Below are 72,089 nucleotides of genomic sequence, written 5' to 3'. Positions count from 1 at the left end.
CCTCAATGTCTTTCTTGTACTGAGGGGCCCAAAACTGAACATAGTATTCCAGGTGCGGCCTCACCAGTGCCGAGTACAGGGGGACAATCACTTCCCCGCTCCTGCTGGCCACACTAGTCCTGATACAAGCCAGGATGCTGTTGGCCTTCTTGGCCACCTGGGCACACTGCCGGCTCATGTTCAGCTGGCTGTCAACCAACATCCCGAGGTCCTTTTCAGCCAGGCAGCTTTCCAGCCACTCTTCCCCAAGCCTGTAGCGTTGCATGGTGGTGTTGTCACCCAAGTGCAGGACCCAGCACTTGGCCTTGTTCAACCTCAATACAATTGGCCTCAGCCCATCAGTCCAGCCTGTCCACATCCCTCTGTAGAGCCTTCCTACCCTCCAGCAGATCAACACTCCCACCCAACTTGGTGTTGTCTGCAAACTTACTGCAGTAAGTGCACTCGATCCCCTCATCCAGATCATTGATAAAGAGATTAAACAGAACTGGCCCCAAAACAGAGCCCTGGGGAACACCGCTTGCGACCGGCCGCCAACTGGATTTAACTCCATTCACCACAACTCTTTGGGCCTGGCCATGCAGCCAGTTTTTTACCCAGCGAAGAGTACACCCATCCAAGCCATGAGCAGCCGATTTCTCCAGGAGAATGCTGTGGGAAACAGTGTCAAAGGCTTTACTAAAGTCCAGGTAGACAACATCCACAGCCTTTCCTTCATCCACTAAGCAGGTCACCTACAAGGAAATCAGGTTAGTCAAGCAGGACCTTCCTTTCATAAACCCAAGCTGACTGGGCCCGATACCTGGTTGTCCTGTATGTGCCGCATGATGGCACTCAAGATGAACCGCTCCATAACCTTCCCCGGCACCAAGGTCAGGCTGAGAGGCCTCTGGTTCCCCAGATTCTCCTTCTGGCCCTTCTTGCTAACCTCCAGTCAACTGGGACCTCCCCAGTTAGCCAGGACTGCTGAGAAATGATTGAGAGTGGCTTGGTAGAGCACTTCCACCAGCTCCCTCAGTACCCTTGGGTGGATCCCATCCAGTCCCATAGACTTGTGCATGTCTAAGTGGTGTAGCAGGTCGCTAACCATTTCCCCTTAGATTATGGGGGCTTCGTTCTGCTCCCTGTCCCTGTCTTCCAGCTCAGGGGGCTGGGTACCCTGAGAAAAACTGGTCTTACCGTTAAAGACTGAGGCAAAGCTCTAACATCGCATCCAGTCAGCCAAACAACGATTCTTTGCTTCCATGGGAATCGGCATCTTCTTCACCATAATCCAGAGCCCTGAATCATTGCTGTCACCTTACACCCACTTATATATGCAGCTGTCATCTGTTTGCTCAGCAGACAGGGCAATGAGAAGAGACCCAAATAAATCAATACACATAACATAAAACTATTAATCCTATCCTCAAATCGGTGCCAGGCTCATGAATCTGTGTACCACCTTCTGAAAATACAAGTGTTCCTGACAGAAACAGCACCTTTCTTTGGAAAGACTAATGCTACAAATATGACCTTACAATAAAAAGCTCACAGCCCTTTTCAGGTCAGTACTATTCTGACCTCCTCCTTTACACAAGCAGAAATAGTCTTAGAGTTGTACTTGTCACAACTACTACCTTACTTCAGTCTCTATCAAGTAACAAAACATACAGTAAGGACCTTGTGAATGCTCCCCAACAAATAATAATAAGAAGCAGTGACTGAAATCCAGCTCTCCTGATCCCCAGTACTGTGTTTTCATCCAGGAAAACATCCTAGGTGTCATGCCTAGTCTGAAAATACCATCATAACTTCTGGATAAATACAGGATCTGTATGATGATGATGATGGATGTTGATCTTAGGGAAGTGACTAATACTGACGTTGCAGGTCCTTAACACAATGTCTGGAGCAAACCATCAAGAGTTTCCTTCTGTACATTGCCCCTTTAGTGTGCAACGCTGGGAGTGTTCATGGTGTCTATCAGCTGCACTTGTGAGCCACAGCAGGAGAAACCTCAAGCAACAGTCAGAAGCCCACAGAGCACAAGCAAAACCTGTGTTTTGGAAAGGCAGGCCTCACCAAACCTGGAAAGTATTACGACATCTTGCTTTCCTGAGTAGGAAGCCCTTCACCTCCATTTTAAGCAAGACACAGCAAACAAAAGTCTATTCTGCCTCCCGCGACATGGCAGCATGTGACGGTTCAAGTGTTTGCTTGTCTCTCCTCAGAGTAGGTGCTGCAGATTAGACATGCCTATAGGGGAGAAGAGTGGCTGAGAGCTTAAGACTCGTTTCAGGGGTGACCCGCAGAAGATAGGAATTTGCTTATGCACCATGTCACCCCCTTGGTCTGATGAAAGCCTCTGCACCTCCCCTCCCTCCCCTCTCCTTTAATCTCTGCATGCTGCTATGCGGAAGGTGCCAACTTGAGAACAGACAGTTCTGAAAAGAAGGCAATTAAAAAAAAAAAGCACAGTACTTTAGAAATTTAAACAACAAGCCCTGTGATCAAAATAATTCATAAAGGGAAGGATTTTATGAAGTCATTTCACGAGCACACAATGCTTTTTTTTTTGCTTTGTTTTTTAAATAAATCCGTCAGTACACATGCCAAGGCAACACATCTGAATACAATATCAGCAGACACACCCTGAATCCCTGCGCCTGTGCTCTCCCAAGTTACAGCAAAAACTAAAAGCTGGGCATTTTGCCTACATTTTAACAATTATCAATTTATTTCTTTTCGTTTGGGTGCATTAGTTAAAACCTTCCCCCCCCCCCCCCCCTTTACAAGTGCTTCTCCTCTCCTCCCTTCACAGAAAACATTATCTGAAAAATGGATTTTTCTCTTACTGATGGTAAGTGTGTCTGTTTAAAAAAAAAAAACATAAAGAGATCTAACTTATAATGAATCCCTCTGGCATAAGGAAGCCTGTTCTAATCTCTCTTTATCGAGCTTGAGTGATAGTTTTGCTCAACGAGTATTGACAGGGCCGTCCTGTTTCTCAGGCTTTCATTTTCCCTCAGTTGGAAAAAGGATACAGTGCATTTTCACATTCTCCAAGTCTGCAGTTGTTTTTATATAAGAAGCAATTTGCTTGGGTCACATCAGGTCAAATGGGAAGCCTGCCCAGTTCTTGGTTTTAAAGGAAAAACATACAGAAAGACACAAAAACACAGCAGTTTCCTTCATTAAATTCCACTCTACCTGCCATGGGCTTGCAGCCACAATGGAATTTCCCACCCTGGCTGACCATAGCTAAACTTTTATTTTTAGGGTTTTTTTTTTTCCCCTTTAAATAAAAAGTCTTACTAGTTTTCTTTCAAGTGAACTTTGAGGTAAGGGTTATTAAAGTCAACGCAACTGTCCATTTTTTAAAATAAATAAATTAATAAAGGCCTACACAGGAGTGGGGCGAAATGCCGAAGTCCTTATTGAAGCCCAGATTCTGATCTCTGTTACAATGCTGTAAGTCAAAAGCAACTCTTCAAAAGTTGTTGGAGTTGTGCCTGGGTAAAAGATCAGGATCTTGCCTCAGTTTTTAACTCCTTTCTCACTCAGGGAAAACCTCAGCTGACTTTGGTGTGAGTTTGCCTGAGTTAAGACTGCCTGTGAAGCACAGCGTGAAGCTTGTCTCTGCAATGTGTTAGGCATTCTGCTGAGCTCTTCCAAACTCGCAGTGGCTTCAACACTTGAAAAGAATGGCACCCAAATAACTGCCTTTCTTATTACTTAGTAATTGCAAAGGTTACCAGCACTAGGAAAGCTTACTCCCAAGGAAAAGGAAAGCAGCCACAATCCTCCCCCCAGCTTCCCAAACAATCACTGAAACCCGAGGTGAAATTCTACCCTGAACTGCAAGAAGAAGATGCTGAGGGAGTGACTCAGCGTGTACATTTTTAAGAACAATAGATCACGAAGATGCTTCATTGATTTCAATACAGCCTTAAGGAGAACCAAACATAGTTGCTTGATTTGCTTTGACTATGATTTCATTGCACACACAGGCAAGGGGCGGGGGGGGGGGGGGGGGGAGAGAAAGGAAAAAAACCCAGATACATCCTGAACCAGAGGTGAGACTGTTTCTTTTAAGATGCTAAAAGGTGTTTAATTCAAATTTGGATCCATCTAACTACCAAAGCATTTGTACCTGGCCTATATCTGCTGAATGCCCAGCTAATCCCACTGCTTTGCTACTAGTTTGCATTTAACTGCAAATGCTATAATTAAGTTTGCAGAACAGTTTCCATTCAGATGCTTTGCCCATAACTTTCTGCAAAGTTCTCCTTTCAGGCTGAAAGACTGGTCTCGAATGATGCAAAGTACAAGGCAAATTGGGGGCAGGTGGAAAGAGAGTATCTACTGAGCCTTGAATTACAAGTGGGTGGCCCCCTCCCTTTCTCACAATTTCCTCCACCCTGAAAAGCCATTCAGCTTTTTTTCTACAATAAATTAAAAAAAAAGAAAGAAAAAAAAGGAGGGAGAAAAAAAAAAAAAGAACCGTTGGCTCAATGCCCCTGTATCCTCTGTTTTCCAGACACTCATGTGTGAAACAATGGCAGTTTTGCCTGAATCAGGGCTGAGGATTGCTGGACTTGGCCTTTGAACGATTTTTTGGACTTACTATCGTGACTTTCATCCAGAGATTACAAAGGCCTTTGCACTATTTATCACACCGGGCAGACCTTTGAAGCAGTTTGAGCCATATGATAGCAGTCACTTCTTCCCTTGCAGTCCCCTTTCCCCGACAGTCTAAGAAACAAACGAGTTTTTTAAAATTTCATATACTCTCTTCAGTTTCAAAGGCTTGTTAGTAGGAAACTGCGAAGTTACCTTCATTTTATTTTCCTACGGTCAAATGGTTCTTTTCTTTTTATTCTCTCCCTGCTCTCTCTGGTGTCTGTTTTTCTAGTTGATTCATCTATTATCCCTCTCTATATAATCAAATTTCTCTACTCAGTATGTCATTGTGCTCAAGCCATATAGTGCTCTGCCGTCTCCAACTCCTTTCCTTCAGAAACTCCACACCCCAATTCCTCTTTAAAGTTGCTTGCTGAAGCATTTGTTCTTTCAGCATCACCATACGTTTATAAACTGGAGATTAGTTCACTTTGCCTGCCTTCCAAAGCCATTTGCTGCTTGAGACCATTTCATGAGCTTGTCTATTCATGTGGATAAACAAAAAAACCTCAGCTATAATGTGAATTAGGAAGAGGAAACAACAGTTGCATCAAACAAATACCAATGAGGGTGAACTTAGTAACAGTCACAGTTTTTATCGGTGCTGCCCCTGCCTGAACTTTTCTGCTCCAACACACCTTTAGACAGCAAGATTTCGCACACTAAAAGGATGATAATCCTTTTTTCATAGAACTGAGTGACCTACCATAACATTTTGCTCGTGATTCCAGCATTTCTATACTGAAGAGTCCCTAGACTCACAAAACTTCTGTCTAGATGATTAATCTGAATACTCTACAGTTCCCCAGAGCAGTCCATTATTTCGCATAAAGCCTTTAAAACTTTCTACTAAACTCAGGATTTTGAAGTGACGTCTGGCTAGCAGATGTGTTTATTCTGGAACATTTAGATATCTTCCCTCAAAACAAGAGCCCTTTCAACAATTTAAATTCAAGTCAATGGCAAAATTCCTTTTGATTTAAAAAGATATGCTCAACTCTTGAAACAGGGAACGGGGCCTGAGTGTCAAACACTTTGTATGTAACGTCAGAATATATAATGCAATTCAAGTCTCCAGATGTATTCATCCAATTGTGCTAATTATTTGCAGCTTAAAAACATGGTAGGAGGCAAAAAAAGGAGTTTGCAAGTGGTTTACAGGAGAAATTATGGCTAAAGTTAGATGTGGCCCAATTAGCTACCTTGAGCTGCAGAAGGCCCCTTTTCCTTGAGGTCATTCAAGATGTGTTGTTTACAGCAGAGTTGCCTCAGTGCACTTCCACTCCTGTGGAAGGGTCTCATCCAATTTGCAACACACTGTGTGTCCCATTTCTCTGCTTTAAACCCCTTGGACCTGTATTTTCCCTTGCAGTGATGTAGTGCGCTGAAACCCTCCAGGCTTCAGGATCTAGATTCACATCGGCAAGACTCAGAGGAAAATCGGATCCTCTCTATGCAATCATAAATGGTATGAAGTGGACAGAGGTGAGAACCAAAACTTTTTCCATATCTGGTGCAAACCTCTACGCGGTAAATGTCTCATCACAGACTAATGATCTATCGGAGAGAGAACCAGGAGACCAGGTGTGCCACTGAAGTCTTAAATATTTGCCAGTAGAGCTTCGATTCTGGTCAGGGAAACTTAGCAGCCTTACACACCACAACTGACTAAATAAATGTCTTATAATTTTATAAATGACAGCAGGAATAACTGCAATTATGGTTATTAGCAGATAAAAATGTCTCTGAAGGATTGGATTGGGGGGGCTTATAAAGCAAAACAGGAAACAGGCTCATTGAACAAATCTGTGGCGCATGGTTAATCTAAGCCGAAGCCTTACATACGTTCATTTTCCATGCCAAGCATGATCATCGTAAGACATGACTATATTCTGTCACTTCTAGGGGTTACAGCTTGAACTACTATAGAAAACTAGCTTAAAATTATAATCATGTTAAGATATTACATGTATTTTCTTAAAGATGTGCTTAGCAATTCCGTCTTTTGAGTGCTTCAATGATATTCCCAGAATCAAGCCTTTAAAATGAACTACTTCATTATTTGTGTTGCTTAGGAGTTTTCTGAAGGCAGAGTAGAAAAAAAGTTTCAAATATGTTACAGGTTCTTCTCTATAACCTGCTTGTGCTGCATACATTTTGATTGAAATTCCACATAATTTATTATTTTTCTAGCCCTCAAGAGAGTGGTAAGCACTGGAAAGAGAAAGTAAGAGATGTTAATCAATCCTACCTCAATGATTTGAATATTTACGATGAAATCATGGACCCAGAAAGAAAACACCACTGATTTCAATGTATCTGGGGTTTCAGCTTTCCTATTTGCTTAAATTGTAGATAATTTAATTACTAAAGTACTTAACTGACAAAATAACTGGGCAGAGGTAAAAGCTCACTAATGATAAGTTAACCACGAACAAACCCACTATTTACCCTTTGAATTCTCTTACATCAAGAGCAACTAGCCTTTAAAGTCATGCACCATACCTAATCTCTACACAGCTGAAAGCCACAAGACACATTCCACAGACAAAGAAAGATATGAGGTATGGGACCTCCAAAAGCAATTCACAGGTTGGAGATCACAAACTCTCTCAAGAGTCCTGCTGTTTTACTGCACAACGGGGCTGAGCTGAGCTTGCAGCCAGGATGCTGGGTGAGCTGCTAATGTTGGCCTCCCCGGTCCCCCCAGTGAGGGACGGAAATGATTCAGCAGTGCCCTGTGCCAGCACAGCCCTGCTGTGCATCATACATCACCCCTCCTCAGCCCTGCAACTGGGTTGAACTCAAAGTGCTTGCATGCCTGAGTACAGCTAAACCCAAAAATCTTTGCTATCACTATTAGGACACCTGTAGATTAAAGGTTTATGGGTCTACAGTGCGTGCTGTGCTGAAGGGTAGATGTACCTGGGCCAGCTCAGGGCAAGCAGAAATAAGCCCCATAGGGGTCTTTAACAGGGGAGCTCAATTAGCTGCCTAACAGGAGTATTTGAAGATTTTATGGAAAACAAAAAAACTCAGTGCAAGGCTGCCTTTTTAAGGTAGGTGAGGATACCCAGACTTCTAATTTAAATTTCATCAGAGTCACCACAACTGAAATACTTCTATTTTTGTTCACATTCCAGAACCTGCCAAGACCATAATTTTTATTATTTTAACATTACTATTTTCCCAAAATGTGCAATTCCTGCATCAAAAAGAGATAGCTGGGTACTATGTTTGAGATGCTAAGGCTGTATGAATTCTCTAGAAATATTCACCATTCACTTGCTCAGAATGGCAAGTTTCTATGAGATTTTCCTTGCTTTAATCGGTTTGAGCTAGCTCTTTGGCATTCTCTTATAAATAATAGAAGCTACACACTGCACTTTTATAACATCATTCATCTAAGGATCTCATAACTTAATTAAGAGGGACATTGTCAGGTTAAAAATCATATATTTTTTATTAAGTAATTTCCTTATCTATGTTACTAATAACATTCTAGGCTATTAAGCTGAAACAAATTCTTAAAATCTAATTTAACATCTACTACTAGCGTGTATATATTATATATACACACAGCTGGTTTACTTTCTGAGATATTAAAACAGATGTGCTAGCTTTACTTTTGTTTCAAGTTGGTTTCATTTACAGATTTTCATGTGTGAACAATGCTCTTCCTTCAGAGTGGTATAAACACTCCACGAGAACATTTAAATGCAAACAAAAAACTATATTAACATGTAAGAAAATAAAACATATGTTTTTGTTAATATAAGACTTGCAAGGATTCAACAACAATAAAACTTTAATTTTGGAGAAAACTAACATTGTATGGTGGTTATTTTCACTTTCTCTAAAGGGAAGATGACAAGTACTACTTCTGTATTGCTTAATTATGGGAGAGCACAGATCGGTTTGCTGTGAGGGAATACATCGTTAATAAATTCATTCAGCTATATTTGAGCCTTTTCAGATATCCAGAAATGTGCTGTTACTTCACTGAGGCTTAAAGCAGAGGTTTGCTTTTGATGGGAGAAGTTAGCTGTGGGGAAAGTTAGCATAATGAAGTTTCTACCTGTCACAGTGTAGTTAAACTGTAAGTTGTTGAAGTCTACAAGGCACTTCCATAATAGGTGGACAGTACCTAAAACACTGCGGGGTCTCTTGGAATCTATATAAATAAAGTGTAACATCAAAAACTACAGTAGGTATTTTTCCAACCTTCACTTAATACAGGGGAAAACTAAGACACATGATCAAAGTGACACAGTGAGCTGATGATAAAACCAAACTAAAATCCATAGCCTGCACCACTCACTAAACTACTTAGTTTCTTCGTGACGTTTCAATGTCTTTTATATGAAGAACAAAACCCCGTGTTTTTCACTTGTACTCTTACTAGCTAATACAGAAAGGAAGATGGGATTTTGACTTCCAGTAGGTCATTTTGCGTAGAAAGAGATTCTTTCTCTTTCCTCTGTTCCCTAGGTTCAGTGATCAGCAAACCAGGTATTCACTTGCAGATCCAGAGCTCCCGCAACACAAGCCAAAAGGAGTTTTACCTTTCATTTTGCTTTTTAATAGTCCATTGCTCAGACATCAGTCCCAGGAGACATACTGCCAACTACTAAACTTTTTAAGCAGGTGGGGGTTGAAATGGGAAGCAGGTCATGGAGTCAACAGCAGTGAGTCAGCTCTGGCTACTGTTTAAAAAGAAAACTGCAATAAGACTGAAAATAATAAATACAAATAATAAAACATACAGCCAAAAGGCCTCTCAGGAGCCAGTGAGAAGCCATGGAAGAGTGCTAATGCCAACTCTGAAAAATGGTGGTACAGCCTGATATTCAAAACCAAACACAACACTCTTGTGCAGAAGAATCCCTTAGATGAGAAACACTAGTGTTCTTCAGCATTAAATGAGATTGTCTTCAAGCTCAGCTGCAAATGCTACATGCTCAAGGTTAATCGGTTTTGTAGCACAGAGGCAACATGAAATTAGGCCAATGACCACCTTCCACCACAGGAAGAATTAAAGAAACACATCATTATTCTGCCTGAAAATGTGTTTTACCTAATAAATGTGTGAGCTTTCAGAGGTACCCTTTTGCTAGCTGACTGCAGTAGTGGGACTTGGATGTGTATTTGTTTGTTCATAGCCAAATCTCTGACGATCTCCGGTAACCTCCAATTCTCTGATAAAACTTTCATTATTTCACCTTAACGTCATCTTACTTCAGTGTCAAATACACTGGCATGAGAGCCATAGTTTTCATAAAGAGCAGGAAAGTGTATCCGGGATGCTACAAAACATGGATCCCTAAGCCAGGATAAAATTTTCTAGTTACAGACTTTTCATGTTGCACCTATTCAGGATCCAGGACATAACAGCTGAGAACCTGGGTCTGAATGGCAGCATTCCTGTGTCAGCTGCCAACCAGACAGAAAGTTGCTTCATGGGCTTGGTTAAGTCTTTCAAATTGTCAGTGTTGCATTTTCTTAATTTGTCATGCACATGTCTTGAGAGACAGTACTTTAGTACTTTGAAGTCCAACTATCATTACGTACATCTCAGCCAAACTAGCCAGTGACAACTACAGATAGGATAATACTTTTCAAAAACATACTTGTGTCTTCCTGTTGGTGTCTTAAAAGTATGAGGTCTGATTACTCTGGTATTAATGTGTATAATTGTCTCACTAATCAGCACAGACCTTTTTCAACTGTATGTATGCTTCAGCAGTGAATATATCGTAACAGTAATGGTATTTTTCAAGTAATACAATTTTTAAATGTCACACACATACATGTCTGAAGATAATCTTCCTTCCTCACTGACCATTCCTAAGACCAGAATACTGAATTTAAAAGGTAACTTGTCTAATACAGCAAAAGCAATCCTGAGAGTCATGTACAGCTATTGCCCTCCATGCCCACTTTTCCCACTTTAAGGCTATGTTAATGCCCAGAAAGCAAATTTAGTCCTGTATTTCTGTGCGCAGAGAGTGTTCTCTTAAAATTTTAAAAAAAGTCCCAATAGTTCACCGATTTAAAAATACTGCTGAAGCCAAAGTACAAAAAAACCCAACACACTAAGACCTGATATAATTTAGAGTACATTTTTACTGTAATTACTGAGGAAAAAATAATAGCAAACCAGCTGTACCTATTTACAAAGGAATTTAGAAAGACTCTGGGGTCTGCTATCCTTATCTCATGGATAGGCTGAGCACACAAGGAAGATGCTCACAGTACAGTACTGTTATATTGCTAAAAAGATCAGCCAGAGCAACCACAAGCCAATGGCCTTACCCCTGTTCACCATAAGGCTAAAAAATTCCAGTTGACCATTATCCTAGAATACTCCTGTTAGGCCACCGCATGGTGATATTTTATTATGTGTGTCCAGTCCAAAGGTGTTGCAAAACACAGGCAGAGAACTTGCTCTTCCACAGCTTAGCATTAGCAACAAAATACTGTTTCGCAGTGCTGATTACACAGGAAAGGAAATGAGTTTCTGTGTTCCAGTAGCTGAATGCAAATATGAGAGTATTCCGCATCTTTCTCTCCTTTGCCCATTATTTTTGGGGCTCACACATGCACTAGTCCCCCTCCCGCCCCCCAAACACGTACAGTCTCATCTACTTTCTCCCTCACTCTTGCATTCCTCCAACCTCTCCCTCCATAACCAGCTATCTACCCATAGTTTTATACGGCGTTCATGTTCTCCCTTCTCTCTTTAGCCATCGCATGAGCCCCTGCAGGGCTTTCTCCCCCTGAACCCACCCTCCTGTCAGGTCACGGAGAGCCCCAGTAAGACAGAAGCTGCTGCAGGAATTCCCCGCTGACCACGTGCCCCTCTAGGGTTCATGCAAAGGACTAAAACACAAAGTCTTTTGGTCTGTGTTTGACTGAGATCGTCATCAGACAATACAGACACTAATTAAAACTTCGCCTCTTCCCTCACCTCTCCCTGAACCAGTTTCCTCTCTTCCCTATGAAGAGAGCTAGCGGCAGTGAAGTACATCCTTCGGGTATGTAAGGAAGGCCTCCTTCATTAAATGCTATGAAGTGTTTTGATATCCTCAGAAGCGTGGTGTTATTTAAGTGCTAATCACTCTAGTCTTCAGTATGTCCAAAATGATTTCACTTGTTACCAAAAAGCTCCGTTGTCACACATTATATTGCCATTGCACTGAAAAATAATTAACAGTCTACATTTTGGGGTCCATTATTTGAGCTGTCTGACTGACTAGGGAATTATCCAGAATTCCCAAGTTTTCAACGGAGAAATTAGAAAACATTAAAAAGGTAGGCCAGGGAACAGCTCTATGAAACAACTCGTACAAAGAATGAGAAAAGAGACCATTCCTCCCAAGCACTAAGACAAAGCAGTAGGTAAAAGTCAAAGTAACCTGATGTAACAAGCAATCTATATGATAATTTAAGAAGGTAATCTTTTAGATGGAGTCCCAAAGATTATCAAACTCAAGTATTCAGTGAACCGTTTTTAAACATCTAGAAAACCAAAAGTTATGAAGAACAGCACATAGCACTCAAACCAGAAGGTGTAACATAGAATATACCATTTCACATTTCAAACAACACATAAAACCTGATGTATACAAGAGAAGCGCTCTCTAGTAGTTGGAGCAGTAGCAAATGAGGAATTCACTGTCTCCCCTCTTGCCTGTTCAGAACCTCTTCACCTCTTTGCCTCTCTGGATGCAACCAACTTTACCAGCTTGAAGTCTAGCTAATACAAACACTGTTATACATGTAAGTCAGAGAGTCAATATCCTTGGCTGACCCCAGCAAAACCAGGTGGGACTGAAACTCTGCATCCAAACAAACCTCAGACTTCAGTGCCCACCAGATTATGACCTGCATCACTTCCTTACCCTTCAGAGTTCCCAGATTCAGTTAGCTAACAAACCTAAACCACAGAAAACTCTAGGTAAAGCACCAGGAGTACAGCAAATTCAATAAATAAATAAATAAACCCTCAAGCTTCCAACCGATATATACACAAGCTGCAAATCTGCAAATCCTTAGCTGGAGGTAGAGGAGCAAATATCTTCTAAAGGCAGTACAGGTACGTTAAGAACCCGAACCCCAAGATCAAACTCAGTCTCTGAGGAGCAGCAGTCTGGGAGGGGGCATCTTTCAAAGTCTCTTTCCTTACATTCCAAAACTGTTTTTTCTTACAGTCTCAAAGCTGTAGAAAGTCATCTTTCTTTTCTTTCCAGTTTCAGCTCCTGACTTCCAGTGCTGCCAGCCAGGCCGGCACCCAATGCACTCGGCCTCTAGCCGCTGTGGAATTTCTCACCCTGGCACCACATGCCCAGCTGTGCTCATGGAAGTGGAAAATCTGACAGCATTGTCTGAAAGACATAGCTTGGGATAATTGTTCCTCATAGTTCCTCTGTCAGTGAATATTATCATATTCCTCTCACAGGAAGGCTACTGCACCTTTCATATTACTCTGCTCCCAGCCACAGAATTCCTCTTTGCCTTTAAAGCAGCAGTTAAATATGTTATGATGTGAGAAAAGGTTTAAAAATCTTGTGCAGATTAAAGCTAAAATCTCCATAACTGCACCTGCTTTAATAAGTTCTTTGTGTAGCATAAACATGGGAAGAGGAGGAAAAGGAAACCAAAAGGTACCTATGATTATGCAACACCTATGGATGTCCTTCCTGCCTGTAAAATCCTTATTTTACAAATACAATTTATAGATTACACTTGTTTTTAATGCAGGAAAAGAAAAATTACTATTACACTACAAAAACTTTGGTGTAAATTTTAAACGAAACACTGAAAGAAAAGTTGTGCAGCAGCTCACAGCCAGGCACATATCTGGCGTGCGCACAACAGCTCCCAGTACGAGGTACCATTTTCATCACGCTTCCACGCTTTCTACCTTCAGTTCAATTAGCATCATTCATCACATCAACTTTGGTATCCACCTAACCTCCTTGGAAGGCTACTGTTACCGTCGTGCCTGAGCTCCTCTTGACCTGCAGTGCCTCCAGCCCCCTGCCGCTGGGGAGGCAGAGTGCGCTGCTTCCCCAGGGTCCTCTGGGAGAGCGGTGGCAAAGCACGCAGAATAGCCCAGGGTTTACGTGTTAGTACCCTGACAACTTCACCATCCAGTTTTTCTCTCAAATGCATGCCGCGTGGTTTTTTTGGGACACAGAACTGAACAAAAATCCCGCTCACTCCAGTGGGACAAGGGCTGCACTTTCTAATGTTTTCCGCTGATTTTCCTCCCCTTCTCCCCATCCCTCACTCCAGCCAGTGATGCTGTATCTGATTACCTGCACGTCATAGCCGTTTTTTTAGGATGCTAGCCAATGCTTAAACATTCATTTCACTAGAGACTGTCAAACCCACAGTCATGACTGGAAGGACATTCTCTCTGCTGCTTCCTTCCGTTTCTTTTGCTACAGGTAAAGGTGCCATTCTTATTCAGAGGAGAATAAACAACATTCCTACTTTACCCAGAGAACTTGAATGACAGTTTCTCTGAGCAATTTTCCACCCTCATATTTGTGCACACTGTTGTAATGGCAAGCCTTGTGCTGATCTCATCTTAACACTTTTAGGTGAAAGCTTATGTTAATAGAGCAAATTAAGCTACGCAGTTTCACACCACCTTGGGCTGGGTCCACGCCAGGCCTGATCTCCCATCTGAAATGGAGATGAGTCAAAATCAAAATAATTTAACCAAAGCCACTCAAGTATTACACTGCTACCTCAAAGTAACTTTGGTGATCCAGAAAACATAAATAAATAGCTGATGCCCGGGTGTGGGAAGGAATGCTGGTGGTAATATATTAAGTGATATTCTTTCTTTTGATTAAGTAGAACAATATCCATAGTCTCCATCTCCTTCAGTAGTGCCAAGTCTCCCCTCCATTTGTTTCTACACAGAAGCAGGTGCAGCCTAGCTATTCACGTATGAGTATGTCTCTTCCAAAAATTAGTCATGATGTGAGGTGATTAAGAGATACCTTAAAGACTGTAATAGAGCACTTAAAATGGAAGTGCACAAAATCCCTAGACATTTAATAAAATTTAGGCCAAAATATATATATAATAAATAATACATGTCTTTAGTGCAATGGATGCCTTTTTCTATATATTTTGTGTGTTATGAATTGAAAGAAATGAAAAAACATGAAGTAGATACAAATACATGCACACACAGAGAGCAAATTACGTGGCCCTTTCTGGCATGAAAAGGAAATTATTAAAAGTTGGATAAACAACAACGGAGGATATGACAGGGGCAGCTGGAGAACCACACTGGGGGACAGAACTTCTAAGTGAATCCACACAAAAAAATGTCTCCCCTGACAATCCGTTGTTCTTCAAAGAGAATAATGATTCCAGAGATGAGTGCATTTGTCTTTGGATGTCACAATAAATGCTAAGAAAGCAGCTGAATGAGAGTTATTATTTCCTCTGAGCAACGAAGGATTTGGGTAGACTGTCAGAACACCAGCACCCGCAATCTGCGGGCAGATATAAAGCAACAGCAAGCTAGCAGGAAGCTCAGAATCTGTCCCAGGCCCTGGGAAAGGAAGACGAAAGAGGCCATGGGGCAAACTGGAGATCTAAGAAAGGTAGATCTGAGAAGCACAACTGCAAGGCAGCTGTTAAATCATGAGGGAAAGCGATCACAGGAGGCATAATGTTTTCCAAGACCAACAGATCATAAATGCACACGAATCGCCAGAGAATGTGCTCCGCAGAGGTCTATGCTACTTCGCTGGAATAACTCAGCCGGTTTGGGGCATGGGGGCTGCATCCAAGCCCTTACCCTATTCACACATTCGCTACCCTGAGCACAGCAGAAAGGACTAGTAACCCCTCGCTGCTCAAGAGTATCAACAGCTATGTTATGGGCTATCTAATCCTCCCTCTCTAAATGAGTGTGCTGGGCAGAACATAAATCCAGCCCTACCTCTGAGTAACAAGATGCTTTTCCAACTGGCCTGATGGAGTACTTGGCCTGATGATGACTCTCACAGTCAGATGTGCAATCTACCCTCTGGCTCCCTGTTGGTTTGGACTCATTGCCTATGTACTCTAATACCCAAGACTGCAAGAGATAAAAGAGAGATTCCCCTTTGACTGTGTAAGACAGTATGTTACAGACAATAGGTAAGCCATATCCTTGCACCTGCTGTTTGCAGAACCGGCCCGTTCCACTGCACACTCTTACCTGCAGTGCTCCTGTATGGAAGAAGACAACTGTAAATGACACAAGAAGTACCCTTTAAAACCACCACACAGCAGCTGGAAAAAAAATCACAAACTGACCCAAGAAAGTAGGGTGTATCCTCTCCCACTTGGTCAGGCTGCTTTGGAGTATTGGTGTCAAATGCTAAGGAACCCGTTTCATTATTTGCTAACTTCCATGGCACATCTGAATATCTTTGTTTAATCAGAACTAAGTCTAAAATGGACTATGGATTGTGTTACGAAAGCATAAAAATATTTTTTAAATCCACAGCCTCGCCCCCCGCCCCCATACCATTCTATCAAAACATACACAGGAAAATGTTTACAAGTTATAATCTTCTCAGCTAGGCTTAGTTTCCTGCATATATTTCAAATGCAATGTCTCAAGAACACACACATACAAAAATCTAAGAATGCAGGTGGGGTCCACACAGACCTGAGCTCCAAATTCTAGATGTGAACCATGTTACCTTCTTATATGTTGGCTCTGGTCTTTCACTTTGCCCCATTACAGTTGGGTTATGAGATAAAGCTCAGACCGAAGCTGCAAGAAGGGGAGCCACACTGGAATGCTGCTTTTTCTGTACGTGAAGTTGCTCACAGCTAAGGGGAACTCAGAATCACAGTTTAATTTGGCATTTTCAGAGCTGAGATTTCTTCATTTCAAAGACTGAGCTAAGTCTGCAAATTTCAAAGTATCTAGCACGCTATAAAAAACAAGAAAATGGAGCAATCACCAGAAGAGAGTCAAGTGCTTAAACTAGGACAAAGTAATAACTGACATGGAACTGGGACTTTCCCCCTGTTTTCACTCTCACAATCCTGTGGTAAACCATTTCACTTCATCTTTGGTTTAATTTAGGAAAAAAATATTGAAAACTCTCAGGCTCAAAATGAGTATATAGTAATCTTTTGTTCTGAGTAATAAGGTGCAAAGAAATGTAGTCCTGGCAGGATACTAATTTCTGATGTTGTCAATTAAAAAACTTCTCCTGGTGTTTGGAATGGAAAAATCTCTCAGAAAGTGTTTTTATCGAAGCACCCGGTTCCAAGTCCTGGATTATTAGGTTAAGCTCCGTCAGCAGAGAGACCAATACAAATGCTTTTCATACCATCTGCCTTGATGCCTTGACAAAAAAATAAAGAGGAGGAGAAAATACATAGGTCCAAAACTCTCTGAATTTAACCTGTTTCTCTTTAATATAAAGCTGGGAAATTCAGGTCCTAAAAATATAAAATGAAAAACATGTGATTACTTTCTTTTCTTTTTATCTTTCCTCAAAACCTCACAGAACGTCCAAAATCAGCCAGTGTTCCCAGGATCTCATTTCTTTTTGATATTTTAAAATCAGAAAAGCAGCTTTAAGTAAGTGTAGGCACTAGCAAATTATTTTCTCCACTCCCTTTTGCTGTTCTGAAAAGGGCTTGTTACAATGCATGTGTTTTTACCTGATGTTTATTAGGAGGCCCTATATAATTACCAAGGTTTTGATTTTCCTGTTTAAAAACAAATTAGGGTGGTGTGCAGGGCCTTGCAATATTAGGAGGCAACTTCAACAGCTAATGATGGAGGACAGTGCCTCAGTGAAGGCGTTAGCAATCCATCTGGCCAATTAAAGAGTAACTTAGGCAGATCCCGATACTATTTCTCAATTACGGTGGCTGTGACATCGAGAGTTGAGAAGCAGTGAGATTTGGTGTGAAACAATAAAGTTAATCCATACGGAGAAAGATTGGGGAAAAGCTGCTGTAACCCCACAGCAGAGAGGAAAGGGAAAACACTATCAGCCAGAGACATACCTTGACTTACCAATGAGAAAGGGGGCTGGTCTTTAAAGCAAACAGAACAGCTCAGACATGAAACAAATACCGATAAAGTCTGCCTTCCTACAGATTTGCAATCAGTGCCTGCAAGCGCTACACAATTATCATAGGTCTCCTCTCCCACAACAAAGATAAAATTCTCAGTGAGCAAAAGACAGCACGTGCTGTGGCTCTTCTGGAGCAAAGCCTGTGCTGGCCAGCCAGCTGTCCTCTGCTGAACATGCTTAGCTGATAAGTTCTGCTTGTCTCTCCCTCAGCAGGGGCACTAATTTGAGTTTTTCTCCTCTCCTTAGATACCCGTTTTGCAGAAAACGAATTATCTTTTCAGTTCTTTCCAACTTGGCTGAAAGCAATCGGCATGCTCAACAGCTACGTATGGGTGTGACGGACAGGCATAGGGACAGACAGTCCCATAAATTTAGATGAGATAACTTGGCAACAAGTACTCCAGAAATCTGGGGTGTTTAAAACCTGGAAGTGGATCCAAACTTCAGCTTAAGCCATGCCTAAGGTAGAGAGAGGCCAAGGCCTTGTTCTGTCTGCTGCCTTCCCATTCGGACCTCTGTGAGGTCTGACCGTGAGCTGTTTTCTCTTGTGGCTGTGACTGCAGAAGCAGGCCAGCAGGATCTCCCACCACAGAATTTGGACATGGACCTCCCCCAAAGACTACCTAATGTATTTCATATCACAAACTATTTTAAAACTTTTTTCCTTTTTTCTTGTCTTGCATCTTCAGAAGCATCTAACTTGAAGTCAGAAGTCAATAATAGCATATCCTCCTGTCCTTTCCCACCTGAGAGACTTCTTCTGCCCTTCCTTCCCATAGCCAGTCTCCCATGCCAGCTTCTACTCCTTTCTCTCATCTTCCAACCATGACAGGAGAAGGAGTTAAAACCTCGTACTGCTTTCTGGCCACTACCTTCTCAAGTATGTCACCCCTCCCCATGCATGCACGAGTTGCACTGCCCTCCCTCTGGACGGTTCCACATATCTGTCCTCTGAAGTTACAGAGATGGGAATGATTTTCCTCAACATGAAATGCTGTATAAAGAGTGTGGGTGGGAAATATGCAGTGTAATGGAACTGAATCCCCATAAGGGAAATCAATGCAGGCAGCTGCTGATACACTATTTACTTGGATAAATCATCCATTTTCCTCCCAGGCAAGATAACTTGAGGTATCACCTACCCAGGACGGCAAGTGCAAATATAAATAATAAATAAGACTATCTGAGGAAGAATTCTCACTATAATGGGTTTTGTAGAGAACTAAGTTTCAGTTAAACTTAATCCTTGCTGTCTTCTGTGTCTCCAGCAGCAGAAACATCTGGTCGGTTTTAGATTCCCCTTGGATTCCCAACTTCAAAGGGAGTTATAAAGAATAACAAATACATGTACTGGCACTGAAAAAAAAAAAAAAATTAGAGCAGCAGGAGAGAATGGTAAAATTGTCCTTATTTGACTGTTAGTGACAGGCGCCACAGGCAGAACTGTGAGAAAAAATCTTAACAGCTCAGGCAAATAAGCTTTTTTTTTTTTTAATGACTGGCTCTCTCTACTAATGACGCAGAAAATCTATGGGATCTGCCCCATAATGGCAAGAAGCACATGTGCCAAGGAATATGCACGCAAGGGTATGCAGAAAAGAGATTTCAAATCAGATATGTCCTAAATAATAGGCAGGAAACCAGGAACTAAGTTTTGTTCCCAGCCCTTTCACTGAGAGTGCCCTGTGTACATCGCTGGTTAAATTACGGAGCTCCAAATTTGGGCTCTTTAAAGTCAGTAGGACGCTGTAAAGTACGGTCAAAAACAATGACTGTCATATACACTTTTCAAATCCTACTTCAAAACCGCCAGGAACAGGGGTAGGTAAGCAAACACAGTAACAGATGTCTGTGGCTCTCTGTCTTTCCTCCACTCTCTGGTGGCTGGAAAGTGAATGCCGTGAACCCGTTATGAATGCAGCACTACCAGCAACAACTTCTGACGTGTTTCTGCCCTTGTGTGCAGTGAACAGAAGCATCTAGCTTCACGCTGATCTTCTGAATCGGTGCACTCGTGAAATAATCACACCCCCTTCCCCACTTCACCCATGCAGCATCAGGATCTGCTTTATCTTTTTTTTGTTCCTCATGTTTTACCATTTCAGTCATAGGGTTAATAAAATAAATGTAATGTGAAGGATATGTGAGAATTCATGAACCTGTGTGAAGCCTCCTCTCTGCTAAACATTAACTCTTGTTGTATGAACATTAACTCTTGTATGAACACTAAACTTGTTACCCTCTTTCATCAAAACTATAGGCTCCTAAATGCCTGGCGTCATGTAATGCAAATTTACAATATGGATGCCAAAGAGGAAAATTACAGAATAGGCTTTTGCAAATAGTATTAAAACCACAGCCATACCTCTTTCACCTCCATTTACAGAGAGTTTTGAAGGTAGTCATCAAATAAATTCCAACGATTCCGGAATCAAAGAGACTGATCAACTTGTGGATATTTGACGGGACAAGAACAGTCGTATCTGGCAACTAAATTATTTGTTGCAAATAATTCATTCAGCTATGCTGCTGGAGTTGCAACCATGACTTCTTACATGACCTTATTTTGCCTTATTATGTCATGAGGTAAGCAGCTTCCCATTGTTTCATCTTTAAAGGTATTTCAGGATCTCTTAAACACCCCACATAACAGCATGATCATACCAAGATTTTCCCATAAATACAGCAATCTCATATCTAGATCAGAACTTTAAATCATAAAAATCCTAAGTTCTTGTACAATGTAATGATCAGATGACTTTGCAACAGGCTGCTTACTGAAGGACCCTATTCTCAAATTGACTTCTTACTGAATATTAGAAAACGGTAAGTGAAGATCCTTATGAACTGCTATAGAAGTAGGAATTAAAGAATATACTGTGAAATTCGTCATCCCCAAGACAGAAATCAGCAATTTCTGAACCTCACAGTGCAGCACTATTAAACAGTTGAATTTGAAAAGGGGACCCAGAATTAACCTAAATGCACAGCAGAGACAAGATGGACCAATTCTATGTCTGGTGTACTGATAGTGGTTTTGTGGGAGCCATGGTGGGATAAACTCACTCCTCTTGCCCAGGAACTACCACTGGAAGCAATGCTATGTGCAGCAGTATCTCTAGTGACATCAGACTGTTGGGACCTGTGAAGGGTAATACTTTTGGAAGCGCTCCAATCCACGATGTACTGATGCAAAATTAAATTTTGGGCAAGTCTCTTTGACTTCTTGACCTGAAGACCTTTGACTCTCGAAAGGGGCCCTGCCTTCTTAGTAGGGCTCTATTACCTGTCTTGCCAATATCCCCCTATTAGGAACCCCTTCAGATTAATGCTTACAAGCTCAATTTTCTAGCAAAATGGCCCGTTTACCTCTAGAGACGGTAAGGAAAGGTAAAAAGCAGATCAGGGCATCTCAGGGTTCCCAAAACTCATACTCCAAGAGGTGATTTCTTCAAGTAACACTTAGTATCAAGGTAACATCAGAAGTTTTCTGATTTCTGTATTTGCAGTCAAAGCAGCCGTACTGCTGGTGTTTATTCTGGGCTGAGGGCAGCACAGGCTGCAATAGCTTGAATGACAGTCACGGGTTCTGACTGCATCCAGCAATTTGAGTGGAGAATTTCCAATACGGACTTGATCCCCAGCCTGCTAAAGCCAAGGAGAGAATTTAGATCAGGCTCGATAAATGTTGCAAGGAAACTTCATCTTTTTTCTGCAAGAAATGCTATATACAGTGAAACAGTTTATTCAAAAACTATACAGTCATTAACTCCTGTCTACACCCCAGAATCTTCACTGCTATGCCCTGCAGAAATGGCCTTGACTTTCTGAAGACAGACTGGCAAGTGAGTATCAGGTAAAAGTGAAGGCTTAGAGAGATGTGTCAGCATTCAACTATCACACATAGTGAGGGAGATAAAAGGTACTGAATGAGAAGCGGAGGCAGGATAGCTTTCTCTTTACATTTGCTATGAGTTTTTAGCAATACAAACCTTTCCAGTTAAATCGGATCTCTGAGTTTGATGTGTTATTTATTAAAGGCAGCAGCACAACAGAAGGGACATAGACTATCATCCTGGGACATCAGCTAACAAACACTTCAATTACATCCCAGGATTTCTCCAAACACCTTTATAAATGTTTCTTTACATCCTGTTTATAGCATGTTACATTATCCTGTGACTAGAGCTGGTAGACCACATCCTGCATGGTCTAGTAGTTTCTTGAGCACTTTTCCTGTCCTCTTACATGTCCATAGGCATTCAGGCACAATGCAGCAATTGAATATAACCATTATAAAGACAGTTCAACTCCTGGCCAACCCTCAGCATGCACATATACATTTGCAAAAAGCACTAATGGCATGGTAAGCTAAAAACAACCATCCCAATAATATTAGCCAGCTAGGCAAGATCTACAGATGCTTTCTGTTTGCTTGGGATATTTTACTGCTTATATTATCATCTTTTTGATGTGTGCTGCTCCACTAGCATGCAGGAAATATTGTGAGTGTGTCCACAACATAAACCATTTTATTTATTTATTTATAGCACTCTGAGGTGGGGGAGCTTTTTACATTTTTTAAGGCCTAAACACATCAATATTCCAGCTCTTCATGTCCGAGACCAGTGCAAAATATATTCTTCAGATTAAATCAGCCTTCTTAAGACTAAATTCAATTTATACTGATATAGTAGGTTACATGCTTAGTCACGTAAAAAAATTCTGATGAATACAGGAGACAGCTGTTGGACAAGCGTATCTTCCTGCCTGTCTTGTGACAGGCCTGTGACTGAGAAATACTGAACCAACTACACTATTGTCCAAATACGTATTTATTTAAAAGCAGCTTTTCTGTATCACAAAATACCTCTTTGAAAAAAAAATTACCTTTGAAAAACAGAAACAAAAGGTTAGGTGGTCTAACAAATGGAAAAGCTTTTCAATTAATATTACTGTGCCGTCTTGTGTTTACCTCTGACTGGCTTGAGAACTCCAAAGTTTGCAGAGCCACAATTTCCCCTGCATGGGTGATCCGACGTTGACTGCTCTATGCCTAACTTACAAAAGTTGCAGTGCTGTTATTTTTAAGGAATATGAAATTTAAGGAAGCCACATCTGAATAGTCAAGGTATCACAGGATTGCATTAGTATCCCAGACCTTGTTCAAAAAATATGGATCATCACACTGTTGAGACAAGGTCAGGTGCTTTACATTTTCCAGCAATAGAGCAATCCTTAACTATGTTCTTTGCTTTTAATCTTCATCCTTGCCCTACCTGCCCAAAATACCTCCCTTAAATTCATGTTTTTCTTTTGTAGGGTGCTCCCACTGAGACGGATTTAGGCCAATCCTGAAGAATTTAGACTTAGCCAAAAACATAAGCTAAAGTAATATGCCTTCAAGGCATATACCATATTGTGGCCCTGGACAAGACTGCTGCCAGAAGAACTTTACTATTTAAGTATACGGATCCTACATGAGAATGGAGAGGAAAAAACATCCAATACATTAGTAAGAAAAAAAAAAAAAAAAATGTTTTGGATGTTATACAGGACAAGGAAAGACTCAAAGCAATAACCGGAAAGCATACTAAGGGAAGGTTCCTTTTTAAAACAAATCTAAGAAGCTACAAATGGAAGTGAACACACTAATATTAACTGTATAGGCTTTACACTCACACTATCATTACATTCAACTGTTTGCTGATTTGCAAGCAATCGCACCAAGATAGGCACCCAGAATTTCAAAGGTTTGGTCCATGACCAGCCCACAGAAAAGGAAGCCAGGAGAGCTGAAATGGTATCAAAGGCTTCCCAATTTGCTGAGCAGAAACACAGAATATATTTTCAGGGGAGACCTACATATAGTTGCAGAGACAGATTCTGATTAACTGTTACAGAGATAGAAAGTCCCATTATAATGTCAGTACAAGAAGACCTCAGCACAGTCTAAAGGGCCTCACACATTCTAAAATTTCTGTTGATTTAATAGAATATGACAGATTTAATAGACTTCTTTAAAACACATATAGTAGAATTCTGATTAAGTACTCCCCTAAGCACCACCTAGAAGAGCCCAAATACAACCCAACATTCCTGCTTTACAGGATAGCTAGACTTTGAAATTTGCTTTTGTTTCACAGTTGAATTAAACACTGCATTGCAAAGTTGCCCATGAAACAAAAATAAAAAATCATTTCAATCAATTGAATGTTTTGTTTTGACAAAATAATTTTGTTTTGATTGTTACTTTCAGTTTTGATTTAAATTTTATATTAGAACATAGAATACATTTTTGAAAGAAAAGTTTGAAACAAAAGCATTTCTGTTCTGGAAATGCCAAAAAGCTTTATCTGGAAATATGAATAACGAAAATAAATAAGACTCCTGGAAGTTTTGTTATTTTTTCTTTTTTTAAATGAACCAGTATTTCCAAAAGAAGAGAATACCACTAGGTATTTTTTTTGTAGTGCATCTAGTCCTGACCTTCAGTACTCTTTAGTGAGCCTCAGAAGCTTGTAATAACTCTGCAATGCTATCACGATATCAGTGACAATCTAATTATTATTAATAATCCACCTGGTACGTTGTTCTTGCCCAAGAACCGGTGGAGCTTACCAATGTATGAAAGGTAAGAGGCTTTTTCAGACAGTCATTTATATAACAATTAGCATACGTCTTCCCTTAACTACTACTGCTATTTGGCGAAGTATCAAAACCAGTTCTGAACAGGATAAAGCAGCAGACTGAAAGTCACAGAGAGTCTTCCAGGAGAATCTGGAGTGAGGAGAAGTGAGGGGAATGCTACTTGTTTCTTCTCTGTCCCTGTAACCTTAAACTTAACTGGTAGAGAAATCTAAAAGCAGTTGAGATTAATAAAATGTTTAACATCTAAGAATTCCTTTTTCTCTAACCATTTGCTCCAGTGGCTAAGAAGGCTCTTGATCACTGCTCATACGTTTCCAAATGAATAAAATGCAAAATACCGTGAAGTCATGTGAAGGTTGACTGAAGCTGTGAGACAAATCCTGGCCTAAATCAGGAAGAATTCAGGGATTTCACCTAGATCAGGTAGCAGCAAGAGTGCCAACGTATGAAACTAGTCACTTAGGAAGACCAGAAAGAGAGCCGAAGTACAGCTTGGCCTTTAACTGTGGCAGCACATCATTCCCAGTGACTGGCATCCCCTGGCTATTTCAGCGTTGAGACACTTATGAGAAGTGGTTGCCTCCTGTGCCATTTGGTGAAGGGTTTTTTTGTAACATGGACAGACTCTCAGCGAGAACCAAATAATTCTTGTTTCTTATAAAGTGAATTTCTGAATGCAGTGCTTGGAGCAGAAGTCCAAGCACTCAAACAACTGTACTGCTTAGTCCCCCATGAAAGCACTTTCTAACTGGAACTTGAACCCACCTACTACAACATCGGATGCCACGCTTCACAAAGCAGAGACGAGGAAAGTCTTGGGGAGAGCTGTTGGGTCTACCTCAGCTGTGGGGTTTTTACAGTATTAGATTTGGGGAGGGGTATTTGGGAAGATAGGGTGGCTAAAATAAAAGGGGTTTGGATTGCACATCTTTACAAATAGCTAAATATGAGAGAAATACAAAGGCTTCTTCAAAAGTCTGAACTACAATTACCTCTAACAGAGCTTTTCCTGCTGCACACCAAGCAGACTGTTCAATTTGTGTTCTGCATACTGGGCCCATGTGCTGACACCTTCCACAACCTGAAAGGAGTTGAACACTCTCCTTCATCTTGCATGTACCTTCAGTTAAGACTGTCTGTAACCCCTTCCTAGCAGCAAGGTTTCAGAGCCTGACTGCCCGAGGAAGACGACTGACTCCCTCACTCTGCACAAAATAAAAATGCAGATTTAGAGATCAGAGAAAACAGAAAATACCCAAATGCGCTTCCATGCCTCAGCATCCTCAGCACTAGCAGTGAACGATCCTCAGACTTAGATCCACAGTAGGCGAAAAGTTTCCCTTTCCTAAACACAGTGCCTCTTCCAAATGAGGGACTCTCAATCCTCTACCACCAAGCTTCCCTCTTCCTTAGCTGCCCTTAGTTATTAAAACAAACAAGCAAATGAAAAAAACCCCTCCCTCTGCATTCCTCCCCTCTCCTCTCTCAGCTTTCCTTGTGTCTCCCTTCATGCCTCCCAGGGTTTGTTGTTTTTAAGCCCCTGCACTAATACCTGGTCTCTTTGTTCTTTTTTTCTGTTTGCTTAAAACTCCAGCCCCCAAAAGCGAATTTGAAGAAAACTGGCTTTCTCTAGTTGCCCCATTGTTCTTCCCAGGCAAGATCTATTTCAGATGTTTCTATTTCAAATATTTAATGACAGACCTATTCATACAAAGATATGCCAACACCACTCCCCTGTCTCTTTGGCATCATGCAGAGCACAGAAAAAGATTGTCACAAGAGACAAGGGTTCAGTTAGTCAATAAAATCAAGTTCTAACTTATAGACAGTACGTAGCAGATTCCACACATTGCCACACTTCCCAGAAGCAAAAGCCTGACAAAGAGCAGTTTGAAGGGAGCAGACACATCCAGTTAGCACTACCACAGTGGACCCTGGCTGGCTTCCCTTCCAACAGGACCTGAAGAGAAGCCAAAGACTGTATTGAGCCTTGGAGAGTTAACTTACTTTTGGGGTCTTGTCTTCACTGCTATGTCGCTTGAAAGTACAATGCTAATATTGCCCTCAGCATGACTCCCACCCACAACAGAAGCCTCTTGCTCAAACTAAGTTCTATTTTAACTTGACTCTTTGGCCTAAAAAAAGGTTGCAAGTGTCAGCCCATGTGTTGTAGTTACTAGTGTCAGTAACACAGTGGGAACTCAGCAGTTCTCTGGTTATGGGTTTAAAGCATTGATCTAAGGTCCTGCCTTGCAACTGGGATCTAGACTAGAAACACACAACCCTTATACCCGGTTATCTGCATTAAGCTCATGCAGATAGCAGGTGACAGTCTGACGTTAACAATCTGCTTCTCCTCTCCTCAGCTTCTGCAGTACATTGCTGACAAATAAATACTCCAAATTTGCAGAGAAGCCACACGTGTACAAATCAGTTTAGGACAGAGAACCCTTACCGACATCAGTCTGTAACACTGTTCCGATAAACTGATTCAACGCATGTAAAACTAGGCTGGTTTTAAGCATTTTTACCCACTACCTCTGCCTACACAGGCTATCACTGGGAACGAGGGGGGCTTTTTGCACGTACCTTAGAGTCACTGCCTGTGAAACACAGCACAGCTGCACCAATACCCAACTCTGACATAAACACAGTGTGATCAGATTTTAGCTCTGTGTGAACTGCAGACCTCATATATATGGACAAAAGTATTTTAAGGCACATTGTGTCATGTGAGAGCAAGCTAAGGGGTCCATATAGATGGTGTCTGTGTGGCAAATCCAACCTCTTGCGTCTTGACTGCTGCCTACATAAACCCTCCCTTCACTCTAATAAGCTGGCATGAGATGAGCAAATCTGAATACAGGCAACTAATACAAACCACCACAAAAGTGGCCATATTGTCATCTGAACATCTCATGTTCTAGTTTATTTACAGTCTCCAGGGCTGTAATCCCAGCTGGTAGTTTTAATTAGTAGTGAATGTACTTTCACAACAAATTGGACCTTCTCCTTCTTGGGCATCAGAGATCCCTTCCACAGATGACTGTGGAATATGAAGAGAGAAATTTGGGGGACGTCGGGCAGGCGGTTTTCTCATATCACGTATCTGAAAAACTACCATCACTCTGGCTCACAAGAGGACTTGGCAGCAAGTCAGACTATTTTGACTATCCAGAGGACTCTTCTCCCAGTGCCAAAGTAGTAAGATACAGGCATCATGGAAGCTTGTAACAAAGCATAAACTAATGTGATTTAGAAGTCAACACAAAATTGGGGACTACAAGGCCAGCTGCAGAGGCTGTCTTTTGCTTATGGGTTTTAAGCCAAAGCATGGGATAATGTGGCAAGCATCATCAGAGTATATACATAATCTACTTTTTCGCTGTTATCATACACGGGTAGCTTTGCCCATTCTGTAGCCATTAGTAAATGCCTTACTATAAAACTGCAAGTGTAGCAGGGTTTTAACAGTCTTTTTCCTCTAGCTGCTCTGGGATTTTTCCTTTCTTGGCTGTAACCAGTTGCAGCCAGTTGTGAATAAGTCGTTATCCCTCTGTGCAACTCACAGCAACTAAAAGAAACCAGTGTCATTATGCAAGTTTCCAAAAAAAAAAAAAAAAAAAAAAAGTTTTGTTTTATGGTTAATTATCCATGGTCTATTTACAAAATAAATCAACACATTGTGCACCACCAGGATTTGTGGCCTCATTTGAACTTTGCTTTTCATTAATCACTTTAAAACAAAAGCTAACTAGATTTTTTTTTCCTTTTTGGTTTGCTACTTGCATCTCGGTATAAATTGTAAAAATGGTGAGAGAACAAAGTATGGATTATTCACCCTCAGTTTCATGACTTACATGATCTCAGTCTTGTCTTTCTCCACGTGCCTAAACAGACGCACAGTCCAAAAATTCCAACATTCTGTAAGAAATGCAATCATAAGAAGATTGAAATATTTTTTAACTCAAATTTTGACTTATTAAAAAAAAATAAACTGTGAAAAGCTTCCCTTAAGAAACAAAAAGGTGGGCAAACATTTACAAACATATTTAAGCTACTATAAGAGGCCAATAAAATTACTCATGTAGATACCTAAGTAATACACAAATGTTTGTGAGTTCTGAGTGCAAGGCTATTTTGTTTAGACAAAACCTACTTGCACGCAGGCTGGAAAAGGCAGGAAATGGATATCTGATTTCTTTATAGTGCTTACAATTTATACCAGAAAGCAGAAATATTTTTTTTTGGAAAATGTTTTAATTATATAAGATGTTTAGATCTTGTCCCAACGTGATGACAGAGAACTACTGAATTTCTGAAAACTAGCCAATGGAGAGGCAGGCGAACGCCGTTTTTAGCTGCTCTGTTAAAAAACTAACTGTATTAGCACTTACTTCACTCTGATAGGGAATAAAATATATATTTGCATAAAACTGAAATTCTCCTCAGCTTCAATTAAGAAAGCTTGACCAATGTATTTCTTTGCATTATGGACTCTTCAAGTAAAACTAAAAAAGAAAGGCTGATAACCACAATGAAAGCCTACATAACACCAGGATACCAAAATGCCTCTGCCTGCCCCCCCGCTTTTTTTTTTTTTCATTTACCAGTCGCCCTTAAGCGTTCTTTGCCTTTACTATGAGAAACGGAAAGTCACAGTGCTCCACGTAATCACTAGTGAAATGCTACGGAAAAAGCTGTGTTGTCAGTAGGTCAAAAAATGTGGTTCTGCTGTACGCAAGACTACAACATTTTACTTCAAAGCTCCTGAGCTGGATGTAAGTTTAAAGAAGACCGAATACAGCCAACAGGTATCTTTTAGAAACCGAGATGAAGAGTTGAAGCTAAGACATTAGATCACTAATACTACACATTATTACTAATAGGAGCTCAGGAAGGTAATTTTTGCTTGCCTGTTGGTGCGAAATAGAATCGTAGAGATTTGAAAAGTTAAAGAAACCCACGGCCTCCTCCTCCACTTTGCAGATGGCTGAGCTGCTCTAACTTTCATTTCCAAAAGTAAATTAGCTCCTACTTAAATGAAAGTAAAAATTTAAAGCTGCCTCCACCTGACTGCAAAGCACAGCAGCCGGGCTGGGAGAGGAATGGATAGGCCTTCAAAGAAAATAAAAGCCTTTTTAAGCGACTCCTAATATGAACGCCTGCCCTTGCAGCAGCGAGCTGTGGCCCTACAGCCGCTTTCCATTATAAATGCTAAATTGGGAAATGTTTAACATTCTTTGTTTAATCTTTGCAGTATAAAGAAAAAACAGCTGATTCTCAGAAACACGACAGCCCGAACAACCATTATGGATCTGCCCCTCCCTTCCTGACAGCAGAACAGACCATTTCCAGCCTGAGCAGCGACTGACACTTTTTAGTCAGAAATGTATATTTAGATGGAACCTGGAAGACAAGATTGAAACTTTCTCTTTTTTTTTTTTTTAGTCATGTAAGGGGCCTGAGGCAACCAGGGTATTTAATAAAAACTGTAAGCAGAAACATAGTTTAAGAAATGTATGTGGTGAAAACTACGGGCAAAGATGGTTTCAGATGTTTTCTGCACTGTTCTCTGTTAATCTTTCCACAGTCTCTCCATGAAAAGCATTATTATTTGTTTTGATTTATAACATTATCAACTGAGTGTGTTTTTCTCTTGTTCACTGCACAGTCAAAGCAGTGAGTCCAGATATTCTGCTGCAACCAGTCACAAATAAATCAGCAAAAGCTCAGGAGGGAACAATCCTCTCTGTTGCTTACACAGGCGAGCTCTGCCTGTATCTTGTCTCTGCAACAACTTCCCTAAAGGGGCGAGTTTCATCATGCGTCCTAAAAGCCAAATAAGTCAGAGGTTTCTTCAGTCGACATTATGAAATAATACCCCAAATTGAGTCCCCACAGAAACTGAACTGTTTACAGTTAGTTTTCTTACAAGATTTTACCCTGAAGCACACTTTCCGGATTATCAAGACTAGTTCCCTGCTCTCTTTTACTACAGACCTATAAAGGTCGCGTCCTAAACCGCTGTTTTTAAGCCTCAGCATCAATAAGGCAAAGAGAGCTTATGCATCCTTCCCACCCTAGCCACCAGCGTTCAGTGGTTGGCAGCAACGAGACCAGATGTCCAGGAAACGAACCCACGGGCAAATGAGGATGTGCTCCTTCCCCAAAGTGGGTATGACAGACGGCATGGTGCACCCTCTCGCGGGGCCCACACTGCAGGAGGCACTCTATCCAAAGAGAGCCCTCTTCATTTAGGCACAACAGGAAAATATTGACCACTGTGCAGAAGAAAAAGCGAGGAATACCCAGGTGTCGACCCTGCTCTAAGCACTGTGCCCATCCCAACAACTCCTCTACACTACTGGACTTCAGTGATCCTTCCTTGCAGGTGCCATGGCCCACCTGCATACGTCGGATCTAACAGCAAAGACTAGAACATACCGATCCTCAGATAGCAGAAAGGAACCCTCTGCTTCATTTGCTGTGACTCTATAAGATAATAATTCCGAAAAGGAGGAGTGCAGGAACATTCAGTGCGGCTAGGCCTGATGCTTTTGTTACAACTACTCTAAATATATCACTTCTTGCTTCATTTCTTACAGACTTCTGTAAGTCAGAAAGACCCGTGAAACTTTTGAAGGCACTAGCAATGAATTACTGATAGTGAAGGTCACAAAATTGTCATAAACTTCAACCAAAGTGTCAGAGTTGCAAAAAACACTGTTCTGAGGAAGGGAGGGAGAGAGGAAACCTTGCAGAATAATTGCTAGATAAAAAAAGACTACTGTAGCTAATTCAGGACATTGCTGGATACAGCAAAATCATATTAGATAGCTATTTTTCCAATATAGCCAACCCCAAGCATGTGCCAGTGAAGAAAAGTAATGAAGTATAAAAATAAAAATTAATGTAAAGCCCTTTTCATTTTTGCTGTTGTTTTTAAACCTTTAGGGTTCATATTTAACTTTTTCTCTGAAATAACAAACTTGAATTTAAGAAAACTAAGGCACAGATCTTCATAGTGGCAGGACTCAAGCAGCTTATGTTTAAAAATAAAATACCAGAGTCTCTTACAGTTGTGAAACGAAGTCTTACTCATTAAAACTGAATATTAACATCTCATTTCAGAAACTGTTCAAACCATCACTTTTGCCTATTTTGCCTACGAATTTAGGAAGACAGAAGTTTCAGAGGTTGCATGTCTAGCATCTGGTCAAGTCAAATCACCCTCTCCTCCATAAATTAAAATCAGGTTTCCGTTCTGCAGAAAACACAAAATTCCATCATTCTGGTCACTGTTCAGATGTGTATATATAACCAGACTTTTAGCAGCAGGCATTTCCAAGGTTTTTCCTCTTGTTTAACTCGTAAATACTCAGAAAATAATTAAATGTGTCTTTGACCATTAAAGAAGGTTAGTGCCTTGTTACAACTCCACGTAAGCGTACAAAGCAAAGTGGGGGACTGAAGACTTGGGAAGTTAGAGGTAACCTCGTGACATGCAAAGAAATTTCTCAGTACCTGAAAAGGATGCAAATGCCTTTGAGAGGGTAATTTGCTTGTCTACTGTTAAAAGTTATCAGGCTTTGTACAGCTATTCCAAATACGTCTTCCATTGTAATTAGTGCAGACAAAAAACTTACAGACTAAAACTCTGAGAAGATGGGCAGAAAGTAATGTTCATTCAAAGACATGTGAGCACTCTTTTGATTAAGTTAAACAGTGGAATCATTATTTATCATGTTCTCTGTAAAGCTACAGAGTCTACAAAGGGTTGACCACTACTAGGGACACCAGGATATGGGATTTTAAGGAGATTACTCTCTTCTGCTGCATGCAACCATGTCATAAACTGCTATTGATAACGCTGATTCAGCCCCTTCTTACAACTACATACGTTTCCAGGCCCTGTAATTCCTACAGGATAGTCTTCCAGAATTTAATCCTCTGATGAGTAGGGTCATCTTCTCATTTCCAGCTAACATCTACATATGGTTGGTGCCCACAGTTTGGTCTTTGTGGCAACGCCAGCCTGAAGTTCAAATGATTTTTTAACCTCTCCAAATTATTTCAATACCTTCTCCCTGTGCATTTAAATCCACTTTATAAACATTAATAAAATCGCTTTAGAATATTTCTGTAGGGCACAATAAACCAACTATCTACTATGATAATCCCTCAGAGATTCTATACTGAGACGGAAATGGAGGCAGAAGTTTTTGTTGCCCAGAGCCAAAGCAAGGGCTGGTTTCAGAATCAGGCAGGGTATCCAGGTGTTCCAATACGCTTTTCAATATATATGTACTCCCCAGCAATTTGCTGAAATATACTTATACAGCTTATAATATACTTACAGAGCTTAAAATATTCCTGTTTTCACAAAACCCTATTTCATTTAAAGCTTGTCTTGGGGATCACTGCTGCAACATGTCAGCTTTAACTATTTTTTCTATTATGCCTGAAGTGGGCATAATTCACACTCAGCCTTGTTTTATGACTCCTTGCCCATGCCAGAAAAACACTTTAAAATAACTGAGAATCGAGCCCTATAACTTTATAATTGACCTAATAGACTCCTGACATAGTATCAACCAAATTAGCAGCATTACACTAGGGAAGAATCTGTTCAAGAATGTGCACGCAGACAAGAACGGTTTGTAAAGGGCAAAAGAAAACAAACCCCGACACAATGCTCGCAACCACAAACAGGTCAGATCCTCAGAGGATACAACTAGGAATAAATTGGTTGCAATAAGTACGGAAATAGTTTCTTCTTGTGATCAAAAAGTATGAAGTTTTCTTAGTATTGACCCTTTTCTTCCCTTTTTTGAACCCCCTCAAGTCCCTCATTTTTTATTCTTTTAGCAGGGTTATACATTTTTCACTTGCATTTGACAGAAATCAATTAAAATATCCCAACCAATCCTAATCAAAAGAATCTCTGGATCTCTACAGACATCAATCCCTTAAATGAAATAAAAATGAATAAATGAAGTTCAGTGCAACCTAAAATTTCACTACGCTTCTACACTTGCTGCTGTTATACTGAGACTGACCTGACATTCGCATTAAGGTCAGGAAAGGAAAGGGAAAAAGCTTTCATTGTATACATCCAAAGCTGGGGGGGGGGGGGAGAGGAGGAGAGAGACAGAAACACTGTGCAGAAGCCAGGGATGTTCCAGAGCGCACTGTGACAGGAAAACACTCAATAAGAATTCCTCCAGCCAAAAACAGATCTTAAATAGATCCATTGTCTTCCAGCCTGAAGCCCTTAAAAAGGCTCGAAATTAAAGTCTGTGCTGTGGGCACCCGGTCGTTCTTTCCTTTCATCAGGATTTGCAGGTTTTAATACAATCTGTCGTGAGGAAAAACAGTAGAGCTGTACAGTCCAGAGAGGTAACAAAAGCGAAAGGCAGGCGAGAGTTACATAACTGGCTTTTTACATAAATATTACATTGAGAGATCTTTTGCTTTTCAGAAAGGAAAAAAGGTTAAAAAAAAAGAAGCACAAAACCACGCCAGAGAATTCAATCCAACCTCCCTTGCTCCTCATCCCTCTTTCGCTTTGTAACGTGTATCGAGTAGTTAAAGTGAGGTTTTTCTTTTCCTTTTTCCATCAAGACTAAACAAATAACCAATTCAGCCTTAAACACTTCATAATAGTTTTTCTGGTATTACCTGAAAAGTGCACCACATCATGGAAGCTGGAAGAAACTCTTATTTTAAAGCACAAGCAAGTCTGCCTTGCTTATCTGCAGCACAGGGCAATTAGAAATTACCATGGATGTTAAACTAACTCCCCTCTGTACAGTCTGAGAAAAGGGAAAAAAACTGCAAGTCTCCCCATCTGTTATTTCCTTTTTTTTTTCTTTTTTTTTTTTCTTTTGGCTGTAGAAAAGCAAAATTATGCAAGAGCTTTTGAATGTAAAGCCTGTGTGTGCTTTTTTCCCTTTTTGTCTCTGTGTACACGGTATGTGATATTGCGTAACTGAGTACAGAGTGGGCGGTTAGCATTTACTATTGATTTACACTACTCCATATAATGAATTCAGAGCTCTAAGAGAGAGACACAGATGAAGAAATGCAGAGGGATGAGACGCGGATTTAAGGTATGCGTGAGGAGGGGCGACATGGAAAGAGGGGAGCAAAGCGTTAGAAACAGAATTATGCCTTTCTGAACCAAACATGCTGTTCCCAACCTTTTCATTTTCGTGCCCTTTGCTAGAGGAGTGGATGCTTAACAAAACCCACAAACCCCTCGGTCCAAAAGCAAGGCTTCCCTCCCACGGCCACTGCCCAAATCCTATTAGAAACTACAGAAACATACATATTAATGTTACTGTGGCACTTCTTGTGCTAGGTATAAAGATGCATAGGAAGCTCATATTCAGCCATTAAGTCATTCAGGTTACTAAGAGAAATCTTTCTTTAGTTATACTATACATCAACTTTTGACTTACTCCCTCAGGGCCTACAGGCTCGTAGGAGCACTGAAATCATAGGCACTATGCACAGTATGTAATACAAAGCCCTGCATTTTTTGAGATGGTAGGGTGACATGGAAATATGGGAATTGGAGATTGGAAACAAGGAACGCTTGACCTAATTTGCTCACTCATTAGGCCTGCCAAAATATCCCCACTGTTCTCTCTTGTACATAAGCACATACCATTCAAACACAGACAGGCCCCTAGCTCTGTAATGGGAATAATTTTGAGTCAGTAAGGTGAAATTTTCTCACTCCCACAGGTGAACGCCCACCACATTGCTGAACCCTTTACCTCCAAGGTGAGACATGGGTTTCCAAATTCTGCCTGCTCCCACTTGACACTAGGTCCTACAAAGCAAGGAAACACCACCAGGCTGGCACAACCCTGGACTGCTGGGCATCCATTTATTTCTTCATATTGGGCTGGGGACTTTGCTAATAATGTCGATGTGATTCTAAAGCGTGTTGACATAAAGCACACAGAAAAGACTGGAGACTAAAAGAAGGTTTATTACAAGCCACAGCAGACAACTAGCCTAGTATCAGAAATGAAACAGAGTATGCTGGTAACAAAACAAAAATCAACTATCAATGCTCTTAAAGCTTCTTTTGCATTATTTTTACTGGAAGACATGCATTCCCCATATTTTCTTCAAATTCTGTGTAATGGGCAACATGCTTTTTCTTTACAGATCTGGCACCAGGCATTTTCACAGGTCGCAAATTAGCAAAGCAAGCAAACAAAAACCCCCATGTTACAAGACAGGTAAACCCTATTTTAAGCAAATTCCACAGATACGCAACGTTTCTGACTATTCTGTTGATTTTTTTTTTTCCCAGATCCACAACTACTAACATTAACTATGATACTACCAGCCAGCAAGCAGTCAGGATCTCTGTCAGGATGTTCGAAAAAGAAAACAGTAATACACTGTCTTGCACATGCTTATTCACTTTGTTTGCACAAAACTGGAATTGCATCAAAATTACCCAGAAAAGTTTTACACAAAAAGTCATGTGCAGCCTAACTAGCCTGATTTGTCTCAAAATTGAAATGATCCTTAAAGGAAAAGATTAAGGTATTCATAAAGAGGGACCTAGGCATGCAATCTGGATTAAGCACTCTTTAATACAGATTGGGCCAACTCAAAACATGAGCAGGTACGTCCTTTTTGATGACCAGGAGAACACCGGGGGAAAGAAATGAGACAAAGATGACACAAACTACATCACTGTCATGCTGTCACTAGAAATTATGCTTTACAACCAAACTCTGAGTGACACTATGCAAGGTGAGTGTCTCAGGAAGACTGGACCATAGGACCAGTTTATCAAACAATGAGAACCTGCACTCTTCTGCACAGACTGCATGTGAAGAGGAACATAACTTTTCAGCGCCATTTATACACTTAAAGCTAGTCTGGAAGTTTAGTATGTCCTCATCTTATGCGATGCAGTGTAGAAGCTTAAAATGCATTAGTCTTCGGGATGTTATATAAAAAAGATACAGAGAGACATTAAAGAAATACCAGCTAAGGGAAACCACGCTCAGATATCAGTAAGAGCAGCTCCAACACTGCTGTGCTTGCTTTATCACTGTCCAGAGTACACATCTATTTAAGCACTTGTTTGCATGTTAGATTATAAGCAACTGGCTGTGGATTGTACATATCGGGTTCAACCAGAGATCTGAATCCCCTGAAAATATGGGGAGACAAATTAGGGAGTTCAGTTCTGATATATTTTGTACTTGAAGGGCTACCAAGTGAAGCTGACAAAGTTTCCACTATAATCAACTTGCTTTCAATCACTCAAAAATTTTGGAAACTTCACTGTGTAAATTTTCTATTCCTAATGTTTACCTAATCTGAAATTTCATGAAAACTTGAGTAAACAAAAGTTGATCTGTTTTGCACATAGGGAATGTGAAAAACAGAACATCCAGAGATTTAAGAGAAAGGGGAAAAAAAGAGAGAGATTAAATGAACTATAGTAAAAAGCATTAATAACTGAAAATATGAATGGACTCATAGCTTATAAAGTCAATACTGTCTAGATTGTTTTTCAAAGTCCACACGGCTACAAAATCCTACCAAATATTTTACAAAGAGCATCTGGGATACTTACTTAGGTTAGAAAATCCTAAAAAAATCTTTGTGTGTGCTAACAAACTGCACTTTTTGTATGTAACTATATGTTACAATCTTTAACTTCTCTGGTAGATGTTGTCCCTAGAAGACAACACACCTGCAAAGTAGCATTATTTTTCACTATGCTAGACAGCTGGTTCGGGGCTTGGGGTTTTTTTTGTTTGTTTGTTTGGTTGGTTGGTTGGTTGTTGTTTTTTTGATTAGCGAAACACATTAATAGTAGATGCCATTTCCACATATCAAAGATTCTATAGCTCTGTATTTGCAGAAAAACAATGTCACTTCTCAGTAAAGATGGTATCATAAGGGAGAGACTAAGGTTATAAACAAGTTATTACTCTAGGATTTCATGATTTTGCATGTAAGCTTAATGTTTCTCAATACAGTTTCAGTCTTTTTAATGACTGTAGGAGGAGATAAGCACAGTGCTAGGTTGCCATGGGCTTTCACTGGCAAAATGAATAATAAAAAAATATTAAAATGATAGAGACAAAAAATAAATACATTAGAGATGCTTACCAACTCTTCTCGCTAGTTAAAGAATCAATAAACCTTTTGCAGACCTCCTACAACATGATTTTCCTTGCAGTGAAAGTAACTCATAACAAATACGCTTTTCTTGGCAGTTTACCTTTGTTTGTCTCATACCGACTTCTTCACATGAACCTTTTGGACTCCACCATTTTGGAATGAACATGACACAGCAGAAATTACTAAACTTTCCCCACCCCTCAACCAACCTATTCAACATGTGTAATGGTGTCATTTCCTAATGGTTCTTACAGACTGACATATTTCCAAGACGGTTTTAGTCAAAATGAATGGCAGCAAAATTGGCAAAGACTCAGAAAGCAAAGTCCAAGGAGACTAGCAAAGAACTCAGAGTCAGAAAATAAAGGTCTCTGGATATTTTTGCCATGTCTGCCAGAATCAAAAGAACTGAGGTTATGTCAGTGTTTCCATAATAAACCACAGTTTTCAAGACTAGAACTCAGCTGCAATGATCTGATCCCAACTGAAATCAACACATGCAAGGCTTTAGATCAAGAGCAAATCTTTTTTAAAAAAAAAAATTATCTCCCCTACTGCAAATACAATCTAATGTTATAATTTAATCTGGTAAGGAATTATTAATTTCTCAGAATTAGAGAGATAAAAGAGCAGGGAAGCAGAAAACAAAATTCAGAATTCACAGTGAATGCTTTCTGGGATAGCATAACTTCCCTTCCAGATATTCTCTGGATTTTGAAAAGACGGTATTTCTGTAGTAACTGGGGGCTCCGTATAATCCCTGTCCAACAAATCTTAATATTTGTTTTGGTCCCTAAAAGCAAAATCTTATTTGAAGCAAGTGTGGCTGTTACAACATGAAGCAGACTCGGAAGAGACTAGGAGGGACTCAGAAGAATTTGCTGGATAGGCCAGTTAATTTTTGAAGTACTGTAATTTATCATATTCATTCACCTTATACCTCTCAAATACCACTCTTACACTACACAGGTTTCATCCTGTGGCAGTCTGAGTAACTCGGGGACATTCAGACAACAGGTAGCTGGCACGTCTGAGGAGTCCCTGAACTGCAGAGGGCAAGGCTCTCCACGAGCAGCAGCACCTGAACAGTGCCTGCAGGTCCCTGTTTCATAGAGCTTTTCCACTAGCTCAAGGACAAGCAAAAGTGCCAACGCCACCTGTAGCAGTTAGAGATTTGCCCACAGCTTCTTGTTGTTCATATACGTATGACTTCAGACTCCTCTTTGTATTTAATTCAGGTATCTCAACAGACGTAGTAAAAAAAAAAAAAAAAGCACCTTCACAGGGTACTTCGTGTGACTCAAAGATCAAATTTTTAGAAAGCACCTAGGTGATTGGAAATTGGGGTCTAACCTGAATAACATGTGAAAATATACCTTGAAGACTTTATTTTCAGGTATCAAAATAAGAAAGCTGAGTAAAAAATGACTTGTGCCAAACCATGTAACGAGTTCAGGAGCAGAAGCCAGATGTTCTGAGCTGCCTTTCTCATTTTATCTGCAGAGGAAAATTAGCTTAGACTAGGTATTTTAAGAAAACTAGCATTACATGATCTGAATACCACAGCAAGGCTTCCACCACCTGACATTTTAATTTTCTGTCTTTGGTTATGTTTTGTCATATTGAGTACTGTTGGTCTGAGTCTGAATATATACATGCTAGTGTCTCCCTTTCTTCTGCTTTGCTGTGAGTTCCTTGGAATACAGAAACTTGACAATACTCATGAGCTAATGGCATATTTTGAAAACAATTAAATAAATTAAAAATAAGTGAATTGCTTGTAACACAATACAGAACAAACAGCAATAGTATTTTCTACTGTTATTTCTTCCTTTTTCCTCAAGACTGTCAGAGCACTTTGTAAAAAGAGATACACTCTTATTGAACACCTAGCTCCATGAGTAGTTCCAATGAAATTGCAGGACCTATTAAGAAAACAAGGTATTATTCAATTACTGAACTCTGTGACATAATTATTATCAATTCTGCTCACAGATGGGGAAATAAGTACATAGACTTTAAACAATTTATGCAAGATCTCATTCTAAGTGAGTGGCCATGATGGAAAGAGAATGCCAAACTCTCAGCTGCTAGCCTCTTGCTGTAAACACCTCAATACTACCTGTATTATACAAAGAAAAATAAAACACAGTATTGACAATTTTCTGGCATTTTCCAGCAATCTTGATTTATTTGAACACCCTCCTCAAATTGTTACAGAATAAGGAAAAAAATTGACTTTTCAGGCCCCCCTGAATAGCTGCAATGTTTTCTTTATATCTGGTAAGATTAAGACCTTTTTGACTTTAACTGCCTATATTACAGCTATGGATTAGCCAAAGCTATATTGCTACAACAGCTGAGAGAGAAAGCTGACTGTTAAAACAGGTATCAGAGATTTGCAAAAAGAAGGCTAAGATACACATACACATACACACTGACAGCATTATTTCTGAAAGTTACTGTTGTCATGAACTTAAATGTTTTTCCCAACACTCTGCCACCCAAGTTCATTTGGAGAGACCCTAGGACCTGAAGCAAAGAAGATCTGTTGTGCAGCAGAAGCAGAAAGTTGACAAACACAGTGCATGAGGCTTATTGTAAAATAGAAACTAGAAGTTGCACTTTCTCAGACTGTGGGTCAGGATTTTTATTTTCTTTTCCTATTTTGAGGTAAAATTACAAACGTTACGCTTTGTTTTCATCCTCTGACTTCAACCCCAGGAAAAACCTACACAATGACTTGTATTAAGCAGATGATTAGAGATAGTAAATCCTCTGTCATAACTGCTGCTCATGTCGGAAAGAAGTTTTCTTACCTTTTTACTACGTTTGCTGAGAGCCAACAGTGTCATCCCCTCAGTCATTTCAGCGTCAGCTACTCTTTTATTATACAGAATGCAAGTAATAATGAAACTGTGCTGATCTGCTTGCTTTCACTCTATATAGTGTCTATATTTATAGGCTTATGCTTCTATTTGAATCTATATTTATCTGCTTTATCTGCCTACAGTGCATCTGTTTCTCATACACACAGACATACATACATACACACGCGTCCATGCACACAAATATACAGACGTATATAAACACACATACGGGCATATCCAAGAATATGCATACTTACAGTAGGCTTCTGTTCAACAGTAAGATTTGTGTAAATATAAACATATGCGGTATACACAATATAAATGAAGACACATGCACAAAGAAAATCATAACCGATTACATGAATATGCCTTGCTGGCTTCAGGAAGGTTTATTATTCAGCAGGCTGCCTAGTCAAGAGGATTGTATACATTTAATTTCCTTTACATTACTCTGCTGCAGTAGCTTTGCAAGCAGTAGCAATTTTGCTGTTATTTTGCCTGGAGTTTTTTCTGCAGAAGCTTACTTGGCACAGTTGTGAAATCACTGCTATCCTGTCTGTAGACTGATTCTCTGTTGGTACCGCTAGCAGTTTCCCTCAGGCTAGTCATTAAAAGGGCAGAGTTAAGCCACCCTGTGCCAGTTCAGGAGACCATCCCCTAGAGGGCAAGAACAAGGTGCGACTCCAGATCCAGGTCAATCTGGCAATTTTAAGACCAAACATTCCCTAGACCTTAAGAATAAACATGGTTTTCCCAAATTACTAGAGGGTAAACAGGGGTATTCACCCTCACATGAGCAGAAACCAGCATGCCACACTTCCCTGTACCACCAGAGTTGCAGGTATTCTGCCCCCACCACTTAGATCAGACCTAGGTCTGCCTCAGTCTTTCTTCTTGCTACCCAGGCTTCTGTTCAGTCTACCAGAACTACCAGAGGAAATAACTGAAGTCTGTGACACTAAGGTCTCTACGCTGCCATAATGTGATAAAGCCTGCATTAGGCCAGTTATGTAAACAGATTATAGCATGTCTCCACTGGACAATCTTAATTCAGTACTTGTTCCATTCACACCCTACCATCTCAAGGGGTGCTGGAGGAGGAGGTTCCACAAGAGCAAAGCTAAGCAGCAAGGTCACTGGGGATTTCTTTCTGTGTCCCTCATTGCAGGAGCTGTATTTTGGCTTCCCAGCTGCTCATAAGGCAGTGAAAATGAACTGCTGATTCAATACAGGACCTCTGGGCTCTTCTGAAAGGAGCAGGAATCCCTAAGCCAAAAACTACTGGATATATAGGCTAAAGAAATAACATACAAAGAACCCACCAGGTATCAAGGGCAGCTGAAAAAGACAGCCTTACCCATAATCTTTTTGAAATCCTGCAAAACTTCAAATATGGCCAAACAACATGTCTTGGCATTTTACAGGAGTAAAAAACTATACTCAAGTCTAAAAAAAGTCTACTCTGAAATCCAGTGTAGAAGTGTATTAACTAGTAACTTAATGGACAAACACATTATTAGGGTATATTTAAAAACCCCAAAGAAGTTCTAAAATATCCTGTAACTCAAGATCAGAAAAAAAAACACCTTAAGAAGACTTTTTAGGTCAAGACTGTATTGGACAACTCAACCAGAAATACGACTTCCTAAATCAAAGAATTCTGGATAATTCTTTCATTCACTTGATCATACTGAGGAACTGCTCCTGTAGTAATTTTATGCTTATCTGGTATTAAATGTTCCATTTGAAAGAGTTTTCAGAAAATCTACAGACAAGAAAGCATTTAAATATAATATGTATATACTTCCCATGTACACAGATTTCCTACATATCTTCATTTAATTTCTTTTTGGTCTTAATATTCCCATTTCTCAGTCATTATACCAAACTGCAGCTATTGAACAAAACTCGGTTCATACTTTCCTCACTGTTAAAGTTATCCCTCACCCCCTGATTGCTTACACAACCATCTTAAAATTTAAAAAATGTCATTCCATCCTCTTAATTTACTGATTTTTTTTAAACTGCTCAGCACAACTTACATAGTAACACGGGATCCACGCTACTTGAAAAGTTTTGCCATCTACAAATAAAATACCAATTTGAAAGAGGGAAAAGAAAGGACTTTTGGTTAACTTCTGCATTATCTGAGCACCATCAATCTGGTAGGGTCTATTATGAAAATACTACCACACTGCTAAGAATGACAGTTTTGTGATGACTGTAATGACTCTGCATTTATGTTATCTTTAGCAGTGACCATTTAGCAACCAGTCCATTCATTTTTTTCTCAGCAGGGTATTTTATCATTTTAGTGTGTTTAAGAGCATTTTTAAATTGGAAAACATTATTTAATTATTCAGGTGGCAACAGACTGATTACAGAATATAGCTTCTCTTTGAGGGTGCCCTACAATGTACCTTTATACATATAAGAAACTATTTAAGCATTTCTTTGATGCACAAATGTACAAACTCCTACCTCATTTGTTTGGCATTCTTTGAAATTCTGTAGGTAGAACATAAAAAGAATCTGTTTAATGCAAACTCTCTCCTTTCTTATGACAAAGACAGTGAATATTACTGGAGTTCAAGAAATGCATCCTTTTCTCTGTATACAATGCACTGAAAAAATATAGGCTGGGACAAACCTCTAATACATCTTACATTGCTTGAAGCAGAACAGCTATGTTAATACATAAATACCTCTCAATTCTTGGCACATTGTCTGCCAATATATCTTAATATCTGACATACATCTATCCCTCCTTAGGAATCCTTCTATTAGATTTGCTAACTGGTATCTATGATCTTAAACATACTATATTATTTCTTGGAGGAGATTTAATGGTATGTTAAAATTCAAATTAGATAAAGTAACCCTCTACTTCCAAATAAATTAAAATATAAAAACTTAAGCCCTATCCTTGCCTCAACAAAAGAGACATGTCATTTTATGCTGATGCAACTGTATGGGTTTATAGCTCAATCTTATATTAGTATAACTATATCCATGCATGAAGTTGATCTAGTATAATTACTTCAGTAAAAACATCAATCCTTTCAAATAGAACAATTATATTAGTATAAAATCCATGCACATACTAGGCCTTAGATGTCTGAGACCTCCTAAGACAAAATGGTAAAGACTAGCCGTCCACAATCTCAACAAAGCTGAAACTACCCCATATGTATCAGACTTAAAGCAAGTAAACAACGTGGGCCATACACTAAGGTGTAGAATCAGAATTTCAGAGACCAACAATGAGCATTTAAAGATTAAAAGAAAATATTTGTCCAATTTACCAACAAACAGTAATGAGAAATTATAAAAGGGAATCCTTTTGCTCGGTTTAGTGGGACGAATTCAAAGAATGATATGGACATTGCAAACCAAACAAGTCTGTTTAGCAGCTCTTCTTGGAACAGGCTGAAATCTCATCAGCAACAACTGATCAATGCTGCTTCCTAAGAAACAGAAACTTAAGCTGTAGATATACAAGTACAACTTGGCACCATTATCATCTCTCCATGCAGTAGAAGCTTTCATGTGGCCAACAACACTTAAAATTTGGGAACAGGGTAGGTAGTATGCTTTCTGAAATACACCATTCCACCACTATCTCAATTATTTTACCCATAACCATAACGGAAGACTAAAAGTGTGACTTAGACAAGTCAGTAACATTAACAATAGAGCTGTACTAAAATCTGAATGCTGCAGGAATGCCTAGCTTAGCACAAATGCATAGTGTTTCTTTTTTAAAGCACCTCCAAGTAGTATAGATGACTTAAGAACAAAATACACTCTGAAACTGAGATATCCACAGATGAATTTTAAAACATTACAAAGGACCTTCCCAAATGGCAATGCTCCAGGGCTTTAGCACCGAGTTTGATATATCTTTTCAGGAGCTCCTAGTTCTTTATAACCCTCGAATACTTTGTGATTCTCTGAACACAGAAAACAGCCTTATTCTTCCTTGGAAGCCAGCAGAAACATGTTCGGGGGGGGTGGGGTGTGGAGAAAAGAAAAAAGTGTTTACCTCTGTAGATCATCTTGACCAAAATAGTGAATTACCTCAACAAATAAAATGCTGACAAAAACCTAAGGAACCGACTATCTTAATCTTATCACTATTAACTTAAATTGATCATTCCAGCTTTCTTGGAGAACTGTTGCAAATCACTTGTCTCCTTACACAATGAAAGAGAAGTATCCTCCTCCCTGCAGTAAGCACTGAAAAGATATTGAGTAAGATTTTGGTAGATAATTATCTCAGGAAGTTATCTTGAAGGCTCAGGGGGAGCACAAGTAATGTGTATAAATACCTGATGTGGGGCAGTAAAGAAGACCAAGCCAGGCTGTTCTCAATGTTATTCCCTGAAAGGACAACAGAGAATGGGCACAAATGGAAATACAGGAAATTCCATTTAAACATGGGAAAAAAATTTTGATGGTGAGGGTACTCAAACACTGGAATGGTTGCTCAGAGAGACTGTGGAGTCTCCATCCTTGGTGATACTCAAAACCTAACTTGACAGAGCACTGAGCAATCTGCTCTAGGTGACGCTGCTTTGAGCTGGAGGATTAGACTAGACAATCTCCACTGACCCCTTTCAATCTCAATGATGCTGTGAAATTTTCTTTTCAGATATGCATTTAGGAGCTACACCAAAACATATTAAAATATCTTCCTGTGCATGGCTTTATTTGACTTGGTCCTGCTCAGAAAGATAAAGCTTGACTCCAGGCTGTATAAGATTAACAGAAAAGACGGTAGAAGTATCAGTATGCTTTTATAGTGCCTTTGGGAGCAGCAAAAGGCACATCCTTTATCATGTACTTTGTTTATGATAGCTGCTGGAGACTGATAGAGACTCAGGTCACCATAATCTATACACTATCAGATCTCCCTATCTCTGCATGACACCTTGCTTTGGAAATCAGATCTTTACTCTGCATCTCAACAAAGCCTAAAGACTCTTTCATCCATCTGATGTCCAAGCAAGAAGTAATGATCTTCTGTACACATTCAACCAGATATATTTTTCTAGGCTAACAGACACTTCTGAAATTCCAACATGTGAAAGAACAGATCCAACCCTACTGATTTGCATCATTAATACTAATTTGCAAGCTCTCTTACCTACCCTAAATTAAATTTCCCAAAAGTATGATTATTTACAAGCCGAGATAAAACAGTGATACAATTCTAAGAGTCTTAAAAGTCTTTCCATTATTTCTCTTTATTTGGCACAAATAAGAACTAGAAAGAGTCACAGCAACTGCAGCACAGAAAGAGATGAAGCAATAAGTATTCCACTGAGGTTTCAGAGACAGAAAAACACAGGCAGATACTAACCACCCCAACGAGAAAACCTAAATCTGGAGAGCTCCAACTGGATGCATATAGAGCTACCTATATTCTTATGAATTAAAACCAGTCAAACATGCCAAAGCAATGAAGAGAAATACAGCAAACGCCAGTTTCCTCTCTCACTCATGACCTCTGATCTCCTCAGAAATATGGGCAAAAGCACTAAATGGTAAATATGACAACAGAGTCAGAATCCGTTGGCTTTTCTACCAGTCTAAAAAATGCTAATTTTACGACAGTGTTCTCAGGCATATCAATCTTTGCAAGTTTTTACTAGAGCACAGTGCTACTGAATTTTCACCTGCTCAGAATTAAAATTAATTTACCTTCTTGGGATTTCTGTAAGTATCTACAAGTGAGAATCTTTTCAGATGCGATTGCTAAAAGATGTGATATGCTCTGAAACAATTGATTAGAAGAAATGCTTGGATAGCAGTGGAATTTAAAAAGAGTTTTCATCATTACTGTCCTATTCTATTTTAAGAAGAATTTGCATTTGGACTGTCCATCTTCTACTCTCAACTCAGAACCTTTAAATTCCTTAAATGGCCATACTTTTCTACCAGTCTACTGGGCTACTTTTGAAGGTTTAGAAAATCATTAATAAAGGGTTCAATAAACGTTTATTAGCTGTTACAAAGGGTTGAGTGGAACAAGTCAATTGATGTTTATAACAACCTATAGATAGATCTGTGATGTGCATACAAAATGTGTCATACATATTATCCATCTCAAAAATGTTCTTAGAATATTGATAAATCATATATAAGCTTTTATGAATTGTTTATAAAGTGTGTCATCAATATAAGTGTAGTTGGATAAACAATGGAAGAAAGAACTTGCAAGGAGGCTATTTACAGCACCTGTAAACACACGTAATACTTCACTGTGCAAAGACTTGAGTAATAGTCTACTGTTTTCACAAGGATTAGTCCTTCTCATCCCTCAGCTGGTGATCCAAATCTTATCTCCCCTTCCTGCATAGTACCTGCAGATATCTCAAACATCCAGGAAAACTGAGCAAATTCCACCCATAGTGACATACAGACCATCAACTCCCACAGCATCAGTAGGGAGCCATATGGCTTCAGATTTTCAAAACCTTGTAGGAAATTCCATCCCTAAGGAACACCAGGGAGTATGTATGTAGGGGGAATTTGTGAATCTCCTTAAGGAACTTAACCAATAAATGGATTACTGCTATGAAGACATGCAAGTTTTACCTATGTAACAATTATATTGACAGTATTTCTCTCTTTACCCTTGTGTAGTCATAAATTATGCATTCTGCTGTTAAATCAGTAAAAATCCTTTAATGTCAGTCAAATGACCTCACATTCCATTGAAAGAAGGATCTGGTCCTGAATGTCACGGCAGTGAGAACATAACAAAATGGAAATCTCTTGTGAGAATGCATTGCAGAATTTCATGGCACATTAATTAATCTTTTCTCATTGCAGTAAGGCTTTCACTTCTTTGACATACGCGAAATAGCACAGACAACTACCAGTCCTTACTGTCTTTCTTTCAAAAGAAGTTTCCTTGGGACAACGAATACCCATCCAAGAAGTTATATACTGTCAGGAAGTTCACTGGAAGAAAAGAAACACACTAGATGCTACCTACTAAAAAATATAAAGAATGCGGCTTGTACATCTAACTATGTAATTTTACCAACATTAAGACTGGAGTGTAACTTCAATGACTCCATTCCTGGTTCACGTTTCTGCATGAATCATAGTTCTGCTTTAACAGTGCTATCATATATTGACTGCTTTCAGTAGAAAGTATCAAGATTATCATGCTCTAACAAGAAGTCTGTGTTTGTAGATCTACAATGAAAACAGGATTGTCCGTTTTTTATTATTTAGCCCCTAATTCGCTTCTTTTAGCAGCCAAGTGAACTATACTATCTGAAATTCAAGCACAACCTCCTATGTAACACCACTGACTGAACCAGTGTGCTGCAGTTCCACAGGTTTTCCCAGAAGCACAACTACAAAGCACAATTCTGCAGTGTGATGGTTATGCACAAGAAAATACGGATAACATACCCGGTTTGGGAAACATTGTCAGGTGAATACATTGCCCCACGTCAGCTCTGACCACGTCAGAGTAGCACATCAGAAACACATTATGGTTCTGATGGGAGAGTAAGTGAATACAGAAACATATTACACTGAGTACAGGAAAAATCTAAGGGCATCATAGAAAAGCTGGAGAGAGTGATTATATAGGCTCAGGGGGATACCAGCAATTATGAAAAGGACATTGCCAGCCACAACTGAAAAGCAAAAAACAAAGCCAACAATATGGTATTAATCACATGCCCTGTCCGCGTATGATGCCAAACTATTCAAAGCACAGAATGTTCTTTATTCACCTCACTTTATATTGCTGAATTAGTATAGCATTTATGAAAATGAGAGATTAAAAACATTGATATTAACCAACCTTTGGGCCAAATCCTGCTTATCTTATTGATGCAAGTAGTTCCACTGATTTTCACAGATGTAATTACTATTGACTTCAATAGAGCTACTCACAGAGTTAGGAGGGCAGGATGTGGCTCATTGCATAACCAAGCTTCCCTTACCACCGTGAATGGTGCCAACTCATCATTTCTGACGCAACCCTCCCTGCTTTTCCGGTAATGGATCCCTTGAGCAGAAACAACTGTACGCACCAAATTCTGTGATGCTTTTGATGGGAGCACAGTAATAAATTGAATGAAATGACCAATTTTATTTTACTCACCTCTTCAGAATCAATAAACACAACCCTCTGATAGAGAGAACTCCAGAGCACAGTTTTATTGTTCATTCCTCCAATTCCTTATGAACGAAACATCCGGGTGGGGCTGGAATTAAACTTCTGCAAGGACTGCCTATCCTCTGATGATTATAGTATATTTGAAAAGGATAATATAAACTAAACTGATTTATAGTAAGTCTCTTGCATACAGGAATAGAATGTTTCCAGCAACAGGTTTCAAGCAGTGTATAGCCCTTCTGAAGAAGATTAGACTCATCTCATCCTCCCTACTTTCAGATTTAAATGTGGAGTCTCATTTATGACCACACCTATTTTCTTCTGCAGTATCCCTTAGGACCATGCCAGAATGGAGGAGATTTGAGGGAGAAAAAGAGAGAATGCAACAAAAAACATGAGGGAGAAAAGAGAAGGGAATCAGCTTGGTTTTGGACAGCTTAAGAGTGATGCTAAGGAAGCTGCCTTTTAGGGGCTCAGTCCTTACCCTCAGTCACACTGCCTCAATGCCTCAGAGGTAGGGGCTGTTAAATGTGTAAGATGGCATGACGCACATGCAAAGCAGAGGAAGCAAACCAGTGCTTTATGGCAGTTAAACCCACTGGAATGTAGTATAAGCCAAGAATGTCGGTCTTCAATCCCAGCCTTCCACAATCCACTTGCTACAGCATATTCTGAATGGCTATTTATGGCGGGGACCAATTCTAATCTCTTTCTTATTTCATTATAAAATTTAAGTTATCTCCATCGATCTCGAATTCTTTTGTGGGAAGCTGAGATAAGAACCAGTCTGAAGATGACCTCGGTGAGAGGTTATTCACTGCCCTCTGAAATTCCTCACTGGCTCCTGAATGTAGTTATAGATTCAAAGCTGACACAGTTCTATATATTTAAGGACACAGATTTCAGACACTTGGGAAAAAAAAAAAAAGTGACCTTTTTTTGCAGAGCAAATCTTTGCATGTAGGACATTATGAAATTCTTCCTCATTTTCTAGAAATAATACGACTAGGCTTAGATCCTGTTATGTGCACAGTTTTTTAAACGATTATTATCTCAAGCACACAGAATAATGGTTAATATTTCAGATTTTAAAATACAGTGGAGCCTCAATTATCCAAATTCAGTGAACCCAGACAAGGTTTTGCCCCTTGTCATTTATTAATTAAATGGTAAATTGCTTCTATTACTAATTATTTCCACAGATCCATGGGCATGCAGGGCATTTTGGTTACTGGTAAACGAGATTATCGAGCTCTATTCAGTGTTCTTCCCATGTTCTTCAGATAATTGAGATTCTGATGTACTCTGAAAACCATTTAAAGCATTTTTTACTATGTATTACTGGGAGAGCTTCCAGGTCTTGTAGGTCCTCTGGGGTAGAGGCATCCCCAAGATTGTGGGAGGCAGCACTCTTGACAAGCCAAAAGCGTGTCAGCCAATACGTAAAACAAAAGCAAAACTATTTCTTGAACACAATCTGACAATTTTTAATCCCACCAGTATCTTAGTTTGAATGAGCGACTGATTGTCTGAATAGGATGCTAGCAAGTCAGACACTATGTTAAATTTGCTCTTCTTTGTGGCTGGTCTCTATTCAGGGGAAGAGAAGTTTAGCTGAAGAATCCTTTAGATGCTAGGGATCCTACAGAGGAGAAATGGTTCCAACTAGAGCAAAACAGACCAGACTCAAAAAGACTATCTGAGAGATTTTAAGGCTAGAGGTACAGAACTGTACACAGGCCAGAAGGATGCATCATCTGTGGGTGAAACCATGAGAACTCTGTGTCTTTGTAAAAAAGAATAGGACATAAGTTGATAAAATTCAGGTACCAAATTCAGTAAAGAGCTGCCTCAACAGACGAAGTCTGTTGTCACTTTGAGCAGAGTATCTAAACAGATAGTCCGGTCAGATGTGTAAGCACTTCAGTACAAAACTTAAAAGTCTAAGAACTAAGATAAGTGCAACACTATTTTTCAAACACAAGACTTATATAAGACACAACTTCAGCAGCTGGAGAAGATGTTGTATGTTGCAATACTAGGGTGCGTTTCATAATAATCACAGAGTAGAATGTACAGGTGAGGGACTGCTGCTGTGAATTAAAGTATATATAAATAAAGTGAACAAATGAAAATTTAAAAGTACCATAAAATCTCCATGGTTTTTAATTCCAGACCTAAAAAGAAAGAGAATGGTGGTAGAATCATACTATGCAACATCCTACCAAAATGCTGACGGTGACTATGAAATGCAAAATGGAAGACCTGAGAGGCAGCAGCTAAGCCAGAAAACCTATGAAAGAAGGAACAACTTTGCTTTAGTGCCAAGATCACTAAACCTACTTTAAAATGTGCGTATTAAAGAACCAACTTGTAATAATGCACATAAATTCAGTTCTCTACAGGACTGAAAAAATAACAACAAAATCCACTACAGCAATATGTAGTTTCAGAAAAAAAATCCTATTTAAAATAAGAAACATAGGAAAAGGAAACTAAAAAGAAGCAGCTAAGGGTAAAATACTTTAAGATGCTACTGTTCGAAGATATGTTATCAGAGATTCATGTATCTTACAAGTAACAGGAAAGCCTTACCTTAGAACAGCTGTAATAATCCTGACCCCCAGTTGTCTGCCTCAATCACTCTGAGGAACATCTCAGCAGTTTGTCTGGCAGACACAGCAAATTACAGCCTGAGGTACTAAAGAAATCCCTAAACAGTTCTGATTTACCTGAAGATGCTAGGTTGTAAACTGTCATAATTCAGTTGCCACTTTAGATGAAAATCCTTTGCAAGAGGGCAAAAAACTCCAGGAGAAAAGCATGATATCGTTCCTTTAGATGCAGGAAACTTTAAAGTTGTCCTACAGTAATTCATTCCTACTCATTACTCAGAACTCACAAACCAGAAGTATAACCACATGTGAAAAAAGAAAATAATAGGATTTTTAAAAAGTGAGCCAAGTGAAGGGATCTACTAGAAATAAAAAGAAACCATCCAAAAAGAGGAAGTCGTATCTAAATGCAGAAAGCAGAAAAAGGTGTACGTTTTGATAATTTTTTTAAGAAAGTAAATGCAGAATAAGGCAGGCCCATGAAAGTGTTGAGGAACAACTTTTTAAAGCCATAAATAACCTTTCTGAACACCTTATGCAGAATCTGTCTCTGTCAACAGATGAGGTGTAAAAAGAGTGTTCAAAGAACAAAAACCCCAAATTAATTCTTTGTACTTGTGTTCACTATGGAGAAGTTTAAAAAGGTTTGCAAGTGAAACCCCTTGTCTGCAAGGTCAATTCTGAGAAAACGTATAATGGAAAGAATAAATGGTTCCCATCTAACAGTTATAAAGAAACTCAGACATGAAAGAGCTTAACTAATAACTCTTGCACATAATCAGGGTGGGCAACAAAAGAATGGAAAGTGATTTAATGGCAATAGTAGAAAAAGGGCTTTAGGAAAACCCACATAGATCGGTTGGTCTATATTCTATGCCATAGAAACTGGTAGAAAATATGATAAATAGTAACAGACACTTGGGTAGATAAAACTGGGAAGATTAAACATGAGTTTTTTGCAGAGGGAAATTTCTATTCACAAATCTACCAGAGTTCTCTGAAGGAGTCAATGGGCGTATGTGTGAGAGATTCAAGTAGTACTAGTTGCTAAAAAATAAAAGAGATTAAAACCCTCACCAAAGACTCTAAAAGAAAGTTATCATGACATAAGAGGAAAGAGAATAAATATTCATGCAACACAGCAGGATTTAATTTAGCTATTACTACACAGGAAAGACAGCATGGAATCCTTGTGGATACACCTATGAAAGCACCAGCTCAATACTCAACACTGACCATAAAGGCAAAGAAAAAAAAGAAGTTAGGAATTATTAAGGAAGAACTAAAAAATAAAACTAAAAACCGTAATTATATCCTTCTAGTAAATCCATAGTAGACTCACATACTGAATACTATATGTAGGTTTGAACTCTCAAAGCAGAAGAGGATATAAGCAGCCTAAAAAGATGCAGAAAAGGACACAAAGATGTTCAAAACATGGAATAATTTCTGTGCAAGGAGAGATTAAAAAGAGTTGAGTTCTTTGCCCTGGAAAATAAATGACTAAGAAAAATATAAAGGAGTTTTATAAAATGATAACAAACAAGGACAAGGTGAACTGTTAATAATTGCTCCCTATTTCTCATTACATATTTCTAGGAAGCATCCAACGAAGTTATCAAGCACCAGGTTTAAAGCAAACAAAAGGAGGTATGTTTTCATACAATATATAATTAAATTGTGGAATTCACTTGTACAGGATGTTTTTGATGCCAAAAGCAAAAATGGTTTCAAAAAGCAACCGGACAAAATCAGAAAAGAAAGCTTGGTCTTTAATAGCCCCTTCTACCAGGGCTATTAAACACAATGCAAAAGCAGAAAACGCTGCCCCGCACTACGAAACAGGAAGGCTCATCTGCACATTTCTGAAGAGCAGAAAGAACCAATCTGACGTGTATCAGACAGCAGCTAAGCTTCAACATAGCTAACACATAGATCACAGAGATTCTGGCTTTAAAATGAATTTATGGAGCACACAGATTATGGCTGCAACTGATAATTTACTGTTGCACTGTCAACCTACTGGATGTTGATTAATATCCTTCCCCAGGTACAACCATAGTTAAAGTGTATGTTAAGGACAAAGAGTTAAGAGTGAAACAGAGAAATGTTTGGAGAACAAGGCACTCTTTCAGGAGACTTGTGATATATAGATACAGCAGGTTTTCCTAACTTGTTGAGATTCCAATAGGTGATACTCATTCCTGAGACGAAAACCATCTACCTTATGTAGTTACCAGTAATGATACCCCTTTTGGTTCTAATGGGTGTTCAACGTTCACACTATGGAGTGATTTCTGTGGGAGCTGCAGTTAGCCTATTGTGCATGTTACACTCAAAAATGCCTTTTAAAAACTAAGTAAAAACATTAAGGTCACAAAGCAAAGCACGCTAAAGTATGAAAATATCAAAATGAAGTCTGTCACAACAGCTGTAGTGTTACAATAAAATCTTCCATGTTATGATTGTATATTTTGTGTTCTGTATAATGGATACCATCCAGGGAATGAGACTAATTCAAATACTCTTTTTTTATCCTCTCTGTTCAGTGTGTGGCCCCAAGCCTTGTTTACTGAGTGGCATCCAAGTCTTGCATGAAATAAGATGGTTTTTTGTTTCTGGCTTTTCTGTGGTACTCATCACTATAGTGTCTGAATATCTCAACAATCTTGGTGAATTAATCCTCACAATGTACCCTCAGATGTCTGGAATGATTTTAATTCCTCATTGAAGAAAACTATGAGAGAAATGATGTGACTTTTTCGTGGCCACACAGGAAGTCTGTATCAAAGACAGGAAGACAATTTAGATCTGTTCATTCTAAGGGGTGCCAAGCATCTCCTGAACTCATCCTACAGAAGGAGCACTCCGAGGATTCATGCTCTTCCAGCAGACCGGCAGTTCATCTGTAGCATAAATGTTCTCCAGCAGGAGCAGGATACCATGGACAGGGACCTCATTCCCACCACACCGTATATCTAATCCTGTGAATTGGGAAAAGTGGCTCTAAGGATTCATCACTGCAAGATTTGCAAAGCCCTTGGAGATACTTAGATCATCAGCATGACGATGGGCAAAGTGTGACATTTTGTTCTTACAATCTTTTGCTGAAACTTCTCCTCCTGATTTGCATTCTCTTGGATTCTTGCCAACATGAGGTATTTTATATTATATTTTTCTAAAAAGTCTGAACCAGGGGCAGTGGTATGGGTGTAAGAAATCAACAACTGACACATGGACTGTTTCTGTAATGTTAAAGATTAAAATTTATAGTTGTGGTGTAGTTCATAACTATGAAATACAACTTTATGAAACACTCTTTATACACTGCACTTGTGCTCTAAGTGCATAAAAACACACAAAAAATAACTCTGATGTACTGCTACCTTAAGTGTCTGTCTCACACCTACCAAATCCAAGAAACTGAGAGTAAAGCTCAGTCTCTGTTCTTCTATTGTGTTTCCTATTGTGCCTACATATTGCAGCATTTGTGGTCTGTAAGATCACCCACTGTAGGAACAACTTTCAGTTCTCTGTGACAATAGGGTGAGCTGAGGACAGACTGGCAATCTTTGGAGATGAATTTCCTGCCCTTTGTGGGTTTCAGTTAGACTCTTAGCATTATTTGAACTTTTGTGGTTTAATTTTCTTTGTTGTTGTTTTAATTCTAATGGCAGAAAACAGGAGAAGAAACAACATCCCTCTGGAGGCAGTGAATCTCAGGATCTGAAGAGTAAATGGCCATGTTTTCTCTTTCTGGCATTTTAAGATACATCAGCAAACAGAAAGGACCTAATAGTTCTGTAGAATGGCAAAGGGACACAGAGCTTCTTATTTCCTGGTAAAGATACCAAAAGCCTTAGGTTCGGTTGATGTTTTATGGCCTTCTGAACTGATTTCTTCCCATTAGCATTCAACCACTACTACAGGCTCAGAAACTACTCACTACCGTTCTCTTACTAAGGACCAAAAAAGAAACAGCATAGAACAAAGGCTATCACACAAAGGCTATCCTGCAGTAGCAGTATTAGTTGCACAAAACATGTAGGAAAGAAAGTGTCTGCCAGCCTGAGACCCAAATATTTGTTTCCCTCAACTACTATGGTTTATAGTTGTGCATGTTATTCAGAGAACAGGAGCTCTTAATTACTCAGGGAGCAATGGAAGTCCTTGGAAAAGGCAGCCAAAAAAGTCCTGTCCCATGTTCTTAATTTATAGAATTTATGGAATTATGGTAGACTGCCCTCCTCTCTCCCCACTTCCACCATCTGTGGACCAAATCCACTACCTTTAGGATGAAAAGGTAATGAAAAAGATGTTTTCTCTGGCAATCTGCAAGCCTAGCTGGGCAAGGGTATTTTTCCACAACCACTGGTGACTTGAATCAAGTGACTCTTTCAAATAGCGGTGAACTTTGGATGCAAAGATGAGATCAAGAACTATACTTTAGTAACTACAGTTATTAAATTCTTAATGGGGGTCAAATCTGTTTGTTATGTTGTCCCCTCACAGATGCAAAGGACATTATAAAATAATATTTCTTATGTACATGCAGGGACTTTCTCTTTATATGTTTGAAAAAGAATCATAAAATAACTCCACTGTAAAAATAAATAAGCCGCTAAAACAAATAAGAAATAACTTCTCCGAGGGGCAAACATGCCAGCTATGGGATAACAGTCACTAACTACTGCCATGAGTTTTCTTAAATTCCAGGGATCCTCAGCATGAGAGAGTTTCAGTTAGGTCCATCCTGACTAACATATGCAGAAGGGAACATTTCTGTTTTTTCATTCCCTCATTCTCTTGGGTGTCACAGCTTCCTATCTTTTGCTTCTGTTTATAGTCGTCTCTCACCATGTATTTCAGGAAACGAAAAATCTAAATAAAGATCAGAGCCTGTTCCATTATGTGCCCTTCCTCTTCTTCTTCTCCCCCTTTCTTGCATTGTGCAGTGTTGTGGCACCTATTAACTACCCATGTTTTCAGAATGACATTATACAAGGTGCAGGATGTACCACTGTGCCCTAAAAATATCAACAACTACATTAGTCTCACAATAATTAATGGCAGGCATTATGCAAATGACAACTTTTTCACTGCGAAATAATGACATTTCTTCATTTTGAGCAGAGTTATGCAAAACAATGAATTGGGGATGATAAATCACACAGGAGAATTAAGAAAGCCATAACGTTCCTGCCCAGGCAGGCAGAAAGACAGACAGACCAACAATTTAGAACACATTGTTTGTTCTCAAACCGCTATTAAGAAATAAATAAAAGCATAGCCAGTCGGTCATTAGAACGTATGTGTAATTTAGTTTCCCCCCTTTAGGCAACTATGCATAAGGGGACGTTAAATTCTAGCAATTGGATTATTACAAGTCACAAGCAAATTTTTTTTATTAACCTTAATAAGTCATTCACTCAGAGACTACAGTCACCAGGCAAATAAAATGTATCACATGTCATTCTCCTACACATTAACTAATTTCTTATGCAAACATCACAATGTATAGCAATTACCGCTGCTCAAAAAAACCCCAAAGTCAGTTTCAATTTATTTTATTGCTTTTGTGCGTGGCCACTTCCTGTAGCGCTTTATTCTCTATCCCCACGTTTTAGGTGCAAAAGAAAAGAAACACAAGGAACAAGAAGCTACTTCTCTGAAATGTTCCCACACCTTTTTCTCGTTATTGTGAATGCTGTTGGAAAAAGATGTAGGCAAGGTCCTCTTGTAAGCCTGAACAAGCTTCTCAAAGGTAAAAAGCTAACACTGACCAGCTGCAAGCACCCTCCCTTCCCCATCCCTTTCTCCACTACATGCTTCCCACTTCCTGAAAGAGCAATCCCTGCCCAGTCCTCCCAGTGCCTCCTGCCGAGAGCCTGGCACAGGACGGTCTGTGAGCTCCCCAGAGCGACCATTCCTGCACTGCTCCCTGGAGAGCAGGCTTCCCAGCAAGAGCGGGACTGGAGGGTAGCTTTGAACTCCCCTATGTACAACACTCCTCCGCTGTTCCTTACAGTGTCTCCTGCTGGAAGGGAAGCATCTACAAGCTTTTCAACAGACAGCACTCCTGGATCTTTCTTTCTAGTGATTCCTGCTGGGAGAGTCTGATGTATCAAAGAATTTACAGTGATTAGAGCTGGAAAGACCTATGGTATTTAATCATTTACTCCATCCTCCCACCTGAGCTGGGGTATGCCTTACACTATTTTTTTCTGATGTTCTACCTAGTCTAACTTTAAAGAGTGCCAAATAACTGGACTCTCACCTCCTCCCTAGGGAGTTTATTCCACAGGGGTATGTCATGAGACTGAAAATTTCCCAAGGTATTTGGTGCAATTTTACTTCTTTATGTGTAGTTTTATTAAGCAGGCATTAGTTTTCAGACTCCTAACACTGCTATAAGATTTCTTTTCTCTGTTAGTAGAGACTGGAACTGCACCAATCTTCCTCATATCCATAGCTCAGCATGATATTTAACAACATTGTCCACTGAAAAAAAGCTGGATTTGCAGCACCTAAAGATTATCCAAAGACTGTTTTTATTCTTCAGAGTGACTTCTGACAAGAACTGGTATGAACAGGGAACCAGGACAGGACCTTCACAACCGATGTGGTATTACCTCCCTTCTAGCCACATCAGCTGCTCCCCTCAGGAAGCACAGGTGGCCGTTCCAAACACACATAAAGCAAAGCATCAGCAAGGACTACATATTCCCCATAATGCCTGGAGGTTAAATTGTACAGCTCCCGTTAAACATATGGAGGGGGACTGGAAAACTAACAATTTATGCATCACAGTGGAGAGTCAACTCCAGCTTTATCTGAATCAATAGGAAGATGAACCACCACATTTTCTTCTCTCCAAATGCAAAGTACCCTTGCCTTCACCCAAAGACAACTGAGTACATCATTGACACGGTTGTACAGACAGCCCAGGAAAGAGAACAATTGTGCTGGAAATAACTGGTGCCTCTGGAAACAAAGTGGTAGCAGTTAACCCCACCCCCCCAGGTCCCCCCTTCTTACTACCTATTTCAGGACTTTTAAGATTCAGTGCAATTCACCCCCCTTGAAACATTGCAAAAAATTATCCACCTCCAGCCTCTCATCCGGAAGTTAATAACATTTTGCAGCTCTCCTTAAATAAAATCCAGCCCATCCTGGATCAATAAGACTGATGCCTATTTCCCTAATGGCAGCCGATTGCCATTTGCTATTCAAATCAGACTAGATAAATTACAGTACATGCCAAGGAACAGGCCAGTGAATTAAGACAGGCCTCCTGAGGACCAGCGATATTATTAATCTTTTAAGACACTATCATATTTCTTCTTGACAGTGTGCGTAGACTCTCAGACATGCTGCACCCAGATTGAAATATCAGCTGCTGCAAAAAATCAATAGCGTTAGAAACACAATAATTTTCTGTCTGCAGGGCCCCCAATAAGCAACACTTGTGTTTCTCCTCCTTTCCACATCTCTGCTCCAAATGCATTTGTTTTAAAACCCAGGCCTCAAATCTGAATAATAATTGCGGTGGGCAAAGTTGCTTTTGTTGTCATCCTTTGCCACAGAAGCCACAACTGTGATTCTTGATAAGGTTGCGGTTCTCAGAGACAGCGTAAGGTACTCAAGGGTCAGATACTCACCTAGTGTATTTTACCCTTCTCCCCACACCCTCCTGCTCAGTCTCTTGCTCTCTCACTGCAGGCTTTATAAAGACAGATATTGCTAGAGCTCCCGCTATCCCTAAGAAAAATGAAAACAGGGACCTTGGACCTGAACTGACAAAGGGAGACCGTACATGACAAGAAAGCAAAAAGCTTAAGGGATTTCTCTTCACACTGGCAACAGAAAGGGTCAATTCAAACAATTTTGATCTCTTTAGACCTGTGGATGAATTCAATAGAGGCTCTGACAGTCAAGTAAGCTGCCCGCCTGGTTTCTCAACTACTCTTTATGCTAAAGGGGAGAAAGATTCTAAAACTGATAACTATTCCAAAAAGGGTATTTGATGATTTACGGGAGCAGCGGGCTTAGGGAAAAATGTGTACCTTAGGGGATTGGCAACAAGACGTTAAAATGAGGTTTCTCCTCACCCTTGACATGATATAGTTTAACTGTGTGAAAAAAACAATTACAAAACACAACAAAATCAGAAGTCTCCACACAATTCTAAGCATGAGAATATTCTGCATATAACTGGGTAAGAAAAACATCTACAGAAATGGACCAGAGTGGATAAATCAACTCCAGGTTGGCTAAGTTGCTATTCAAGACTGCCAGATTGCTGGCATCCCAGGTCAACAGTGACCAGAAAGAGTTGATGAATGTCCCAGTCGGGTGAGAGTAGTAAGGCGATGAAATCATTCAAGTTACATCACAATTAGCAGTTGCCTTCTGCCCTTAAAACATTGTTAGCAGCATCGGGAGGACCAGAGACCAAAAATATTAACTCTCCTCTGGCGCTCAGAGAATCCTGGGGGCTTCAGTTCAACCTCTATTTAAAAAGTGGGGTAAGCGTGGCTGCAAGCCCTGCCTTCTGGTGAATGCTAAGGTGACCTGGCCAATGGCCACGGCATATCAGCAGGGCGCTCGTTAGTGAATGCATGAGGAGTCAGCCTGTGCAGTTGTGGGGTATGCTGTACCTTCTCTATGTTGAGCAGAGAACTTGGCTCCTCTTCTCCCTCCTCGGGATTCTCAGCCCAGCACCTCTCCCTGGTGCACAAAACAACGTGCTTAGACAAAAAGGAGAGTGAACCGCCACCAGGCTTGTTGCTAGAGAGGGGGTAATTTTAATTAGAGCTGGCCAGTGGATGAGAATTTTCCTTCCTTCATTGGGACAGTTATAACAGGTTTTGAACATTCTAAAAAATAATATGCTGGCCAAATGCCTTCAGACCTAAAAACCTGAGGTTTTCAATCTCTCTGTCACCAGAAGTGACCAGAAAGTTCTCTTCACCAAAGTCTTTGTGCTAAAGAGAAACAGGAATATTATGATGAAATGACACCTTTTCAATAGCATTCTGACCAGCTCTAAAATTAATACAACAGCACCATGATGCAATTTTCAATTAGAAAATGAGTTACTTTGCAGTAACTTGCAAATCCGAGGAGCAGACTTGAGATTCAGCTCTTGCTCCTGATTCTCCATGAGTTGGATTTGATGCGTGCATCTGAGCAGAACTGCTTCTGATATATACAAGTATCACTCTACTTCAGATAGATTTTGTTTATACCATGTGGGGCCTAGGAATATGTTGATAACACTTTGTACTATTTAATTTCATTGCCTGTTTTTTTTTCCTTCCGACTTTGTCACCTACCTAAATTAAATTTCGCTTTCATTAATCCAGGAAAAACCTGCCCCCAAATTAGTAAAAGATGTCTTAGTAACTGGATATTAATTTGGGAAGCTGAATCCAATGGATTTGTGAACATGACCTTGTGAGCCACATGCATGTGGCATTCAGTCTAAACTGTGGGGCTATATGAGCATGGGTACAAGACTACAAGTGAGAGAGCAGTATGGGGGCTAAGGAATAAATACTGAAGGACCAGCAAGGAAAACATCATGGGCTATGACAGATGGGATTTGAGCCTACCACTTTTCCTCTCCTATCCTCAAATCACTCCTCTGCTTGGATCTCCTCTTTCTCCTATAGTCTCCTCCTATCTGTGCTACTTCCTCTAACTACAGATCATTGCTGCTTTGATTTTGCATAGCAAAAATCATTAGCTCACACAGTACTAGGTCTAGCAGCAGCACAGGTTCTTAGAAGATGTCATGGCATCTATTCTAAGACAACTGGGAGCTACAAATATTGCCAAGTGAGAGAGAGAAGAGAAACTCATTCCTCCAAAGTGGGTAAGAGGCTAAACCAATGTATACAGCCATGAACACTTTGAGTCAGGCCTTGTGACAAGTTCCTATGGCAGTCCCAATAATGCGGTGGTAGTCTTACGCTACCCCTGGAACCTGTGCCACATCTATGCAGGAAGCCCTAAAGTTGTAACTGGGCTGCAGTATAGCATCATGGACACAAAACTTCATGCATCACAGTATGTGACAGCCATTACATTAAGAATGCCCTGTCTTTATATTTGTAAGCATACTGAACACCTGAATATAAATTGAGGTCTTTAGAAACGTGGGAACTTCACCGTCACTGGACCTTGTAACAAGGCTTTCCCACCCCAAACCTGTACTCCACCTGCATGTATTCTTTTTCTGTTGCAAAGGAACACAATTTATTCTGATCAATATCCCCTAATTTCTTCCTTTCTTTTTAAGTGCTATTATATTACCCTATGCCCTCCATTATCCTTGCATCTGGAAAAGAATAATTTCTGTAGTAACTGGCCATACAACTTTTGTTCAGGTTCCCCTGATATGTTTCCCCTGGGAAGCAAGATCATCAGTGCAGCGGACTGGTATTAGCAAGGCCATGTAACTAGACGGACTCCTTCATGCTGAAAAATACTCTCTTGGGATTTAAAAGAAGCTGTGCACATCTTCCTTCTGACATTTCTGTTTCTAAAGCAAAGGATTAGACTGAGGGCAAAAGTACTGTGCAAATAAAGTGTTAGGGCCATCACTGCTGGTCAAAGCTGGTTCAGAGGAGATTCTCTAGACAGCCTCCTCTGGATAGATCCTGCTGGAACTGAGTCTGCAGACTGTAATGTTTAAATACCATTCAGAAGTTAAAACACTAGTGACAAACCCAGTTAGGTTTAAAGCCAGATTTCCATTGCAAAACACCCTGCATGCCATCCCTGCTGACAGGCAATGCTAGGCACCGCTGTCAGCTACAGGGTACAAAAGGAAGAGGAAGAAAGTAAACGTATTGCAAGTTTAAGGCACAGACACATACTGCTAACAACTACTGTCTGATATTCTTCCTCATCCCCAGTCTCTGCCCCAAGACATTGCCCTGATTTTGCAATACAGAAGAGAACTGGTCTTTGCACAGAAATCTACCCACAGGCTATAACTCCAGGATACCTAAAAAGTATTTGTCTTAACCCTGTGTTTGGCCTCTTTAGTCATACGTGCTGAACAAGCCCATTCTTTGAGGAAGAAGCAGCACAGGGATCATCATCAAACCGTGGTTGTGATTCACTATGATAGTCTACCAGCTCATTCTATAAAAACAGATGGCTAGAGATGGAAACTGCAAGTGCTTTCAGGGGAGAGGAGCTGGGAGAAGAGTGACAGCACAAGATCTCCATGATAGAAGGGTATGAGTTACACAGAATACATCATGTGAGAAGAAGAAAAAGGAAGGTCTGGCTGGAAACAGTCAAAAGACATAAAAGATGCAAAAGGAAAAGCAGAGAACATTGAATGATGAGAAAGTAAGATGAGATAAATCAGGATTTTGGGGGTGGTTGGGGGAAGAAAGCCTAAGCACTGAGAAGGTGTCAGCAAATTCAACCGGACTTCACCCAACCAGCACAGGATGGAGTGCCCTCCTTAAAAGCTGCAGCTAGATAAAAACTGTGTTTCCTTTTCTGGTCATTAACATCTACGTCTAGCAATAACTTGAGAGCAAACCATTTTTGAGAGCTTTGTCAGCTATTCTTCTTTCCAAACCACTACCACAACCTCTCTGGCATGGCCAGAAAAATATCCAAACAAAGCATATATTAGAAAATTTGGATCTTCTCGCCTCTTGTTAGTGACTCAGTTCAGCTGCAGTCAGAGGTGACAGGAAGTCACTGGTATACAGTGAGCTCTGTGAAGGGAGCCTGGAAAAGGTAATGGACTTCTCCAGAATAAAACTCTCCATGGTGCATTGAAAAGAAATTGCTGCTGACACTCCCTGGTTGCACCCTTAATAAAGGAGGTGAGGGAGAAAGAAGGCCTGACACCGAGAGATCAGGAGCATCCTAAATCCTCCCTTTGCTTTCAGTGCCTCCCGTTGCAATGAGGAGCTGCGGGAAACTGAGCCATACACCTGTGCGAGACACATTAAATAATGCGTATCAGTAAGCCATGGCCTCGTCCTTTGTCTGAAGAAATATTCCCTCCAAATCGTGGCTAATATCTCCTAAGGGGGTGGGAGGGAAAATCTCACACTGTGGCAGCCCCGCTGTCTCTCTCACGTGGGTAGAAGTATGATTTCCCACACTCACACGGCTCTATCCCTGCACTGGAACCTCTGGTGGAGACACTCCCAGATCAGTTACAGGTTTTAATTATGAGATGACAGTACCAATGGCTGGCTTTGCTTGAACTGGCATGTGTCACTGAAGCCGATGGGAAATATGTAAGAAAGAGACCCAGTTTAATTAGCCTGAATATTTTACACTGATTATTTTCTACAAGCAAACCCTCCCACATCTTATTTGTCACCTGTCAGGTTGCTGTTCTTATCCACCATGATCTCTCCTTGCCTCTTCGTGTCATAAAAAAACAATGGTGAAAATGACAGACAAACAAGATTTTGGTAATTACAGCACTGTGGCTGGTGGTTGTTTGAACATCGTTTTATTTCTTCCAATCAAACAAGTCCTTGGACTTCTCAGCCCTAGAGCTTCAGACAGGGGTGAAGCTGATTATATTATGACATTACAGTGCAGACTGGCAGATCAGACAAAGTGGATTTCACTCAGTAATTAAACTGCAGTATCTTTCGTCTAAAGTCCAGGGCAGGATTAATCGAAAGGTAGCTCTTTATCATTCCGATTAGTGCTGGGATTTGAAGAGTGAGTCCACAGATTTCTGATTTGATAGCTTGTCCTGGGTACCAGCTTATTGGTCGCTGCACATCTGTCTGACTTGTAAAAATAGCATGAGGTCAAGATATATTTGCCAAGTTGCACCATTTCCTTTATTTTATTTTTAGCTGGAGGAAATTCAGATTGATTTAAATATTACAGTGTCCTTTGTCTTTCTGTGGCAGTATGACAATTTCTATTTAAGACCTGTTAACATATAACTCTGCCCCCACCCTAAACTGCATTGTATCTATAGGACAGACTCACAATTTTCTCTGTAGCTTTACCTTTATTCTTCAGGGTCCAAAAAAATCCACCTGATCTTGGGAAACAGAACAATACAAATTTAAAAGACAATAGCTTTATAGCTGCTCTAAAATGGTCTAGCAAATCAAGTTTCAAGCTTTCAAGGAGCTCCTAAGATTTACTGGATGAAAATAGAGTCTTAAGATTTTGGGTTTGTGTCAGCATTGTATAAAATCCCTAATACCAAATGCCAGCTGATGCTTCTTTTTTTTTTTTTTTTTAAAGTCTCCAAAAAGCTTTCAATGCTCCTGCTTCTCCTCACAACTTTAATAAACACAGAGCTGGGAAAATTCGCTCTGTACAGCCAGACAGTTTCCTTACGCTGCTGGCTGGGGAAACAGCACTCCTGGCACCTGCCCTGATTTACTTACTGGAGGAGATTATCTACAAGTGAAAGCAAGGCAGGGAAAGCAATGGATATCTCTTTTTACTTTCTTCTGCAAGTAATCATCATGTTTAGGAAACAGAAAAATCAAGGAAATAGAAAGAAAAACACTATTTCTTCCTTTCACCAGCAGAACAGTGTTAGGATCTGACTATAAATTCTGGAGATACCCCCTACGTAAAATTTGGTGCAGACAACATTGTTTCTGGTTAGATTCTAGGGGGAATACCCCAGTAAGAATTCCAACTCCCCAAAAGTGTGTCGAGGGTGACTTGGCATTTGCCCTTAGGAAGTCACAAGCCATGGCAGTCACAAAAACCAGTGAGCCACAGGCCACTATTACTAGGTTCCAACTTTTTCCCCAGCAAAGGCTGATTAAAAAAGAAATTTATTTGTGAAAACGTCAATAAAAAATTTATTTGCAGCTGAACAGGGTTTTTGCAAGACAAATGCTTTTACTGAAAGTGCTAAGAATTTTTGTGGAAAACTCTCAGCTGAAAATCAAAGGTATTCTCTCTGGAAGTCAATTTTCAACAGTCCTTTAAAATTTTTAGCCTTAAAAAAAGAATGCACAATTTACACTGTTTTGTTTCATCCACAGAACACACAGTCCTGTGCCTACTGCAGTCTGCATGATTTAAATGTGATTTAGAATAGCTTGGCCCATCTCTACAGCAGGATGATCTCCAAAACATCCTTTGACATTTTGCCTATAGCAATGTCTCCTCTCATTTGTATGAATCTTCAATGTAGATTATGAAGATCTAAAGCAGGGGCAATCTCTTAGTTTCTACTCAAACATTTACTACAAACAGACCCTAATTCTGTTTGGGGACTGGGGTAGTAGTACAATCCAAATAACAAACTAAACAATTCCCTAGGCAAACAAACTATTTTATTTGCAGTTTTATTGTTATTGTTATTTTTGTAATGGAATTTACAGAGAAAAAAACCCCAAATTATTCATAACCATTCATTTCAAGTCTTGAAAGCTATTTCACAGCTCTCAGAGCCATAGAAGTCCCTCAGTATTATGCGGGCTGATTCCCATACAATAAAGAACTTACAATTCCACCCAGTAATTCCTAAAGCAATCCTAATAACTAGTGTCTGAATGGGTACATACCTTCTACTAACACATACGATCTTAATTTAACAAGTTAAACCAGCAGAATATCACAAAATACCTTGGAAATTTGTTTTAGTAAGTACTTTAACTGCCCAAACACTTATAAGTGGGGAGAGAAGAGGAAATCCAGCCAAGCAAACAGGCAGAGGCACAGAACCGTCATACAGATGAATGATGAATAGTGCATTTCTTGGTCAACTAATAAAGACACAGATAAGTAATACCAGACAGAACAGTTTCAGTAATCTTTGTTTAAATGGCTAGCAAAATATGTAATAAAAACTCACTGCTATACTTGTTCTTTGTAGAGGTGTGAAGGTGAGAATTTTATTCCTAGTCCTGCTGCTGATACTGTAGATATGGATTCAACTCGCATAGGGATTTCAAAGCTAGTATTCAGACCACTAAACTATTCCTCAGACCAAACTGAAAACAAAATGCAAATGAACTACTGCTGATCATGATCTCATGCTGTTTCCCTCCTGCCTTTCACCGTTTTTCCCCATTTTTCCTGTGAAAATTCTAACATGTTTTTAAAATATTATTAACCAATTTCATAAGTACCAGCCTTTATATTTATATTTTTTCTCATTTCTGAGTCTTTGTATTATGGCTTTGATCATAAATTCAGTGTCTCCCCTCCAATCACAAGGACTAGAAACTTATTTTATAAACAAAAACCAAAGATCTTGACATTATCTGTTTGCCTCAAGAGCAGAATCTTTAAGAAAAACATCAGCTATTATGACACTTTCAGTAACACTGCAACCACCGCCAGCAAAGTAAAACATTAATCAAGGTGTGCACATCCTTCTGGTTTTCACATCATGCGTAAACACTGAAATTCCACAAAAAGAGCCTTGTAGTTGTAAGTTGCTCTGAAGAAATGCTGGATATCATAACATATCCATGATTTCACAAAGTGGGCAATCAACAAGTGCTTCCTCCTGCATAGGAACGGACCCTAAAATGCCAAATCCTGGCTTTGGGGACACAGTGGCAAATTTCATATTAATATAAGCTGCAGCAAGATTTGTCCCAGTGTAAATACAACCAGAACTAATGTTATGTTTTACAGAGTTCCTGAAGAACTACAAATTTCTTCCACCAACCACCTGGAAAAGGGGAAAATACGTGTCTTGCAGCATGATATTGCTTTTTGAAATTAAATCACAGCTGAAAGGTTGGATAAGTCCACCTAAGACTAAGGAAGATAAATTCCCAGCCATCAACACCAAAAGTCACTGCATTATGTTCCCCAAATTCAGAAGATGCTGTCAGCATCCAGTTCCTAGGCCATATGTTAGTCAGATGAAGTAAATCGATCCATAAACCTAACCAGGAAGTTATCATGAGGGCTGAAACTGTGATGCACTGATTAAGAATCTGTTTATCTCAATTAAAGACATAACCATAATTACTTTCAGTTGAGTCACTTACACTCTCGTAATGTACCCATCCTCAAATGATATTTAACATCGTATACTATGTCAAGCATTTGTTCCATTAATAATACTTTGTACTTCTATTCTGCTTTTTATCCCAGGAGCCCAAAGCACTTTGTGATCATGAATTAATCAATGCTACCACCACCTCTGCATTGGAAATAGTTGGCTGGAGTCCACTCAATGACCCTGGATGACAGCTGGAGATGTCTTCTTATTGCCTATCCCAAGTCTTAACCAGAAGAGAAATCATCAAGTAATAAAAGTGAGTGACAGTGGCTTCCCCAAATTCACCTAGTACTGAGAACAATCAAAATAAATTTGTCAGAGTAAGCACAGATCATAAACTTTGCCTTTACCAAGGTCAAGCATATGAAAAAGATATATCAAAAATGAAAAAAAGAAAAAGCACAACTTAACAATTTCCTAAATTAACACCAAGTTTTCCAGGGTAACAGTATCTTATTCTACTGCATGATCATTAGAATCATAGAATCGTAGAACAGTTTGAGTTGGAAGGGACCTTAAAGATCATCTAGCTCCAACCCCCCTGCCATGGGCAGGGACACCTTCCACTACACCAGGTCACTCAAAGCCCCATCCAACCTGGCCTTGAACACTTCCAGGGATAGGGCATCCACAACGTCTCTGGGCAACCTGTTCCAGTGCCTCACCACTCTCATAGTGAAGAATTTCTTCTTTATATCTAATCTAAATCTACCCTCTTTCAGTTTAAACCCATTACCCCTTGTCCTATCACTACATGCCCTTGTAAAAAGTCTCTCTCCAGCTTTCTTATAGGCCCTCTTCAGGTACTGGAAGGCTGCTATAAGGTCTCCCCGGAGCCTTCTCTTCTCCAAGCTGAACAACGCCAACTATCTCAGCCTGTCCTCATAGGAGAGGTGCTCTAGCTCTCTGATCATCTTTATGACCCTCCTCTGGACTTGCTCCAACAGGTCCTTGTCTTTCTTATGTTGGGGGTCCCAGAGTTGAATGCAGCACTCCAGGTAAGGTCTCACCAGAACAGAGTAGAGAGGCAGAATCACCTCCCTCAACCTGCTGGTCACGCTTCTTTTGATGCAGCCCAGGATACAGTTGGTTTTCAGGGCTGCAAGCGCACATTCCCAGGTCACGCTGAGCTTCTCATCACCAACACCCCCAAGTCCTTCTCTTCAGGGCTGCTCTCAATCCATTCTCCACCCAGCCTGTGTTTGTGCTTGGGAGTGCCCTGACCCATGTGCAGGACCTTGCACTTGGCCTTGCTGAACTTCATGAGGTTCACAAGGGCCCACCTCTCATGCTTCCTCTGGATGGCATCCCTTCTCTCCAGCATGTCAACTGCACCACACAGCTTCGTGTTGTCGGCAAACTTGCTGAGGGTGCACTCAATCCCACTGTCCATGTTGCCGCAAAGATGTTAAACAGTGCCAGTCCCAATACTGACCCCTCAGGAACACCACTCATCACTGGTCTCCATTTAGACACTGAGCCATTGACCGCAACTCTTCGAGTGCGACCATCCAGCCAATTCCTTATTCACTAAGTGGTCCATCCGTCAAACCCATGTCTCCAATTTAGAGACAAGGATGTCATATGGGACAGTGTCAAATGCTTTGCACAAGTGCAGGTACATGATGTCAGTTGCTCTTCCCTTATCCACTAACGCTGCAACCCTGTCACAGAAGGCCACCAAATTTGTCAGGCATGATTTGCCATTGGTGAAGCCATGTTGGCTGTCACCAATCACTTCCTTATTTTCCATGTGTCTTAGCATAGTTTCCAGGAGGATCTGCTCCACGATCTTGCTGGGCACAGAGGTGAGACTGACTGGCCTGTCGTTCCCTGGGTCTCCCTTTTTTCCCTTTTTAGAAATAGGGGTTACATGTCCCCTTTTCCAGTTCGTGGGAACTTCACCAGACTGCCATGACTTTTAAAATATGATGGATAGTGGCTTAGCAGCTTCATCCACCAGTTCCTTCAGGACCTGTGGATGCATCTCATCAGGTCCCATGGACTTGTGCACCTTCAGGTTCCTCAGATGGTCTTGAACCTGATCTTCTACAGTGGGCAGTTGTTCATTCTCCCAGTCCCTGCCTTTGCCTTCTGCAACCTGGGCAGTGTGGCTTGAGCATTTGCTGGTGAAGAATGAGGCAAGAAAGTTGTTGAGTACCTCAGACTTCTCCATATCCCGGGTAACCAGGACTCCCATTTCCTTCTGGAGAGGGCTGACATTTTCCCTAGTCTTCCTTTTATCACCAATGTACCTATAGAAGCTTTTCTTGTTGCTCTTGATGTCCCTGGCCAGATTTAATTTATCAGGACTTTAGCCTTCCTAACGTGATCCCTGGCTGCTCAGACAATTTCTCTGTATTCCTCCCAGGATACCTGTCCTTGCTTCTACCCTCTGTAGGCTTCCTTTTTGTGTTTGAGTTTGACCAGGAGCTCCTTGTTCATCCATGCAGGCCTCCTGGTGTTTTTGCCTGACTTCCTCTTTGTTGGGACGCATTGCTCCTGAGCTTGGAGGAGGTGATCCTTAAATATTAACGAGCTTAGGTTTACAGTCTCTCTCTCCCGTGCTTTGCTTACAGGCAACAAATGACACTGTCCAGTGTGGAAGATTAACAAATTGGAAAATAAAACTGATGTTGCTAATTTCTATTCTCCAAGTTTGGTTCTAGGTTAAGTTTCATGAAAATAAACCCTTCAACACTGATTGTCAACAAAATATAGGTTTCTGCTGAAAGTAGCTATAGATTCCTTTCTGGAAAAGGTTTAAACAGGACTGGCAATATTCTAAAGCTCCTCAGATTTTACCACCAAAGAAATCTATCCTTTCAGGTTCCTCTAAATAGAGCACAAAATCCTGAAATACTTCACTAACTTTTGATTTGGTTTCTACTTACGTAAAATACTTACTGAAGTCAGTGGGAACTTTCCTGCAATAAGGGCCGAGAAGAGAGTTTGTAAAAGACATTATTCTTATTTTAATGCTAGAAAATAGCTGGAGAAGAACATCAGTGCATGAAATGGAAGAAAAAGGTTCAGACTTCACAGTGTTGCTTCTGATAAGTATTACTCAGCAGACCAGACTGATCATGTCCGATTAGTTGTATCTGACATGATACATAACCTTATGTTACCAGCTTAAAAGAGATAATGCCAATAATGATACCTGTAGAATAGGATAACGTCAACACATGCTATACACTACCTAGAATTATAATCCAACTATTTAAAACATATGGTATACACCTGGAGTAACTTCAGATAATACACATTTTTCCTTTGTACTCCAGAATTTAACAAACTGCAAATATTTAATACATCTTTCTCTTGTCCTGCATAGATTTCAGTAACATGGACATAAATTCTGTTCTTCACTTTTGTTTGATATATATTGCAATTAATACAGAAGTTAAATACAATTCTACTTTTAATGGATTTTTCGATGATTAGTAGGCATGAATGCATGGCAATCTGGTAACTCAAGTCATATTGACACCACTCAGCATATGCGCTGAGTGGGCTTTTATACTGTGTCAGGTATATGAACAGTTAAACTGTATGCTAATTATTCTTAACTGCCCATCACACCCCCACTATATGGTACAATTAGAATGAGCATTTATAGGTAAAAATCTTGGCCTATGGGCTCATCTAAATTGCCAGAGGATCGCGGAAGTTATCAAACCAGCATTAATGAAATCAGCCGGTCTATATTTGGCCTCCCTTCTTTATATAATATGCCATTTTAAAAGAGAGTCAGAAATTACATCTAATAACTGCTAGCAAAAGGACTTCTCCTAAATTACTATATGGTAGGATTATCAGCAGTAAATCATACACTAGCTGTGGTTACAAGTATGTAAAGTTTGGTTTTTAGGGCTCAAGGCATTTGCTTAAACAGAGCTTTCAAGTGCTGTCAGAAAAGCCCTAGAGCTTAAGCACCTCTGGACATGGCTAACAGATACAGCTTACCACTTCTGAGACACTAGTCTTTTGGGAAAAGCAGCTGAAGGCCAGGAGGTATATCCTATAGCATGTCAAATGGTACCAAATACCTGTGTTTGAGCCCTTATTGTACAGACAGTGCATGCGTACCTTTCCATCTATTCATTGCTTTCAGACCTTCTTATCCTCAGCACAAACGTAAGAAAATCAAATTCCTTCTGTTTCTGGCAAAACACAAAATCCCATAGTAATGAAAAATCTGCTCACAAGACTCCACTTCATGCCCTCCCTGTCTTGGCTGAGGAAGTTCATACTCTATCTCTGCAAATTAAACTGGCTGTAACACACGCAAAACTTCCTCTGACTGAGGGAAAATCTGGAATTCTAAGGAAGCGCATCACTCTTACATTTTATAAATACACTGAGCTCAATCCTGACAGGAATTCAAAGTCCCGACTGAACAAATCATGTTGGACTGCATTTCTCCTGACTCTTGAATTTTCCTTTCAAGATTATGACATTGGATTTTCCAGACTAGATCCCGAGTCTATGCTGTCTCTTATACTAGCCAATGCACTTAACCCACTGATTTCAAAAGTTTGCCCAGACGCTGCAGGACGATATTATTTGCTCTTGTTCTCACCTTCCTTCTTCACGCACTGTGAAAGCTACTGGGAAGACAAGCTGATGTGAAGAGACTTCTCTCAAAAACCAGAAATACCTCCCTGTAAAGCTCACCCAGTGCGTTGTCAGATTTCAAAAACACAAATTTAAAAACACAGAGACTTACCCATATTTATTCAGGATCTCACAGAGATGGCAGATACTATTAGACAGGGGTTTTAAGATAAGTAGTATCACCTGCTGTCTCATCTTCACTAC

This window comes from Pelecanus crispus, chromosome 1, assembly GCF_030463565.1.
Source record: "Pelecanus crispus isolate bPelCri1 chromosome 1, bPelCri1.pri, whole genome shotgun sequence".
NCBI lineage: Eukaryota > Metazoa > Chordata > Aves > Pelecaniformes > Pelecanidae > Pelecanus > Pelecanus crispus.
Note: the sequence above shows the minus strand (reverse complement) of the source record.